This window comes from Mchenga conophoros, linkage group LG10 (genome assembly GCF_057382185.1).
Source record: "Mchenga conophoros isolate Kocher_MC1m ecotype Shallow Benthic linkage group LG10, M_conophoros_male_GT1.1, whole genome shotgun sequence".
NCBI lineage: Eukaryota > Metazoa > Chordata > Actinopteri > Cichliformes > Cichlidae > Mchenga > Mchenga conophoros.
In genome coordinates this window covers 20,761,748-20,833,836 of record NC_140535.1, presented here as the reverse complement: position 1 = coordinate 20,833,836, position 72,089 = coordinate 20,761,748, and the positions used below count along the sequence as shown (strand labels likewise).

The 72,089-nt window shown below is 42.2% G+C and overlaps 5 protein-coding genes and 1 pseudogene across 5 annotated transcripts; all 6 read right to left on the bottom strand.

Annotated features, from left to right (window-relative positions):
• Positions 1–1,751: 1,751 nt before the first annotated feature.
• On the bottom strand, positions 1,752–2,717 carry LOC146565832 (olfactory receptor 1E16-like). The gene has a single exon (XM_085290172.1). The coding sequence runs from the start codon at positions 2,715–2,717 to the stop codon at positions 1,752–1,754; it is 966 nt and encodes a 321-aa protein (XP_085146298.1).
• Positions 2,718–7,722: 5,005 nt separating this feature from the next.
• LOC146565831 (olfactory receptor 1C1-like) lies at positions 7,723–8,691 on the bottom strand. The gene has a single exon (XM_085287960.1). It carries the CDS (start codon positions 8,689–8,691, stop codon positions 7,723–7,725), a length of 969 nt encoding a protein of 322 aa, XP_085144086.1.
• A 26,060-nt stretch (positions 8,692–34,751) lies between these two features.
• On the bottom strand, positions 34,752–35,723 carry LOC146565830 (olfactory receptor 1500-like). Its single transcript, XM_085287959.1, has one exon. The coding sequence runs from the start codon at positions 35,721–35,723 to the stop codon at positions 34,752–34,754; it is 972 nt and encodes a 323-aa protein (XP_085144085.1).
• A 14,267-nt stretch (positions 35,724–49,990) lies between these two features.
• On the bottom strand, positions 49,991–51,258 carry LOC146565829 (olfactory receptor 1500-like). Its single transcript, XM_085287957.1, has one exon. The coding sequence runs from the start codon at positions 51,093–51,095 to the stop codon at positions 50,118–50,120; it is 978 nt and encodes a 325-aa protein (XP_085144083.1). The 5' UTR covers positions 51,096–51,258; the 3' UTR covers positions 49,991–50,117.
• An 8,160-nt stretch (positions 51,259–59,418) lies between these two features.
• LOC146565828 (olfactory receptor 1E16-like) lies at positions 59,419–60,927 on the bottom strand. The gene has a single exon (XM_085287956.1). The coding sequence runs from the start codon at positions 60,903–60,905 to the stop codon at positions 59,820–59,822; it is 1,086 nt and encodes a 361-aa protein (XP_085144082.1). The 5' UTR covers positions 60,906–60,927; the 3' UTR covers positions 59,419–59,819.
• A 1,726-nt stretch (positions 60,928–62,653) lies between these two features.
• LOC146565827 (olfactory receptor 1468-like) lies at positions 62,654–63,583 on the bottom strand (annotated as a pseudogene).
• Between the last annotated feature and the right edge of the window lie 8,506 nt (positions 63,584–72,089).

Sequence of the window (72,089 nt, the reverse complement as noted above, 5' to 3'; positions counted from 1 at the left end):
GGCCAGTTTCAGACACCCTGGTCGTCCTGTGCTGGCCCATGTGTGGATTACCTCTGGCAAACCTGATCTGGGCCACCAAAGGGCCATTATTCATTGCGGTATGTGGGCCATCTGTTGGTGGTGTGCAGCCACGGGCCAGTTGTAGACACACTGCTGGCCCTGTGCTGGCCCAGAACGGTTTCAGCTCTGGCCCTAGATGTCAGCATAATGTGTACCTTAATCAAGCCATGCAATAACAGCCTGTGCCAGAACATGCAAAACAGTGCAAAAGTAACATGCCGAAACTCTGTTCAGACAGTGAATGGACTGATTTTTATGTAGCGCTTTTCTACTCTCCCAGATTACTCAAAGTGCCGGTTTGATACCAGATCCTGGCCAGACCTGCTTGCTATGTGGGCACTAACACACACACAGACACAGTTACTTTACCAACTGACCCCTGAGCTCCTAAGTGTCTCTCAAACCTCATTCAGGGATCCACTCCTCTACTTCACTGTTACTCCCTGAAAGCTCACTGTCCTCACTTTCTGAGGACAGAAAGTGCACATTCCCTTGGTTTCCTTGCATAAAAAGTTTTTACATCCATGTCCTGTAATTATGAGTAGATTGTAAAGTAAAAAACATTGACTATGATCATATAAATGCACACAAACACATCTCTACACACATATCCAAATGCATTATATTGCCTGAAAAAAATTGGGCTAACTGCGCAGTGTTGCCTTGAGGCAACAAATGAAAATGAACAGTTTTACAGTATAAATACATTTAAAAAAGTAGAACAAACAATCAAATATGCTTCTTAACATATTCATGCACATAAAAGTATTTTTAATATACATTTACTTCACTATAAACATGTAAAATAGTGATCTTTATCTTGCCTCCTAATGGAGATGTCTCTCATGTAGTGCAGCTTGCAGAAAGGGGCCCTGCCCCCCCCCCCCCCTAAATCAAAGTCACACCACCTTCAACTCATCATTTTATTGAAAAGAGATGTACCTGGTAGCATTGTTTGGAAAAAAAAGTTGGTTTTTTTTGAAGGGCCACTGTAAGGCATGAAAATGTGGTTTGTTGCCTCAGGGCAACGCTATGCAGTAGAGGGTTCTAATGTCACTATCAAGTAAAAATTTCAACTCTTCTCCAATGTTTTGATTCTACAAAAGTAATCACATCACTTAACTTTCCACCTTATAAACACCAGCACTACCATTGCAAGCATTTTACATGCTGATATTTGGCTTTCAGTCAAAGCAGTGTTTGCCTTTGTGCTGCCTCACAGAGAGACAAGCTGGCACAGCGAATTTATTAGAAATCGTGGATATGAAAAAGTTAAAAAAAAATGCATATATGTTTTGCTTTCTTCACTAAAAAAAACCCTCCTAGAAGAAAATTAGACCAAGATAAAATAATTGCATTCTGTTTTGAAATGATTATCAACACAGAGACAAAAAAATAGGTGAGACATTCAATGATTTTTTAGATACTATTGCTTTTTAAACACCCCATAATCACCTTGATCACAAATAATACGTGCATCCTAACAGACTTTTTGTGTTATCGTTGATTACATTTTGTTTAAGAAATAATCTCCATTCCTATGAAATTACTTGTTCTTTTATTGCAAACAGTCTTAACTCATAATGACATTAGACAATTCTACTTTAAATTCTATTTCAAAGGACATATTTCAAAGAAACACAAACATACACAATATATAGTGCAAACAAATGCTCACATCACTGCTAGTATTAAATTGTTATTTTGGATTTTCCTCGCCTTTTTAATAACCTTTTTAAAGATTCTTTTATTTCTTGTGTTTGCAGAACATAAATTATTGGGTTCAACATGGGAGGGAAGACCGAAGTCAAAGACAGGTTTATGATCCTAGCATTTGGTTGTATTTTTTCCATCAAAGTAAACGTAGTTAACAGTGGAATAAAATAGATTGCCACTAATGAAAGATGGCCAATGCATGTTTTAAAAGCCTTGAGCCCTTCTTGAAGTGTGGCCACTTTAACCAGCGTATAGCCAATATAAAGGTAACTTAACAGGATAAAAGCTAGAGGAAGCCAAAATATAATCACTGGGTACAAGCAAGCAATGACATAGCTGGGGAAATGGTCATTGCAAGCAAGTCGGTATATCTGACCATGGTCACAAAAATAACTATTAATAACCACAGATTTACAGAAAGAAAGTCTTGTAAGTAGTCCAACTGAAATTAATACAGCAATAATAGTAAAAACCCAAAGTGAGGCAATCAAAGAAAACATGAACCTGTGGGTCACCTTTACTTGATAGTGGAGTGGAAAGATGATGGCCACCATTCTGTCATACGAGAGTGCCACCAGATTAAATGACTGCAGTGACAGACAAGTGTAGCAAAAAAACAGGAATGTTAAACAATCGTTGTAGGGGATATAGTAGTGCCCAAACAGAAAGATGTCAAGAACCTTTGGCACCAGGGCAGTGTTACCAAACAGGTCCACAAATGCAAGGTTAAAAACTGCAATATACTTTGGAGTTCTCAGATTATGATCCAAGTATATTACAGCCATCACAACTGTGTTTCCCACCACAGAAACAATATAAACAAAAAATAGAAAGACATAATATAATGTTATGTTTGGGATTCCAGTTAAACCACCTATAATGAAAAATGCAGGATGTACAAAAGTTATATTTTTTCCAAGAGCTGAGTTGAATAACTCCATTGCAAAGATGCCTACAGCACAGTGGTGTCCACACAGATGCCTCTCCTTTGCGCTAGTATCATGACTCTATACTCTTATGTAGATGGAGGAAAGCACCTTACTCTCAGGGGGAAGAGCTCTGTTTATGTTTACCTGTTTTCAAAGAGGATGCTAAAGAGAAGCTGTCTTCTTCTGGATATCTGGTAAATAATGTGTTTAAATGCATTTAAATCATTAAATGTGAAGTTTATTTCAGTACATCTGAATGCAATCATGTTAAAAATATACACAGAACCGTCAATGCATTTTTTATATTTCATGTTGCAATTGGATGGATGATGTTTCAACTAGTTTACTGTTTTTATATGAGCAATTAGTGTAAGAAATAAACAGCAGTCAGGAAAGTGTGAAAAGATACACTTTATTATCACATCAGTCTATAACGTTGCACAACTACGACTTTGAAGTTTTGATAGAAATATTGTGATGAACACTAATTTTTTTTTTTTTTAATTTCCCCACTCGCCCATGTGGGCAGACTTTTAGCCTTCAATCTCAGGTTCTCTACCAGAGGCCTTGGAGGTTGAGGGTCTTTGCTGTCCCTAGGACTGTATTCTTCTGGACAGAGATCTCAGATGTCATTTCAGAATCAGAATCAGAATCAGAAAGGGTTTTATTGACAAATGTTGAGCAGGTTTACAACATTAGGAAATTGCTGCGGTGCTTCAGTGCAAACATACTGTCATAAATTACGCTTAGACATGAAAATAAAAATAAGAATAAGAATTAAAAGTGCTAAGTAGATAGATATATACATGAGTGCAGGTGGTGATCAGTGCCAAACATGGAATGATGCAGTGAACACAGCGTAGGGTCATGTGTTAGTGGTGGGAACAGTCATACGGTTATTATACACAGAACCGTCAATGCATTTTTTATATTTCATGTTGCAATTGGATGGATCTCCTCCTAGGATCTCCTTTTCTTTCTCAGGTTTCTGCTGCCTGAGATATTCACTAAGCACATAGTCAGTTGAATCTTTCTACGTAGCACTCTTAATTCTTATTCTCATGTATATATCTCATGTATATCTCATGCACATATCTTTCTTTCTACATAGCACTTTAATTCTTATTGTTTGCACTGAAGCACCGCAGCAAATTCCTAATGTTGTAAACCTCAACATCTGGCAATAAACCCATTCTGATTCTGATTCTGATTCTGAATCTTTGTTGTTTCAAATAACAAAGATAGCTGGATAGTGGTTCTGACATTCATTAGTCCTCGGCCTCCTTCCTTCCACTTAGCGTGCAATCTCATGGTGCTGGACCTGGCGTGAAACCCTCCATTTGTCGCAAGGAGATTTCTTTTCTTGATGTCAGTGGATTCCATTTCCTCTTCTGGCTAGCTTATTATCCCAGCAGGGTATCTATTAACTGGCAGGGCATAGATGTTGATTGTCCCATTCTTGCTCTTCTCATTCAGCTGACTCTTCAGGACTTGCCCGTCACTATGCAGGTATTTGCCAGTTGCAGCTTTCCTGGTGATCTTGTTTCGGTTCCCATTTGCCTGTGGGATTCCAAGACACTCATAACTATTCTCGATGTCTCCAATGTTGCCTTCTGGTTGTGCAATTTAGCGACCGTTGTCCCAATGGCCCCATGGTTATGGTTTGTTACCATCCAACCATGCTTCTCCAGTCCCAATGACGCTCATACAACATAACAGAGGTTAAAGAGGTATTTATAATCCTAGCATTTGAAGGTACTATATATAAATAAATATACATATACTAAGGAGGAAATCGATTTATTTTAATTAAAGATGACCTGTGCAGGTTTTAAAGCCTTCATTCTTCTCTATATGTATAAATTATTAAGAAAGAATGGCCAGTACTTAAACTATGTAAGATGCACAAAGGATATATTTTTCTGAACAGCTGAGTTTAAAAAAAAGAAAACATAAAAACTTTTTTTGTGTTAATCTTCTATAAAATCAAAGCCCTGTATTCTTTGTTCAGGCAAGCTTTGTTTAGTGAAGACTGGATCCACATAGATGCAACACTGTTCTGTCACTTACAGCAGCTGCCTGTTCCCCGGCATCTTCAAATCAGGTAATCTAAGCTTTATGCAGAGAATTTAGTGAATAGTGGTCACTAGGGCTGGGTATCGTCACTGATTTCTAGAATCGATTCAATTCCGATTCACAAGGTCCCGAATCGATTCGATCCACGATTCGATTTAATTCGATTCGATTCGATTCGATTTGAATCTGGGAAATTTTGACAGTCAGAAATATTATAATTCAGATCAGTACATTTACATATTTTTGTATCTATAAAAAGGAAGCTGACACACGCAAGACTTTATCAAAGGTGTGAGCGTCACAGCAGATGCCTTTGTGTCAAAGTAGCTGAGGATAAAACACAGAAAAACATGAAGGTGATTTTCCTGGCCTGGGATTTTATAAAAATATTCTGCAGTACATCAAAAACGAAAGAAAACCATTAATCAGCATATGAACATTACCTCTGAAGTTACAGGGGTTTTATTAGAGACACGGCGTTTTGCATTTTGCATAATTTTAAAAAGTTTACATTTGTTCAGTATTGAACAGCAGAAATTAGGTTTTCTTTTCGGAAGTATATAAAACGAAAAAAAAACGTAGGCCGACAGCGCTGTAAACAACGGTAGACTTGTGCCTAACAAGCAAGTGAATAATGAAGTACAGAGAGAGAGAAAGGGGTGGGAGGGAGAGAGAGAGAGAGAGAGAGAGAGCAAAACAGTAAAAGTCAGAGTGAATTCATGACGATGTTTATGTGAAGCGTAGTTTGGATCTTCTTTTGCTGCTGGTTCGGTCAATATTGTTTGGAGAGACATCAAACTAACAGCTTTAGAATCAGCGTATAAAGGGCGTGAACACAAAGCGCGGACCTGCCGACAGATCAGAATCAGCGAACTGTCGGCTTTCAGCCCCGACTGTGAGAAAGGCGACATCTAACTGATTCTGATCCGCGGGTTGCGCTGTGTGTCTAAGTCTTTGTGCAGAATCCGTGTTCCTGCTCTCATTTACTGTCTTAGCTGTTTGGTGGTTGTTGAAAGTTTGTGAGATTTCACCAGAGATTCTGGCATTTCGGGCAAAATAAATTTATATTAAAAAATCGATTCAGGATTTTACCCAAATTGTCACTAGGTGTAAATGTCCAAATGAATGTGAGTGTGAATGGTTGTTTGTCCCTGTGTGTTAGCCTTGCGACAGACTGGCGACCTGTCCAGGGTGTACCCCGCCTCTCGCCCTATGACAGCTGGGATAGGCTCCAGCGCCCCCCGCGACCCTGAAAAGGATAAGCGGAAGTGAATGGATGGATGGATTCAGGATTTTAATGAATCGATTTTACGTTATCCAAGCCAGAATCGATTTTAATCGATAAATCGATTATAAGAACCCACCCCTAGTGGTCACTAAGTAATGGCTGAGCTTGCTTGACATTTCTAGCTTTCTTTCAGTTTGGTCAGATCTTCACATTTTATTAAAAAATCGGTCAGACTTTTGTTAAAATGGTATTTGCAGTAATATATATACATTTTCATGACAGACAAAGGCAGGAGTACATGCTGAAATATTCTTAGATCAAACAATAAATAAATGTCTTTAGCAAGTTACTTTTAGTTTCAGTGTGAACTCTGATAAAACAAAGTATAGAAGAGAAAATATGTTTCTCTACATACCTGTTTCAAAAAAGTATACTTTAAACCAGTGGTTCCCAAACTTTTTTTGCTAGGCCCCACACCGAAAATGGAGATTTTTTAAAACTCATTTTTTTCCGTTTATGTGTGGACGAGGAATACAGAGTGTCACGCAACGTCAAAGGTATGTGCCTTTTTTCACGTCACGGTGTGCGCCACGTTTACATGAGATAAATTGCAGAATGGGAGATAAAGACAAAATACTGTTACTGTTAATCTTACTATCTTCTGGTTTTACACGCTTACATATACACACGCAGTTACTGTCCCTCCATTTAGAAAGGCAGAGGCGTCACGGTGTGATTATTTTACTGTAGTTGTTTTTTTTCATGTGTAATAATATTCAACATTGCTATTAATTCATTTTTCAAAAAACGCCTCTCTGTGCAAAATGGGTTTAAAAACATAAACAACTGTAGGATACTGTTTGTCTGTGATTTGAACAGCCCAGCGCGTGCTCCCGACACAAGGAAAACCAATTCTGCAGGGGAGACCTACCTCGGCACTTGTGCAGGTGAAACCAAAAAGAAGATATGCTTCACCATATTTTCTAGTCTTTGGCTTAGAATGAAGTTGGTTTGGAAACATATTCAGCTATGCTTCATCTCCTGCTTTGCGTTTCTGTGGGCGCCCCGTGCTAGCAGTGTCCAAGCGTTTTGTCCCCCCCCCCCCCCCCCCCCCGCAATGGCTCTGCGCCCCCCCCCCCCCCCTCCTAGGGGGTGGGCCCCACACTTTGGGAAGGTCTGCTTTAAATAATGGTTCATTATGTTCTAAAATGGCGACACTTACATTTAACCCAAGATTATTACAAAAAATTCATAAATCACAACATAAAACTCAAATAATTTTTCCTGATGTACATATAATGCATTGATATTAGAAAGATGCCCCAAATATCAAGCCTTTAGTATTCTTTCTAGAAAAACAAAATTCATTTTTCCCTTTTAATTTCTTTAATGAAAAACATTAAAAAAAACCCCAAACAAACTTCATATGCACAGCAGCTAGCTTTTGATTGTGGAAAGGTATAATGAAGAAAGGTTAGTCCTGCTGCTACTTTTTTCATTGGATACAGTTGCAATAATTTCTACATGTTAAGGGAAGGAATTACCCCTGCAGAATTCAATTAAGAAACATTCAAATAAAATATTAATTTACTTATTTTAGGATTTCCCACTTTAATTTTCAAATGGTTGTCCTTTTTAGTGTCATGGTTATATGTTACATTTTACAAATTACACACTGAATTATAAATGTTTTGCTACATGCGTTTCATTAAACTACAGCACTCTGTGTGATATTTGTATTTTAGCTTTTAACAACTTTTTCAAAGATTTTTTTATTTCTGCAGTTTGAAAGACATAGATTATTGGGTTTAACATGGGAGGCGTGACACTGGCTAAAGATAGGTTTACAATCCTTGCATTTGGATGCATTGTACTCCCAAAACTATAAACAACTAAAATAGGAATGAAATATATTGCCACTAATGAAAGGTGACCTGTACAGGTTTTCAAAGCCTTCACTCTTTCCTTACATGTAGAAATTCTTGACAAAGAATAACCTATACAGCAGTAACTTCCCAGGATAAATATCAGAGGAAGCCATAGAACAAAAGCTCTTGACCAAGCAGAAATTGTTTTGTTAGGGGTAACATCATTGCAGCTAAGCCGATATATAGGGCCATGGTCACAATAATAGCTATTAATAACCACAGATTCACAAAAATATAGTCTTGTGAGAAGGCCAACTGCAGTTCCTGTTAGAGCAATAGCAAGAAGCCAGAAAAAAGCAATCAAAGACAGAATGATTTTGTGGCTCGCTCTCATTTGATAGTGCAACGGGTACATGATAGCCATGATTCTGTCAAAGGACAGAACGACCAGATTAAAAGCTTGCATTGAAATTAAAGTGAAGCAGAAAAACATGAATGTCAAGCAGTTGTTGTAAGAAATATAATGATGGTTAAACAGAGAAATGTCAAGAACCTTTGGCACCAAAGCAGAGTTACTTAACAGGTCTGTAAATGCAAGATTAAAAACTGCAATATATTTAGGACTTCTTAATGTATGGTCAAAAATGATTATAAGCATCACAGCTGTGTTTCCCACCACTGAAAAAATGTAAATGAAACACAGAAAGACAAAGTAATACCTAATATTAGGTATGCCAACAAATCCACTTATTATAAAATTTGCTGGTTGCACAAAAGTGGTGTTTTTCTCAGCAGCTGAGTTTAAAAAATCCATTTCAAGACGTTTTTGTCGTCTTCTTTTTTTTCCAATTCAGCCAAGCTTTCTTTAGTGAAGCCTGCCTCTGAATAGAAGGAGAACAGCTTTGTGTTTTGTTCCTTATAGCAGCTATCTGTTCCCTTGTGGAAGTAACAGGGTGATTAAGGCTGAATACAGAAAGGCTAGGCAATAGGGGTAACTTAATAAGGGTCAAGCTTGTCTGACTATAGCAGAAAGTTTCTCAATTTCCTTACAGAAAAAAAACTCATATATAACTGCTAAAAAGCCCACAACAGTTATGATTAAAAACACAATATTACAGTTTTTCTCAAATGCTAAAACACAAAACCCAATCCTCTAAACCAAATGACCAGTTGTCTGAACACATTTAGTAAATCTAGCCGTCATTTACCAATATCATAAACACATGTCACATGAAGACACAATTCACAGAACACAATCCTCCGTTGTCATAAATCTAAACACATCTTTCCTTTAGTGATGTGTCCTGTGTGTCGAAACATCGAATATTGGTCGTGTCCAAATTCATGGGCTGCATCCTCCTGAGGTCACATTTGTAGACCGATTACGTCACAGCGACGCGCCGAAGGCTGTCCAAATTCGTAGACTCCTCCGAATGCAGCTGACAAATGCGTCCTCCTTTTCCCCGAATTTGAAGGATGGGTCGGGTGTGTCCTTCGTGGCCCATATCCCAGAATTCATAGCGCGGCCCAGCCAAACTCCAGTTTCCAACAATGGCGGCCGCTACTAAGTTTTAAAATTACTCTTACTAATCTTTCTGGGTCACAAAATAAACTTTTAACATATTTTCAGGCGAGAAAGTAGCTGTGTAAACATCAAATATCTGCTCGGTTTATCAAGATATCGCATATTTGCAAAAGTGCTTCGACGTTTTCGGAGACGTCTGCTACCAACCAGCTCGACAGCTAGTCGGGAGCTCGAGGGTCACTGAGGCCGCCGAGAACGGCACAACTCCTGGTACATCATTTTCAGATCACCGGGGACTTTCGCTACTCGGGTTAAACATAATATATAAGTCACTTAGACAACCTAAAAATGTTATTGTTTGGCTTTTTTCAGTGTTTTATTTGTTCGTGAGTAAATCGGTTTGGCTGAGATTAAAGTTATTAGATTAGATTAGATAAAATAAAAGTTTATTAATCCCCCGGGTGGGTTCCTCCTTGGTTTTTACACAGCTGAATAAACATCAAATAGAAAACTGATTAAACAGAAATATGAGACGGTCGAGAATTTACGCCAGTGTCCTGTTATATTTTAGATAGCAAGGAGCAGACGGCTGAGTTTATTAAACTCCACCGAGACAGCGGTGACGCTAATCAGAAGGCTAGACCGTCCAATTTCACAGCCGTTTACTCCCGCCCTACCCGACCTTCTGAGGACCCGGCCCACGTAGACCGCAAAGGCTGGGTCCTCAGGAGGATGCAGCCCATGAATTTGGACACGACCCGTGTGTCGGGTAATCTCGGGGGCGTTTTTGTGAAGCGCGTATCGAGGCTTGCTTTGATTACGTATGCAGTGACGTTCGAGGCCTCGCGGGCAGTCCGTACCACGTGACTGATTCAGGGACTGGTTCACCGATTCGCGCCAGATTCGAAATAAAGTGGGCAGAAAAACACAGCTGATTTCCCCATCACACTGTGTTGTGGAATTGGATTACGTACGTGTTACATAGTTACTTGAGCATTTCTTCTTCGATGGAACCAGCAAGGAAGAGATTTTTATGTAATTTTATCTCTCCTAATAAAGTATGCACACAGTAATAAATGTCACAAATGCTAAGCACCATAATATAAATAAACAACACTACAGATCCTATAATCTGATTTCTGTCTTTTAGTTTATTAAAAAAGCAAAGCACCAAACACTAGTTTGTGTCATTATCCAGATGTACATAAGCATGATTACACAGTTACTAGGAGCGGGTTTTGATCATCGATTAAAATCGATTCTAGCTTGGATAACGTGATATCGATTCATTAAAATCCTGAATCAATTTTTAATATAAATATTACTACATTTCAACAACCACCAAACAGCTAAAACAGTAAATGAGAGCAGGTACACCGATTCTGCACAAAGACGTAAACACAAAGCGCGGACCCGTTGACGCATCAGAATCAGTGAGATGTCGCCTTTCTCACCAGACAGTACGGACACGGTCGGGGCTGAAAGCCGACAGCTCACTGATTCTGATCCGTCGGCAGGTCCGTGCTTCGTGTTTACGCCTTTTTTGCGCTGATTGTGAAGCTGCAGGTTTTATTTCTATTCAAACAATATTGCCGAACCAGCAGCAAAAGGAGATCCAAACTACGCTTCACATAAACATCGTCATGAATTTCCTCTGACTTTTGCTGTTCCTCTGACTTTCACCAGGATAAAATCACACTTCATGCACAGCTTTCTCTCTCTCACACACACACTCTCTCTCTCTCTCTCTCAAGAACAGTTTCCCATCTTTTTACTTCCGAAAAGAAAACCTAATTTCTATGGAACGCCAGGACTGCCATAATGAATTAATTAAATACACCATTAAATAATTAATTAAATGTGGCAATAATTAATTAAAATTGGAATTAATTAATTAAATAAATAGTTATGACACATTTAATTAATTAATTATTGACACATTTAATTAATTATTTATGTTTTTCACATTTTAATTAATTATTGACACATTTAATTAATTATTGACACATTTCATTAATTATTGACACATTTAATTAATTATTTAATGATATATTTATTTATTTCATTTTGGCAGTCTTGGCGCCTGGCTCTCATCATGAAATAATTTTATCTGTCAGCCTCACCCATCAAACTCAGGGGGCGGGGTTAACGCTTATCGAGTCAAAACCATTGCTTTGGCCTGGTGGCCATTGTTTCTAGCACACAACAACCGGCATGTGGAAGCTAACAGAACTGAACTTTGAAAAACCCTGTTTGTGTGTTACCAAATACCGTTTTAATATTCTTTTAGCCGAGAATGTAGTGGTTTAATCTTCATGTGTCTGGTCGGTTTGTCAAGATACAGCCTCTTTGCAAAAGTGTTTCGATGATTTCGGAGATGTCTGCCCAGTCTCACGGCAAAGCGTGGGATAGACCCGCTCGCCTCGCAAGCAATCCCACCGACAAAGCGCAGGCCCCGGTACACAGCTGTAGTAACCCCCGCTGACTTCTTTTACTGAGGTTATATTTATCGGTGTTTTATTTCCTGATGTTCTTATGTGTCCTACGTGTTTCAGTCGCCAATTCTGAATTATAACTAACATTAAAAACATGTTTAAGGAGGAGAGAGAGCAAATAAATCTGTTTAACATCTGATCTTTGGGTTTTTGTTCAGTAATCAGCGTGACCTGTGTATAAACACATAAAAGAGATAACGTTGGTGTTTCCGTCATGTACTGCTGGCTTTAACTGTACAAAGGTTGTTCGACACTATGAAACACATACAGACTAATATTTTTATTGTGAATATTAATCATGCTGACCTTGCTCTGTACACCACGCAGCGAGGTCAGCATATCCACGATATCCTCAGCTCCATGAGTTAACACAAAGTTTCCCAGCTGACTATCTAACTTCCAACTATTCCAGAGACGTGAAAATATACAGCATAAAGAAAAGTGTAAGAGACTCAGCAGCAGATTAGAATAACAGTTATACATTTAATAAATCACCAAATGAATCCAAGAAACGAGCAAACCTGTTCCGACAATTTGAGTTTGTATTCCCTCAGCTGCAGACTCGCTGCTGTTTAAATGTTTGAAAAGGAAGATTAGATATAAAAAACGTCAAACATAGACTCAGTCTGCCTTCACATTTGATATGAGGCCAGCACGTATAGTGGCCTCAGCAGGCTATTACTGAAATACACGTGCTATATCATAAACTATGATATAAATAGGGAGGTCCTATTAACATGTTTAGTTTTAAAGGACACCTTCCTGCCTTTAGTCTCATTCATGAGCAGTATTAGTTTTCTTCTAACATCCAGAAGTCTGCACAATGTGTTTCATAGTTTGTAACAAGCCTTTGACAGGTAAACATAACATGACCGAAAAAGCAAAAAAAAAGAAAAAAAAAAGAGAGAGAGTGTTGACATAAGAAGAGAAAATGCTCTCAATTATGGAGACAGGCAAATGGTTCATTTATGTTTGATGTGTGTTTATTCCTCCCTAAATATCGTCGGTGAAGTTTGCCATGCACGTCAGATTTTCCTGCGCATTTTTATACGTCTGCCAACAGAGAGAGAAAAAAAAAAAATCACATTCTAACAGACAGCTGGTGCTTAGAATACAGTTGAATAACTATTAAAAAACAGATGATATTTAGATGATAGTTCAGTCTAACACATGTGCCAGTGAACCATTAAACGTCTGTGAAACTATGCAGTTATGAAACGTAACTTTAACCTCAGCCAAACCGATTTGCTCAGTTGTAAATAAAACAGCGAAGTAAACGTGACCCGACAGACAGAACCTGAGTGAATGAAGTCCAGCGTTTAACCACTGAGAGCTAAAACTCAGCTGAGGTTTGAAAGCTGTGTGCCGGTGATTGGACATCAGCCGCTGATGAAGCTGTTCGCCTATAAAGTGCTCTGTAAGGAAACAAGCTCCAGTAGCTCTGCGCTCGGGGAAAACACTATATTTACTTATCTTGTGCAGAAAAATGCGCTGACACTGCTTTATATCGAGTGCTTTATATCTGCCCAGTTAAACTGTGACTATCACCAGGTAACGTAGGCGTGTTTCTTGAATTAGCAGCAGGTGTTAAACAGCTGACAGATGAGGAGGAGGATGCATGCAGGTAAACTGAGGGTCTGTTGAGCTGATCGCTGGTTTTGTGAGAAAAATGTCAGCTCGTTCTTTATGTTACAGAAGCACAGAGACACAAGACCAGGCGGAAAGAGACGATCGTTCGGTGAAAATGAGAATCTGCGAATGCAACATGTGGAACACGGAGAGTGGAATATGTAAACAAACCGGTTAACGTAACCCCCTCGGTGCACTCTGCGTGCTAATTGTTAGCAGAGCTAGTGAAATCTCTGAAAACATCTGAGCACTTTTGCAAACATGTTCTATGTTGACAACCTGACCAGACATACGTCACGACATTCGTGGCTAAAACACTGTTAAAAGTGTAGCTGGTGACAGAAAAACGGGGTATTTTAAAACTACACCACCACCATTGCTGCCTGTGATTTGATCTGCATTCTGGGATACCTGGCTGCCCCAAGTCTACACAAGCAATCGATTATCTAGGATCAACCTGTTTTGACTTACTTTGCACGGCAACCAATCGAATGTTAGAGAAGCTGCATGGGCAGCGTTAACCCCGCCCCCTGAGTTTGATGGGTGAGGCTGACAGATAAAATTATTTCATGATGAGAGCCAGGCGCCAGGACTGCCAAAATGAAATAAATAAATATATCATTAAATAATGAATTAAATGTGTCAATAATTAATTAAATGTGTCAATAATTAATTAAAATGTGAAATACATAAATAATTAATTAAATGTGTCAATAATTAATTAATTAAATGTGTCAATAATTAATTAATTACATGTGTCATAACTATTTAATTAATTAATTCCAATTTTAATTAATAATTGCCACATTTAATTAATTATTTAATGGTGTATTTAATTAATTCATTATGGCAGTCCTGGCGTTCCATACGTTTCTGCCGTTCAATAGGCTACTAAAATAATTTAAACTTTTTAACATTATGCAAAATTGCAAAACGCTAAGGTGTGTCTCTAATAAAACCTCTGTAATTTGCTCTGCTTCAATTCAGCAGCATCAGGTAATGTTCATTTGTTGATTAATGGTTTTCTTTCGGTTTTGATAGGTAGGTCAGATCATAACCTGATTCACCTCACCCCCCGCTATGTGCCAATTGTGAGGAGGGAACCTGTGACCACCAGGACTGTTAGGAGGTGGTCAGAGGAGGCAATAGCGGAACTACAGGGCTGTTTCGAGGTGACCGACTGGGAAACACTCTGTGAGCCTCACGCCGAGGACATCAATGGGCTTACTGAGTGTATCACAGACTACATAACTTTCTGCACCGACTCCATTGTTCCAGCTCAGACTGTTCATTGTTACCCAAATAACAAGCCGTGGGTGACTAAGGACATCAAAGCCCTCCTCAACAACAAGAAGAGGGCTTTCAGAGGGGGCAACAAAGAGGAGGTGAGGAAGGTCCAGGTGTTACTAAAGGACAAGATCAGAGAGGCTAAGGACAATTACAGGAGGAAGCTGGAGTGGAAACTCCAGCAGAACAGCATGAGAGAGGCGTGGAGGGGCATGAAGACCATCACTGGATTCAGGCCAACCAACAGCAGGGGAGCTGAGGGAGGTGAGAATAGAGCCAACGAGTTGAATCTGTTTTTCAATAGATTCGACACCACAGTGTCTGCTCCCACCCCCACAACCTCACCTGTAGTCAGCCTGGAATCCAGAGCCACACCACTGTGCCAGCCTCTCTCTTCACATGGCGCTGTTGCCTCCTGTGAGATTCCTGACACCCCTCCCCCACCCATCACCTTCACTCAATACCAGGTTGAGATGCAAATGAGGAGACTTCACTCAGGCAAGTCTGCTGGACCAGGCGGAGTGAGTCCCCTTGTCCTCAAGACCTGTGCCCCCCAGCTGTGTGGAGTCTTTCATAAACTGTTTATGCTGAGTCTGAGTCTGCAGAGGGTCCCGGTGATGTGGAAGACATCATGCCTCGTCCCTGTACCAAAGACGCCACGTCCCAGTGGCCCCCAGGATTACAGGCCTGTGGCACTGACCTCTCACATCATGAAGACCCTGGAAAGGCTCATCCTGGACCAGCTGCGACCCATAGTAAGACCACATCTGGATCCCCTTCATTTCGCTTATCAGCCTCGTCTCGGAACTGAGGACGCCATCATCTACCTGCTCAATCGTGTCTACACCCATCTGGACCCTCACAGCGAGCACTGTGAGGGTCATGTTTTTTGACTTTTCCAGTGCTTTCAACACCATCAGGCCGACCCTCCTGGGTGATAAGTTAGCAGAGATGAAGGTGGATGCTTTTCTGGTGTCCTGGATTGTTGATTACCTGACAGGAAGACCACAATATGTACGTCTCCCACAGTGTGTGTCTGACAAGGTGATCAGCAACACAGGGGCACCACAGGGGACTGTCCTCTCCCCCTTCCTCTTCACCCTCTACACCACAGACTTCAGCCACTGCACAGAGACCTGCCATCTTCAGAAGTTTTCTGATGACTCTGCGGTGGTTGGATGCATCAGCAGGGATGATGAGACAGAGTACCGGGCTGTGGTCGACTCCTTTGTCACGTGGTGTGAGCAGAATCATCTGCAGCTCAATGTGGCAAAGACCAAGGAACTGATCGTGGACTTCAGGAAGACCAGGAAACACTTGACCCCTGTTTCAATCCAGGGGGTCAGTGTTGACATTGTGGAGGACTATAAATACCTTGGAGTACACATTGACAATAAACTGGACTGGGCTAAAAACACCACAGTACTTTACAGGAAGGGCCAGGGTCGTCTCTATTTTTTGAGGCGACTGAGGTCCTTCAACATATGCCGGAAAATGCTGAGGATTTTCTATGAGTCTGTTGTGGCCAGTGCGATCCTCTATGCTGTTGCATGCTCGGGGAGCAGGCTGAGGGTCGCAGGTGCCAACAGACTTAATAAACTAATCCATAAGGCCAGCAATGTTGTGGGGATGGAGCTGGACTCCCTCAAGGTGGTGTCGGAAAGGCGGATGCTGTCCAAGATAAAGACAATGTTGGATAACACCTCCCACCCACTCCATGACATGGTGGTCAGTCACAGGAGCACGTTCAGTGAGAGACTGAGATTACCGAAAAGCACCACTGAACGACACAGGAAATCTTTCCTGCCTGTGGCCATCTCCCTGTACAACGCATCCACTTAACACACTGTTTGCTGCTACAACTACACGTTTCTTTTTCAGCTATTTATTTATGAGTGGCTTATGTATGTATATATATGTATATATTGTACTATTCTTAGTTAGTGTATTGTCTGTCTTGTCTTAATGTTGGTTTATAATGGAGCACTGTAACAAAAAATAATTTCCCCCAGGGATCAATAAAGTATTCTGATTCTGATTGATCTACTGCTGAATATTTTTATAAAATCGTTTTTCTGTTTTAGCCTCAGCTATGTTGACACAAAGGCATCTGCTGTGATGCTTACACCTTAGATAAAGTCTCAAAAGTGTCAGCTTTCTTTTTATAGTTATAAAAATATGAAAATGTACTGATCTATGATCTGAATTATACTATTGACTGACTGTCTGAGGCTGACAGTTATACAATCATACCAAAACTCTGTCCTGATAGTTTCCACTTTCTCTTTTGTATCACACGTACTGAGACAATATTCGGGATAAATAACCATGAAAACAATTTATTTATTCAGTTTAGAGGTTTACACATCATTATAATCACAGAGCCCGCTTCACTTGAATTGTCCACTTGATGGCGCAGTAGAGCAAATGAATCATCACAATGCTTCGAACCATGAGTCGACCATCCATCCATCTATCCATCTTCATCCGCTTTATCCGAGGCCGGGTCGCGGGGGCAGCAGCCTAAGCAAAGAGGCCCAGACCTCCCTCTCCCCAGCCACCTCCTCTAGCTTATCCGGGGGAACACCAAGGCGTTCCCAGGCCAGCCGCGAGATATAATCTCTCCAGCGTGTCCTGGGTCTGCCCCGGGGCCTCCTTTCGGTGGGACATGCCTGGAACACCTCACCCAGGAGGCGCCCAGGGGGCATCCTTGTCAGATGCCCGAACCACCTCAGCTGGCTCCTTTCGATGTGGAGCAGCAGCGGCTCTACTCTGAGCCCCTCCCGGATGGCCGAACTTCTCACCCTATCCTATCTCTAAGGGAGAGGCCAGCCACCCTTCGGAGGAAGCTCATTTCTGCCGCTTGTATCCGCGATCTCGTTCTTTCGGTCACTACCCACAGCTCGTGGCCATAGGTGAGGGTAGGGACGTAGATCGACCGGTAAATTGAGAGCTTCGCTTTTACACTCAGCTCCCTCTTCACCACGACGGACCGGTGCAGCGTCTGCATTACTGCAGCTGCAGCCCCAATCCGTCTGTCGATCTCCGGCTCCCTTCTCCCATTACTCGTGAACAAGACCCCGAGATACTTGAACTCCTCCACTTGGGGCAGGAACTCATCCCCGACCCGGAGTGGGCACTCCACCTTTTTCCGGCTGAGAACCATGGCCTCAGATTTGGAGGTGCTGATCCTCATTCCCACTGCTTCACACTCGGCTGCAAGCCGTTCCAGTGCGAGCTGGAGGCCCTCACCCGATGAAGCCAACAGAACCACATCATCCGCAAAAATCAGAGATGAGATTCTGAGGCCACCAAAGCGAAAGCTCTCCGCCACTTGGCTGCGCCTAGAAATCCTGTCCATAAAATTTATGAACAGACCCGGAGACAAAGGGCAGCCCTGGCGGAGCCCATCACCCACCGGGAACGAGTCCGACTTATTGCCGGCAATGCGAACCAAGCTCTTACAACGGTTGTATAGGGATCAAATGGCCCGGAGCAATGGGCCAGACACCCGATACTCCCGCAACACCTCCCACAGGACACCCCGAGGGACACGGTCGAATGCCTTCTCCAAGTCCACAAAACACATGTAGACTGGTTGGGCAAACTCCCATGCACCCTCAAGTATCCTGGAGAGGATAAAGAGCTGGTCCAGTGTTCCGCGACCAGGACGAAAACCGCATTGTTCCTCCTGTATCCGAGGTTCGACTAGCGGACGAACTCTCCTTTCCAGCACCCTGGCATAGACTTTCCCAGGGAGGCTGAGGAGTGTGATCCCCCATGTAGTTGGAACACACCCTCCGTTCCCCCTTCTTAAAGATGGGGACCACCACCCCGGTCTGCCAGTCCACAGGTACTGCCCCTGATCTCCACGCAACATTGCAGAGGCGTGTCAACCAGGACAGCCCTACAACGTCCAGAGCCTTCAGGAACTCGGGGCGGACCTCATCAACACCAGGGGCTCTGCCACCAAGGAGTTGTTTAACTGCCTTAGTGACCTCGCCCCCGGAAATTGGCGGGTCATTCCCCTCATCCCCAGACTCTGCTTCCTCCTCGGAAGACGTGTCAGTGGGATTAAGGAGGTCCTCGAAGTATTCCTTCCACCGCCTGACAATTTTCTCAGTCGACGTCAGCAGCGCTCCGCCAGCACTATACACAGTGCAGGTAGAGCACCGCTTTCCCCTCCCGAGACGCCTGACGGTTTGCCAGAATCTCTTCGAGGCAGTCCGAAAGTCTTTTTCCATGGCCTCTCCAAACTCCTCCCACACCCGAGTTTTTGCTTCAGCCACTGCCCGAGCTGCATTCCGCTTGGCCTGTCGATACCTGTCGGCTGCCTCCGGAGTCCCACAGGCTAACCAAGCCCGATAGCACTCCTTCTTCAGCCTGGTGGCTCCCTTCACCTCTGGTGTCCACCATTTGGTTCGGGGATTACCACCACGGCAGGCACCAACCACCTTGCGGCCGCAGCTCAATGCAGCAGCTTCGGCAATGGAGACGCTGAACATGGTCCATTCGGACTCAATGTCCCCAGTCTCCCTCGGAATGCTGTTGAAGCTCTGCCGGAGGTGTGCGTTGAAGATCTCGCGGACTGGGGCCTCTGCTAGACGTTCCCAGCACACCCTCACTACGCATTTAGGTGCACCAGGTCCGTCCAGCGTCCTCCCCCGCCACCTGATCCAACTCACCACCAGGTGGTGATCAGTTGACAGCTCAGCCCCTCTCTTTACCCGAGTGTCCAGAACATATGGTCGCAGGTCTGGTGATACGATTACAAAATCGATCATCGACCTACAGCCTAGAGCGTCTTGGTGCCACGTGCACTTATGGACACTCTTATGTTCGAACAGGGTGTTCGTTATGGCCAAACTGTGATTAGCACAGAAGTCCAATAACAAAGCACCGCTCGGGTTCAGATCAGGGAGGCCGTTCCTCCCAATCACGCCCCTCCAGGTCTCGCTGTCGTTACCTACATGAGCATTGAAGTCTCCCAGCAGGACAACAGAGTCTCCAGGTGGAGCACCTTCCAGCACCCCCCCCCAGGGACTCTAAGAAGGCTGGGTACTCCGAACTGCCACTCGGCGCATAAGCGCAGATGACAGTCAGGACCCGTTCCCCGACCCTAAGGCGCAGGGAACAAACCCTCTCATCCACCGGGAAAAACCCCAACGTACCAGCAGCAAGCCGAGGGGATATTAGAATACCCACCCCAGCCCACCGCCTCTCACCAGGGGCAACTCCAGACTGAGACAGAGTCCAGCCCCTCTCCAGGAGACTGGTTCCAGAGCCCAAGCCATGCGTAGAGGTGAGCCCGACTATATCTAGCCGGTACCTCTCAACCTCACGCACTAACTCAGGCTCCTTCCCCACCAGAGAGGTGACATTCCATGTCCCTATTGCCAGTCTTGGCAGCCGGGGGTCAGTCCGCCAGGGCCTCCGCTCCTGGCTGCCACCCGACACACAATGCATCCGACCCCTATGGCGCCTCCTGCGGGTGGTGGGCCTGCGGGAGGATGGGCCCATGTCTCCTCTTCGGGCTGTGCCCGGCCGGGCCCCATGGACTAAGGCCCGGCCACCAGACGCTCGCCCTCGGGCATCCTTCCCGGGCGGGGCCCCGGTAACCCTATCCCGGGCAGGGTAAACTGTTCCCTCGATATTCTTTTCATAAGGGTCTTCTGAATCGCTCTTTGTCTGGTCCCTCACCCAGGACCAATTTGCCATGGGAGACCCTACCAGGGGGCAAAAGCCCCCTGACAACATAGTCCCTGGGATCCTTGGGACACACAAACCCCTCCACCACGATAAGGTAGTGATTCAATGAGTCGACCAATTGGGTGGAAAGCTTCAGTTCATCATGAGGCTTCATCTCACCATCACTACTTTCCTTGCTAAAACACAAGTTGCAAAAGAACTCTGCTCATATTCTCAAATGAATGCTCATGTGATGCAACATGCTTGCCACAGTCAGCAATATTTGAACACAATGAACACACCTGGCGTCATTCATTACACACAACGACTCAAAATTGAAGACACCTGTTGCTAATGCTGTGACCACATGTATAAAAGCAAGTTCAGAGTGCACAGTATGCTGAAGATTCCAAACAAACACAATGGATGAAGGCAGAGTAAGGGGAAGAGGAATTCGATGCAGAGGAGGGAGAAGAGCTGGTCCTGGAAGAAGAGGAGCAGGCCAACGAGGAAGAGGAGTTCAAATGAGAGGAGGAAGAGGAGCAGGCCAATGAGGAAGAGGAGTTCAAATGACAGGAGGAAGAGGAGCAGGCCGACGAGGAAGAGGAGGCCAACATGGGAGAGGAGAAGGTCCAGGAGGGAGAGCAAGACAACCTCGCACCATCATTATGGACGAGATGCGAGCAGCAGTCATTGACCATGTCATTGTCCATGGCATGACAATGGCTGAAGCAGGACTAAGAGTCCGTCCAAACCTGAGTAGGTTCACCGTGGCCACCATTATCAGGGCATTCAGACAACACAACAGGTATTGTACTCAATTGCTTTCTTTGTCACAAAACAGTTTTACAAACCTGTGAAAGTAGTCTATTGGTTTCAAATCAGTTGTGACTGTATTGTAACACATGTCAATTGACAACACATGTTTCTTTCTTTAGAGTTGAAAGAATGCCACATAGAGGTGGGAGGGTTGCCATATTTACAGCAGCACAAGAAACCCTCATTGTGGATATGGTTTGTGGGAACAACCTCATCAGACTCCCTGACATCAGAGACAAAGTCATTGCCGATAATGTCAACTTTGAGAGCATTGACGATGTCAGCTTGGCCACAATAGACCGAGTTCTCCGGTGCAAAAAGACGCAGATGAAACAGGTCTATAGGGTTCCCTTTAAGCGCAACACTGCGCGACACAACGACCTATGTTACAAGTATGTGCAAGTAAGTATACATCCATGGTCACAGTGCAGTTAGTGGACATACTGTGTTGCTCAGTGGCCTACATTACTTCTGGACAATACTGTGCTACCTGATTGACTGTTGTTCTGAACACCTGTGCACTTTCACATTTTCACAGAGAATATTACAGTTGGATGCGATGACCAGACCTCATGAGTACCTCTTCCTGGATGAGGCTGGCTTCAACCTGCAGAAACGAAGGCAAAGAGGCCATAACATCATTGGCCAAAGAGCCATCACTGAGGTCCCTGGCCAACGGGGGGGAAATATTACCCTTTGTGCGGCCATGGGTTCGGAGGGGCTTGTCCACCGGTATGCTGTCCTTGTGTCTTACAACACCAAACGTCTCCTTACCTTCCTAGTGGAGCTAAAAGGCATCCTCCTGGACCGCCAACAACACCATCCTGGGCCCGCACATCACAAGTGTCTCATTATCTATTGTGTAGTTCACCACTGGCTGGGGGTGGGTGGTGTCATTTGGCCTGCACTGAATTGGTTCTTGCACTCTCACAAGAACCGATAATACTGTTAACACAACTTCAACTCTTCATAGCTCTGCACATCTAGCATGCTAACGCTAAGCTAGCCAAGAACCCAGAGTGACGTTAAAGCGAAGTAAATGCTTACTCCAGCCCAACACAGTGCTAAAGTGGGCCGTCATTTGGGATAAAGTCAGCTGCTGATGAACTTCAACAGGTAAGAAAATGATGAGAAGTCAGGCTGCAGTCCATTTCTACCCGTTCATGTTTCTACAGTAGAATCATTGTGGTGATCGCTTTAAAGTCTGTTTGTGCTGGTTTACAACTTTGAGTTTGGTGCTGTTGACTTTGTGTTCATAACTAAACACTGTAACGATTGTTAAAGGTTATTTTACTGTGACAGGTTAACTATCTCTGTGGACTGTTGTTTCTTTAAGAGACATGTTTGGTTGTGCTGCAGAAAAAGTGAGTGACTGTGTGCAGGAAGGGGACGGGGTTCTTGCTGTTGTTATTGTTTGGAGCTGGAGAGTGAGGACGCTCCTCGGGGTTAATGGCTTGTTTTCCTTTACCTATACAATAAATCGTGTTGAGATCAAAACCTCTGGTGCTTGAGAGCATATGTGAATTGTAAATGGTAAATGGCCTGTATTTGTATAGCGCTTTACTAGTCCCTAAGGACCCCAAAGCGCTTTACACATCCAGTCATCCACCCATCCACACACACATTCACACACTAGTGATGGCAAGCTACATTGTAGCCTCAGCCACCCTGGGGCACACTGACAGTGGCGAGGCTGCCGGACACTGGCGCCACCGGACCCTCTGACCACCACCAGTAGGTAACGGGTCAAGGGTCTTGCCCAAGGACACAACGACCGAGACTGTTGGAGCCGGTGCAACCTTCCGATTACAAGACAAACTGCCAACTCTTGAGCCACGATCACCCCTAATGTTAGAATACTAAGAGAAAGATCACGTCTGTCCTAATTAGGATAGATATTTTTTGCTGGTGCGTGGGGCTGTAGCCTGTAGGTTTATATTGTTAAATAGTAATTACGAGACAGTGTGTTTCAGATCATTTAACAGAGTAACATGAGAGCAATGTAACAAGAAATATAATGAATCTCTTTCTTCTGGGTGTAATTAAGTAGCGTACTTCATTGCTTTTAAGAAAAGTGTTCTGTGTAATATTTGCAATAATTACTTTTTTGAGTAATGACCCTTAGTAACACTGATCACAACAAAGAGGGGAAAGACCTCCAACATGCCCAAACATTTGGCTACGCAGCACATAATTAACTTGCATGTACTTGAATGTAATGTCTTTGATATGCTGCTTAGAGATGGTTGTGACTCTCAAACTGGAGCCAATACAAATCGATAAGGAATCAAATCGATAAGTCATATCAATAATGGAATCGGAATTGCTAAACTCTTATCAATTCCCATCCCTAACCAGCAAAATCAGTAGTAACAAGCAGTCTAACTACTTTCTTCTGGGAGTAGTTAAGTAACATGCTGCATAACTTAAGAAAAATGCTCAGTGTAATATGTGTAATCAGAGGTGTGGACTCGAGTCACATGACTTGGACTCGAGTCAGACTCGAGTCATTAATTTTATGACTTTAGACTTGACTTGAAAAAATGTTCTAAGACTTGTGACTTGACTTGGACTTTTACACCAATGACTTGGGACTTGAATTGGACTTGAACCGGTTTACTTGAAAAGACTTGATATTTTACCCCAAATATAAAATTTAACATGCATATTATATAGAGATTGAAAATGTGACGTCATTCACGGGTAGAACCGCAAAGGATTCTGGGAACTCGTGGCAAGCGGTACTAGCGCACGCAGGCTTTCAATTGAAATCAGTTATACAGCGATAAAAAGAAACACAAAAATGTCAAGAAGCTGTTGTATTATTAACTGCAATAGCCGGTCGCATGACAGCCACGGGAAGCCGACGGGTAAAGAGATCGGTTGTTATCGGATTACGTCGTTGAAGAGAAATTGTTCAGCCATGTTTCCGAAGTAACAAAGACGCGACTGGATTTCAGCCATTCAAAGATCAAATATAACGTCCCAGAACCCTCCAGCTCACAGGTTAGTCTGCTCCAAGCATTTACATGAAGGTCAGTCTGCTGTTGTAGTTAATGCGTCATTTTCATAACATAATTGGTGATATAGGTTACAAGCAAGTCTGGCGCTGAACAGAAATTGTCGCGCTATGCTCCTTTATTTATTGTGCATAAATAGTGAATTGTCCTGACACAATATTGCGTTTCGCTTCTGTTATTATGGTACATTGACAAAAACATATACTTTTATTCACAGGATAAAACAGTTGTTTTGTATCACTAATTGTCCAGTACGATTACAGCATACAGTATTATTGTCACTGCTACATTTCTGTGATGCTACCAGAAATTATTTCCACTACTAATTAATTACCGTTGAGCTCAAAGGTCCTATTAATAAACGGTTAATGAATGTGTATTTATGACGACGATTTGTGAGACTGGTAAACTTATGATACGTACGATGGTCTTTCGTTCTACACGGTGCATTTCAAGGTCCTGCACCCATCCGTCGGTAAACTGTACCTGGGCTTGTTGCAGTGACCTGAAGTTACTAAACTTCACGAGTGTGTGCACTCACTCCAAGAACCGTATAATTATAAATATGCATATAAATATGCTACGATGAGATAGCTGACTTCATCTAACTAGCAAATGTTGTCCAGGCTACGTTGGTGATGCAGTTTTTTTTTAATGTGTATGATATTTTTGTCATGCGATTTTAAAGCCGGTCCTACAACCGCATCCAAGAATAACATGCAGCTTATCTCAGAACTGTCGGTGAAAATTATTCTTGGAGCTAGGTTTAATTGAGCTGCATTTTAAAGAGGTGCAATTTCACAATTTGTGTATATTTTCTAAGTTCACTATTTTGTCATGTGTTGAGAAAAACACAGATTTAAAAATTACATGGTCTAATATTTACATTTAGCATAACTGCAACATTATTTTTTTCGTTTTTTTTTTAAAGACTCGAAAGGACTTGAAATTCAAAGTTTCAGACTTGTGACTTGACTCGGACTTTTACACCAGTGACTTGAGACTCGACTCTGACTTGCCTGACATTACTTGAGACTTGACTTGAGACTTGAGGATAAAGACTTGAGACTTACTTGAGACTTGCAAAACAATGACTTGGTCCCACCTCTGTGTGTAATACATTATTTCCTTAACAACCTCCACACCGATCACTACAAAGCGGGGAAATACCTCCAACACAGACAAACATTTGACCACACAACATCCAGTTATCTATAACGGTGTGTTCACACCGAATGCGATAGACGCGACCAAAACGCCCCAGACGCCCTTAGCTTGACGTGTGCACATTCGCACCTCGTCCAACGCGAATTATTCGCGTGAAATGTGGGAGGAAGTAGTGCCAGACGGTATGTTTGCAAGATGGCAGCTGTCGATCTAGCATTTGAAGAGAGAGTCTCCCTTCTCTATTTACTGTGGAGAGCCGAGCAGCGGTGTAAAGGACGTTCTCGCCGTACCTGGGTCCATCAGGTCCTCCAGAAGCGTGAGCAGTTTGGTGAGTTTCACCACTTGCTCCAGGAGCTGCGTGTGGATGACTTTCAGCGGTACCACTGTCTTTCCCTCGCCCAGTTTGAGGAGCTGCTGTCCCGCGTTAGCCCAAGCAACGCCCGCCTAGACACCAACTACAGGCGCTCAATCCCACCTGCAGAGTGCCTGTCCATCTGCCTGCGGTTAGTAAAAGTGTTTAATACGGTAGTCCTTTATTGATACCTGTGCTAATATATGCTAAACTATCCGTTTATACACTGAAAACATGGCTGTGTTATGCTATCAGTAAATAATAATAATAATAATGGATTGCATTTATATAGCGCTTTTCGGGACCCTCAAAGTGCTTTACAATTCCACTATTCATTCACTCTCACATTCACACACTAGTGGAGGCAGCTACAGTTGTAGCCACAGCTGCCCTGGGGAAGACTGACAGAAGCGAGGCTGCCATATCGCGCCATCGGCCCCTCTGGCCAACACCAGTAGGCGGTAGGTGAAGTGTCTTGCCCAAGGACACAACGACCGAGACTGTTTATTGATAGCATACTGTGGTATGGAGACGACTGTTTATAATATTTGTAGTGATACTCAAAAGGTCTCACCAAGTCCTGATTTAATTCAATTTATGCTATGTTATAAGTGTTTGCAATGATAGAATGGCTCTGGTGTCATATCAATGTATTTTCTCAGTGTTTGCTGATATCAAACTGTGGTATGAGGACCACTGTTGGTAATCTTTGAAGTGATATTCAGAAGGTCTATCTTATAAAGAGACACACACAACAGCTCTGAGCCACCCACAAACCTCTAAAGAGCGTTCCTGCCTTTTTAAAAGTTTTCTTAATAAATGGAGCTTGCCTCCAAAATAAACTAACCTCTCTTTATTCTCTTAAATAATTGGTCTTCACTATGTTCCTTCTTCTATGTTCCACTATATTTTTTCATTAGTATAATATGAAATAAATTCTACATGTGTCAAGTTGTGTGCCAATATTTGCTGTGTAGTAGAACAGAGACATTAGTCATTAGAAAAATTTATTTGAAATAATATTAAAATTCTCAAACAGAAAAAGATTAAACATAAATATATAAAATATAACTATTTACAGAGAGACAGGAATAAAAAGGACCTAGATTAAAGTGGAAGAGCCTCAGGGAGAAGGATGAGAAAAATAAGAACATTGTTTCTGCCCTGGAGAGCCTGCTGCCTCATCAGAAAACTACTGATTGCTAGGGTCCAATGTTTCCAAATTTAACACAGCTGCGCTGTTTTCAAAAACTTATTTATAAATTTGAAATTTCACTAATACTCTCGTCTGAGGCGGCATTGCTCTCCAGAGCAGGAACAAGGCTGAGGAGGAAATACTCTGTTGGAGACTGGCGTGGCCTCTTCAGGGACTCCAGGATGGCCAGCTCCACCGCCAATGGACCGTCCTGGGATCCGTCCCTTGTCCACCTCGGAGCTGTCCTCCTCTGTGGGCCTGTAAAACAAAGCACAAAACAACACAAAGAAATGAGAAGGCTGCTACTAGATTTTCATTTTCAAAATTGAAAAAAAAAAAACAGGATATAATCAGATTGGTTGTAGATATTTAGTAAAGGTAAACAGAATCCAACTGAGTAAAAAGCTATCAGTGCTGTACATCTGTTGCTACAATTACATACAGTGGGGCAAAAAAGTATTTAGTCAGCCAGCGATTGTGCAAGTTCCCCCACTTAAAATGATGACAGAGGTCAGTAATTTGCACCAGAGGTACACTTCAACTGTGAGAGACAGAATGAGAAAAAAAAAATCCATGAATCCACATGGTAGGATTTGTAAAGAATTTATTCATAAATTAGGGTGGAAAATAAGTATTTGGTCACCTCAAAGAAGGAAAATCTCTGGCTCTCACAGACCTGTAACGTCTTCTGTAAGAAGCTTTTCTGTCCCCCACTCGTTACCTGTATGAATGGCACCTGTTTGAACTCATCATCTGTATAAAAGACATCTGTCTACAGCCTCAAACAGTCAGACTCCAAACCCCGCCATGGCCAAGACCAAAGAGCTTTCGAAGGACACCAGGAAAAGTATTGTAGACCTGCACCAGACTGGGAAGAGTGAATCTATAATAGGCAAGCAGCTTGGTGTGAAAAAATCAACTGTGGGAGCAATCATCAGAAAATGGAAGACATACAAGACCACTGATAATCTCCCTCGATCTGGGGCTCCACGCAAGATCTCATCCCGTGGGGTCAAAATGATCATGAGAACGGTGAGCAAAGATTCCAGAACCACACGGGGGGACCTGGTGAATGACCTGCAGAGAGCTGGGACCAAAGTAACAAAGGTCACCATCAGTAACACACTACAACGGCAGGGAATCAAATCCCGCAGTGCCAGACGTGTTCCGCTGCTGAAGCCAGTGCATGTCCAGGCCCGTCTGAAGTTTGCCAGAGAGCACATGGATGATACAGCAGAGGATTGGGAGAATGTCATGTGGTCAGATGAAACCAAAGTAGAACTTTTTGGTATAAACTCAACTCGTCGTGTTTGGAGGAAGAAGAATACTGAGTTGCATCCCAAGAATGCCATACCTACTGTGAAGCATGGGGGTGGAAACATCATGCTATGGGGCTGTTTTTCTGCCAAGGGGACAGGACGACTGATCCGTGTTAAGGACAGAATGAATGGGGCCATGTATCGTGAGATTTTGAGCCAAAACCTCCTTCCATCAGTGAGAACTTTGAAGATGAAACGAGGCTGGGTCTTCCAACATGACAATGATCCAAAACACACCGCCCGGGCAACAAAGGAGTGGCTCCGTAAGAAGCATTTGAAAGTCCTGGAGTGGCCTAGCCAGTCTCCAGACCTCAACCCCATAGAAAATCTGTGGCGGGAGTTGAAAGTCCGTGTTGCTCGGCGACAGCCCCAAAACATCACTGCTCTCGAGAAGATCTGCATGGAGGAATGGGCCAAAATACCAGCTACTGTGTGTGCAAACCTGGTAAAGACCTATAGTAAACGTTTGACCTCTGTTATTGCCAACAAAGGTTATGTTACAAAGTATTGAGTTGTATTTTTGTTATTGACCAAATACTTATTTTTCACCCTGATTTACGAATAAATTCTTTACAAATCCTACCATGTGAATTCATGGATTTTTTTTTCACATTCTGTCTCTCACAGTTGAAGTGTACCTCTGGTGCAAATTACTGACCTCTGTCATCATTTTAGGTGGGGGAACTTGCACAATCGGTGGCTGACTAAATACTTTTTTGCCCCACTGTACCTGTGAGTGCAGCAGCAGGAGCAGAGGGACCAGGGACTGGGGAGCCAGGAGAAGCAACAGGGGATGGCTCTGTTGCAGAATCCGTTGGCTCTGTCAAGACAATATTAAATGTTAACAGGTTGAAAATAATAGATAGAGAAATAGAGAAAATATATACAGTGGTCCCTCATTTATTGCAGCAGGGGTTCTCAGAATAACTAGCCCCTCGCCACTCACTTTATATACTTTTTTTCACACACATGAACATTACTCACAGTCAGGGGCGGAGCGTGGGGGTGGCTTACTGGGCTTAAGCCCGGGTTGTTTTGTCAGAAGCCCGGGGTCTTTTGGAGTGTAGTTTTTTCATAGTTAGATGCCTGGCTGACAACTGTATAAAACAAAAAGTACACACAATATTCGAAGCACATAGTGCACACTGTGGGAATTTACGACTGTGCGTGAATCCCCCCTGATATTGGTATGATCCGAGCTCAGGCACTAAGCAACTGAGTGAGGGGGCGGGGCAGCTGCTGCCTGTGAGTGCACTGTTGGAGAAACGGAGCCAGGCAGACAGAGGAGAACTGAAGTTTGACCAGGTACCAAAGCAAATCATTCGTACCGTACAAATAATGTAAATATGACGGTGTATCACGAAAGATTGATATCAAAATGATCACTTGACCCATATTACGTTACTTGCTCTTCAAGTGAATCAACAAATGGCGAAATGAAAAGCCGAACAAATGCTATTTTTTTAGAGAGCCTTAGCTCACGTGTGTTTATTTCATATTTTCAGTTATTACCCTCCCCATTTACTCAGGTAAATGTTATTTTATATATTATGCTTTGTATGTTGTTCAGTATATTTCTATGCAAAACAAGAGGGATTTCAGTACACAGCAGGATTTTCACATTTGTAACCAGATATTTACATACACTTTAGGGAGAAAACATTTTTACTGTACAACATCAATTTAGAGTAAACTTTTGTTTTAGATAAATATTGAAATATATTTTGAATTAGTTAAATGTCAGAATAAAGAGAGAGAGATCTGTCTATTAATTATCACTTTCATCAAATTTAGGAGTATTGTTAATTAATAAGAAAACTCCCGACGATTCCATTCTGAGCTGAAGAAGCTTCTGATAGGTTTGTAGAGTCCATGTGAGTAAATTGGTGGCACACCTGTGGATGCATATAAGGCAAAACACAGAGCCTGTTTCTTTGACATGAGAAAATTAAGAGATGTCAACCAAAACACCAGGAAAAGAATTGTGGAGCTCCATAAGTGTGGCTCAATTTTGAATACAATTTGGTGCCATTTACAATTAAGAAATACAGATAGTTTCTCTCTTTACTCTTAAAGTTAACAAATATGTTTTTATATTTATCAATCTAAAAAAATTAACATTTAGTCTGATTTGATGTTACAATTAAAAAAGTGTTTGTGTTTTTATCTGAAGAGTTTGTGAATATCTGTATATTTGATGATTGTCAGCACAAAGAGGAACAGAGAGGAGCAGAGAGGGAGATGGAGAATGAGGACAGAACAGAGATGGAACAAGAGCAGGTGAGAAATACATGTTAGTCAAATGGTTGTTTACTAAAAGTATCACTGTATCATAGGTACTCATGTATCTCGTACCTAGTGTTTCTTTTTAGGTTTGTTATTTTTCAAATTCTATATTTATTAAGTTATGCAGGCTTGTTTGCACAACAAGGCTAAATAATTATATAAACTTTTCTCAATCTAAATAGTGGACTTTGGTAGAATTAAAAAATAAGTGTAGTGCAAGTCTATGTTGATTTTTAGTGCTACTATCATCTAGTTCTGATTCTGGTTCTGTCTTGGTTAAGTCCTCAGTAGTCCTGATTTTGAACTCTTGTAGTCCTGTTTTAATTCAGGATCAGTTCTGGGTCTGGTTGAATTGGGGTTTAGTCCTCGTGTCTTGGTACAGCCCTGACCTTGTTCTGCCTTGCTGCTTAATTAAAAAAACTAGTTTAAGGTGTCCTGCACATGTGATATATAGTTTTCCCTATTTGAAGTCATTCTGTTTTGAACAAAACTCAAAACAGAGCCAATTAATCTTTCAGTCATTTCTACCCCCCCCCCCCCCCCCCCCCCCCCCAAAAAAAAAATAAAAAAATAAATCCCACATGCATACTACCCTTTAGGGCTAAGCCCCGGGTGTTTCAAATGTCTGGCTCCGCCTCTGCTCACAGTTCTCACAAGTTGATTCTCAAAGTACAAACCTTTGTAGATTTCAAAATGTAAAAGTAAAAATGGTAAATGGCCTGTATTTGCATAGCACTTTACTAGTCCCTAAGGACCCCAAAGTGCTTTACACATTCATTCATCCACCCATTCACACACACATTCACACACTGGTGATGGCAAGCTACATTGTAGCCACAGCCACCCTGGGGCGCACTGACAGAGGCGAGGCTGCCGGACACTGGCGCCACCACCAGTAGGCAACGGGTCAAGTGTCTTGCCCAAGGACACAACGATCAAGATTGTCAGAGCCAGGGCTCGAACCGGCAACCTTCTGATTACGAGGCAAACTCCCAACTCTTGAGCCACGATCGCCGCATTTTATCTTCGTCTGCTTGCCACTTTTGTGCGCCTTTTTCCCTCCCAGTGCAGGTGTCTATTTCCAAATGAGGGTTATGAGTTATGGGTGTTTTTGTGCTGTTTTTTCTTTTGGACGTGATGGTTATCAAAACCAAACATGATAAATTTGGCAAGCACAGGAGAAACGACATGGAGGAGATTTGTCAATCAGGCTGGAGAATAGGGATGGGTATTGATAAGATTTTCACGATTCCGATTCCATTTTCGATTCTGTTAAACGATTCGATTCTTTATCGATTCTCTTATCGATTCTTTCTTTTAAAAAGGAGAACACTAAGGTCGATTAGCTTAGAACTTTGTTTTATATCTTCTCTTTGAACAAGATAGAAATTTAGGAATAACATGGCCTTACAAACCCAGCAGTGAGATCTTAAGAGATCCAGCCTACGGCTCTTCAATGGGGTGTCACAGGGTCCCCAGGAAAAAAAATTGTAAATGTAAAATAATAAAATAAATATTCTTCTGTAGCAATAACAAAGTATAACATAAATTATTCTGTAGCAATTACACAAGAATATCCAGTAATGTCCCTGCCTACAATTAAACACATTCACTTACCGAAAATTGGGGGCATCTGCTGTGGCAAATGGGTGCAAGCCTTTGACCACAAACTTAGTCACTGCTCGGTGACATTCGTCTATCCTGGCCTGAAAGGAGACGCTACCGGTAGACTGCAGCGACAACTGCCAGCATCTGAGCCAGCCAGACTCTGTCTGTCTCTCTCATCATGGTCACCTAAATGCACAGTAATAGCAGGTTTTGTAATAAGGCAGATCGCGCTAACATAATATGCACTGTTAGTTGATTATTTACCTGCCGCATTAATGGGAGAGGACGTGCAAACGTTACCGCTGCTGCTGGGTTGAGTCCGGAGCGGAATTAAAAACACGACATTCATTTAAGGTCATCGTGTGTTTTGTGAGCAAATGCTTTTGCATATTCGTAGTGTTTCCTCCCTTAAATGAAATATCTACTTTGCAAGTATTGCAAGTTGCCCTGTTGTCATCCGTTCTGGTAAAGTATAATCAAACTTTTGAGCGTTTGAGCCGCCATGTTTCCTGCCAGGTAAATGACGCTCCGCAACGTGGTGACGTCATTCGGGGAAACTGGAATCGATAAGGGAATCGTTTGCAAAAATGGCAAACAATTCCAAGGAATTGAAACAGTGGGAACTGGTTCTCAACAAGAACCGGTTTTCGATACCCATCCCTACTGCAGGATGCAATACGCATTGTTGAAAGTTGTACAGTACAAATCTGCGAAAAAGCGAGGCAGTGAAGGATGAACAGTCGGACCGCTGTATACTGTTTATTAATAAACAGTAACATATATTTCTATATGACAACATGCATAAATTAACTGCCTACATTAATTCATTGTAAACATACCTTCTGACTGGGTCTCCCCTGCTGCCTCTTCGGGCTGTCCCTGATCCTCGGGGGGGGAAGTTCTCCGCGGTCCCCACCATATTGCTGCTAGTCTCCCGCGGGGTGAGGAAGGAGTCCAGAAACCCCATGACCGCGAAAAACTTCCATCTCCTCCCTGATCCTGCTGCAAACCCACTCCTCTTCTTTCTCCTGCGGGTTTCCTCTAAATAAACACATTATCTTGTTACCGGAAAGGTATTTGGTAAATGGTAAATGGCCTGTATTTATATAGCGCTTTTACTAGTCCCTAAGGACCCCAAAGCGCTTTACATATCCAGTCATCCACCCATTCACACACTGGTGATGGCAAGCTACATTGTAACCACAGCCACCCTGGGGCGCACTGACAGAGGCGAGGCTGCCGGACACTGGCGCCACCGGGCCCTCTGACCACCACCAGTTTGTACATCCGTGGGAAAATAGCAGGACAGTAGGTGGGCTTGCTAGCTTTTGTGCGGCTTCCCTGGGTCAGTCAAAAATTTCAAAAGAGAAATGAATGAACTTACCAGGTTGCCCGATCTCTTCACATATCTTCCACCAAGCTAGGTCCTTTTTATTCCTGTCTCGGTACAGAAAGCAGCTGTTGTCGTACAGCTCCGGGTGGTTTGCTATGGCGTTGATTAGCCTTTCCTCCATATTGAATGAAGAATGAAGGGCTTTGGCTGGACCTGCCCCTCTGAACTAGGTCAGAGCATCACGTCACCAGGCTCCTGATCGGTTGTTGCGGCGCGACTTGACGCTGGAGTTCAGATTTTTCCAACTCGAGCGGTTGACGCGATACACGCGAATGCACAAAATGCACCACACAAACTGACGTGCATATTTTTATTCGCGCGTCACTCGCGCTACTTGGACGCGCAACTGATGCGTTTTCGTGACGCAAATCTGCTTCTGAATTTTCGCGGGACCCCCAGTCGCGCGGCATCGCGCTTCTCGATTGACTTTACATGTAAACCTGACACTCTGGTCGCGTCTACCGCGTTCAGTGTGAACACACCGCAAGAAATCAAATTGATAATTGACTTTGAAAATGGGATTCAAATCAGTAAATTTGTAGCAATTCCCATCCCTAGACATATTGGAAACTAATTTGATCTCTTAAATCTGTTTTCACATAGAATGTCAAATGAGAATGTAAAGAAATGATTAAAATTAATAATTATGCTTTGTAATGTTCATTGACCAGCATCAAATACACTATTACATTACAGTCTTTCACAAAAACACACACAATAGCCGTATACGTGATGTTTTAAGAGCAAAAAATTATAGCATAAATTGTGGCATTGTACCACTGAATATAATGACATAAACACTGGAAATTAGATTTTAAATACTTTCTACTTGTAAATATATTACTCCAGCACAATTGTGTTCACAATAACATGTTCACATATTGTTTTTAGGATTTTTATACATTACATTTTAAATAGTCTCACTTTTCAACACCAATTATAAAATGTTATATTATTATTATGAGACATGAAACATTGTTTTGTTTGCCATATTTTGGATTATTTTACATGAAATTTTCTATGTTTTCAGCTTTTTAAAACCCCCAACAAAGGATGATTGGGTACTTCCAAGGTTCAAATCTGAATGTTGTTTATTTCTTTGCAGAAATTTTAAATTGCATTTTAACTTTTAATAACTTCTTCAACGATTCTTTGATTTCCTGTGTCTGAAGACCATAGATTATTGGATTTAAAGTCAAAGGCATGACAGTGGCCAAAGATAGACTTACAGTCCTTGCATTTGGAAGTATTGTACTCCCAAAGGTAAAGATAAATAGTGCAGGGAGGAAATAAATTGCCACTAATGAAAGGTGACTTGTGCAGGTTTTTAAAGCCTTTAGTCTTTCCCTACATGTAACAGTTTTTGACAAAGAATAACCAATACAGCAGTAACTTCCCACGATAAATGCCAGTGGAACCCAAAGAACAAGAACTGATGCCAAATGAGCAATTACACGATTTGGAGTAAGATCATTGCAGCCAAGCCGATACACAGGTCCATGATCACAGAAAAAGCTCTGAATAACCACAGAGTCACAGAAAGAAAGTCTTGTGAGAAGACCAACTGCAGTGAGTATGATAGTAATTGCAAGAAGCCAGAAAAAAGCGATCAAAGATAAAATGAGCTTGTGGCTGATTCTCATTTGGTAGTGCAGCGGGTACGTGATAGCCAGGACTCTGTCAAAGGACAACACAACCAGATTAAAAGCCTGTGCTGCAAAAAAAGTCAAGCAGAAAAACATGAATGCCAAGCAGTCATTGTAGGAGATATGGTGATGGTTAAACAGAAAAATGTCAACAAGCTTTGGCATCAAAGCAGAGCTACTTAACAGGTCTGTAAATGCAAAGTTCACAACTCCAATATGTTTTGGACCTCTCAATGTATGATCCAAAATTATGACAATCATCAGTAGTGTGTTTCCCACCACTGAAAAAATGTAGATAAAGCACAGAAAGACAAAGTAATACCTAATATTAGCTATGCCATTAAATGCACTTATTATGAAATATGCAGGTTTCACAAATGTGATGTTTTTCCCAACAGCTGAATTAAAAAATTCCATTTGAATAATTTTTTTTTTAATGTTGAAGGTTAAAGTTAATGTCCTTTATTTTATGTTTCAGCAAACCTTCTTTAGTTAAGACTGGCTCCAAATGGAAGCAGAGCACGTTTGTGTTCTGTCCCTTATAGTCACTTGGCATTCCCTTATGACATCAAACCATATGGTTACAGCTTTGTGCAGACAATTTAACTAATAGGAATATTACATTACATTATTACATAATGGTTAATATTACATCATGGTTAATATTTTCTGACTGCCATCCTACTATCCTGAATTTTTGGTCAACCTCAGACTGACAATACAACTCAAAATCATGTTGTTTTGGATTAATTAAAAAGCTGGAAAGGGTACTTTGTGAAAATGTGTGCCCTTTTTCTACTCCTGACATTAATCTAAGATTATCAAATACCGGCTTTGCTGTCCTGCCAAGCTTGCTGTTGGGCACTGTTATTTTGTGTCAATAAGCTCGTAAGTAGCAAATTTAGCTAATAGAAGTCAGTCAATAATGGTAAACGCTAACATGTGTTAAAAGACTCATCAAAGGTAATGTATTTTTTCATGAAACTTTTTCACTTTTTTTTTTTTTTATTGTCACATCACATGTGCAGGTACATTGGTACAGCACATGCGAGTGAAATTCTTGTGTGCGAGCTTCACAAGCAACAGAGTTGTGCAAAATACAATAATGTAAACAAGCAAAATACAAGAATGGCTACATCTGAAACTAATAAATATATGTACAATATATAATAGTATATGCAAAAAAAAAAAATTTCTGGATGGGTATACTAAATGTTTTTCTACGTGTGTGTGTGTGTGTGTGTGTGTGTGTGTGTGTGTGTGTGTGTGTGTATACACATATTTTACAAATTAAATAGAGTCAATAAATAAAATATATAAAAATATACAGAGTGAGACATGTGCAAAACAGTGGCATTACTGTACAGTATGTAGTGCATAATGTTGAAGTTCCAGTAGTGAAGCTGAGGTGTCTATGATGTGTTCAGCAGTCTGATGGCCTGATGGAAAAAGCTGTCTCTCAGTCTGCTGGTACGGGACCGGATGCTGCAGAACCTCCTTCCTGATGGAAGTAGTCTGAACAGTTTATGGCTGGGGTGACTGGAGTCCTTGATGATCCTCCCCGCTTTCCTCAGGCACCACTTCCTGTAGATGTCTTGGAGGGAGGGAAGCTCACCTCCAATTATCCGTTCAGAGCACCGCACTACTCGCTGGAGAGCTTTGCGGTTGTAGGCGGTGCTGTTGCCATACCAGGTGGTGATGCATCCAGTGAGGATGCTCTCCATGGCACAGTGATAGAAGGTCCTGAGGATGCGGGGGCTCATGCCAAATCTTTTCAGTCTCCTGAGAAAGAAGAGGCGCTGCTGCGCCTTCTTCACTGTTTTGTTTATGTGTACTGACCACGTAAGATCCTCAGCCAGATGTACACCAAGGAACCGGAAGCTGCTCACTCTCTCCACAGCAGCGCCGTTGATGGTGATGGGGGTGTATACTTCTCTGCACCTCCGGAAGTCCACTATCAACTCCTTTGTCTTTGCGACGTTGAGGGTGAGATGGTTGTCTTGACACCAGTGGGTCAGGGCGCTGACCTCCTCCCTGTAAGCCGTCTCATCACCGTTGGTGATCAGACCCACCACTGTAGTGTCGTCCGCAAACTTCACAACAGAAGAGGATGGATGGCTGGAATGGAATGGAAAGATAGATAGATGTTGTGCACTGCCTTGGAAGTTTGGAGTGGAGCAGATGTTGTGATGGGCCAACTCACAGTTTTTTTTCCTCCAGAAGTCAACCACCATCTCTTTTGTCTTGCAGAAATTCAGAAATAAGTGTTTCTTTCGGACCATTCTACAAACGTCCTCACCAGCTCCCTGTACTCAAACTCCTTCCCACCCCTAATGCGCCCAACCACTATTGTCATCAGAAGATTTCTGCGGGTGGCATATTCCACTGTTATACTGGAAGTCTCACTTAGTGTCACGGCTGAGGAGGCGAGCCGTGTGGTGTGGAGGAAGGAGGACCCAAGATGCAAGCAGTGGATGAAGATGCTAGTGAAGTTTATTTACGAGGTGGTGTAGTGGCAAACGAGCAGTGGGGCATGACAAAATAACTGAAGACACCTAAAGTGGGAGAACTAAAATAACAGAAATGGGAGCATACGACAAAGGGATGAGAGGCAGAGAGAGGCAGACGAAGAGCAGGTGTTAAGATTCAATATTGAGGAAGGGTACAAGAGGTGATCGAAGAATAACCACACCGATCCGGCCGGGTGAAGTCAAACGATGATTTTAATGAATACACGCGTGGGAAGACAACTCTGTACGCAGACAGGAAGTAGTCTTCGACTTAATCAAAGCATGAACAGATATTTTATAGCATCAGGGTTTGTTTACTGACGCCCCTTCATGCGTCACAGATACATTTTATACATAGATCAGATCAACATCATCATGACTTTTCACCTAGAAAATCATCTTCTATTTTCATGGCTAGCCCTTCCTGTCTACCTTTCAGTTCTTGTCTTGTTCCTCTTTCTTGCCGAGACACCAAGAAACGGTTCCTCTTTTACCAAGACAATTTTGCAGTTACAGCCAAACATAACTAACCTCTCCTCTAAATAAATCTAATTTAAAGTGTGTGTGTGTGTGTGTGTTGACCTCACATGCTCTTTGTGTCACCTCTTCACCTACTGTCTGTGTCTCGTCCTCAAATGCTCTTTCTCAATTCACCTGTTGCACTTCTGACCTTTTACCAGACCAGAAGCTCACTGAGACTATGTGTATGTCTTCTACTAAATAAATGTTTTAATCAAGAACCTCTACTAAAACCTTAATATAAAATGATAAAGCTATCTGTTACATTGTTAAAGCCTCGTCTTAGCCTGCGGCTCAAAATAACTTCCTGCTTCTTTCTGCATACAACTTCCTGTCAGCCTGCAACTCAGTCTTTCTGAAAGAGACACTGTTTAAACCTTGGAGTGCAATATCCATGCTGCAAATTATATTATTAATGCAATAACAATTATTTAACAATAGCAGTAAAATAATTTCCCTCCTCGACACTCCCCCTTTTGACCTCTGGAACACCAGAGGTCACAATACATTGTGTCCTCACGCAGACCCTTCTCTGGTGGTCTCGAACCTCGAGATCTCCAGGATCCTCGCCCCTCCTGTGGTCGCCGAGATCGATCTTCTGCAAAGGAAACAAAACACCTTTTCTTGCATCTCCCTAACTTATCCTATCTGGGACTCTTTAATTAAAAGCCTGATCCTAATTATCTTCTTAACTTATTGACTTGTATTTATGTATACTCTTCAACGTTACTCATCACTTTAAAATTCTTTTAAGCGCTGGTTTCACGTCCAGTTGCTCGCTCTACTTTCCCTTATCTGATCATCAACATCCTATGCACAAGTTGTCGCTGCTGCAAGTTAATCTACTCCAAAAGAAAACAACCACTTCAATCAATTAAGTTTAAGCATATAAGCAATTACTCCTGTATACATTTCATCATAGCTAAATGCTGCCTTGAAACAACTCCTATGTGTTAACACTAACTTCATTTTAAAACCTCACATTTCCTATGTTATCACCCGTTTTGGTATAACCTTTTTATTTCATTTTGCTCCCTTAATGTAACAATACCTTCTAATTCTAATGTATCAGACTTAACCAAAATATATGCTTTCCTTCCTCTTTGGTCCTTCTTTAAGTTCAGTTAAAAGCTAAATGAATTTAGGGCCTTTTGCCTGGAATCAATACTGTCATGTGTGTTTCTTAACTCTGTGTCTGTAAGCGTGTGCAATCCTTCATGAACTCATATTATCCTCACAGTAGATTGGCTAATCATAGCGCTAGCCAAAGGCTCGTGACCCTCCAGAGACAAATTTGAGCCACAACTCCTTTTAAAGCACAAAATGCAATATGTATAAAATAGTTATAACTGCACCTGAAATACAAAGTTAACATCATCATAAACATCTTATGGTCATCAAAGCAATGGGCAGGGCTGCGACCCAATTTAGCCCTGTCTGCGCACAAATTTTAGCCAACTTGCTTTTCAAATTTAGGTTCATCCTCTCTACCTTTCCTTGAGATTGAGGATGAAAGACCGTCCCGAACTTATGTTGCACTCCCAACATCCTCTCTACCTCTTGCAAATCTTTATTCTTGAAGTGAGTACCATTGTCTGATCTAATTCTCTTGGGAAACCCATGCCTTGGAATGTAATGATTAAGCACTTAATCACGCTTTTCGCGTCTTCACATTTGGTCGCCCATGCTTCGGGCCATCCAGTCAAAACATCCACACACACCAACAAATACCTCACCCCACCTGGGCCTGTATCAATCATGTCGGTATAATCAATCACGACCTCTTCTCCTGGCCTTCCTGGCATGAGAAACTTACCAGCTTCAGGTTTTACTGCTGGCTTTGGGTTGTGTGCCCCACAAATTAGGCACGTTCTGGCCTTTTCCAGTATCATCCTTCTCAAATCAGGATGCCACCATCGGCACAAATTTCTCTCCATCTGTTTCACTCCCACGTGACCAAGCCCGTGAGCCTCATTCACCTTTTGTTCCGCCATTTTGGCCGTTAAAGCGGGACACCCATCTGGCCCCCTCCACAAACCGCCATCTTGCCAGGCTCCTTTGTTTTCCCACACCCCCTTTTCCTCTGGGGATGTCTCCTCCTGAGCCTGTCTAACTTCTTCCATGCTGTTAGTGCTACCCTCCTCTTCTGGGGTTACCTGCACCAGTTGTCTCTGTCCTTTGTAGCCCGCTGCTTCCTTTGCGGCTTCGTCAGCTTTCTGATTTCCTCTTGCCACCATACTGTCTGCTTGTGAGTGGCCTTTGCATTTTATAATACTTACCTCGTCTGGGTCCTCCAGGGCCTTTTTGTGACAGATGGGTGCATTAGTGGCCGTCCTGAACCCGGCTCTCTTCCACTGAGCCAGTTCCACATGAGCTGCTCCAAACGCATATGCTGAGTCAGTGTAGATGTTCACTCTCACGTTTTTAGCCAACCTCAGGGCTCGAGTTAGGGCTATCACTTCAGCTCTCTGGGCCGACTGTTGTCCCTCGATTTTTCCTTCAACCTGGGCTTTCTTAATACAGTCATGTGGTTCTCCTGACCCCATTAGGTCTGCCATATTTATTCCTTCATGTGTAAATATCAGATTTGGTGCCTCTAAAATTTTGCTGAACCTTTGTTGCGTCAGTGGAGTCATTGTGAATGCCTGTGAGTTCACATAGGCCACTACACTGTGTGTAGTAAGCACTTTCAGTGGGTGTTCCCTCACTATATGTGCTGTTTTCTGAATTATCTTTGCTACTCCTGCTGCGTGTTGTGTGCATGTGGGATGCCTTGCTTCTGTTGAATTTAATCTTATGCTGACATACATAAGTACATCCCTACCTCCCCCTTTTTTCTGAAACAACACACCATTCACAACTCCCTTTGTTTCTGAAACATCAAGATAAAATGCCTCATCATAGTTAGGTGTGGCCAGATCTGTGGCTCTTGACAAATCCTATTTTAGTGAAATGAACGCTGTCTCTGTGTCCGGCGTCCAAGGCAATTCAGCCTTCAGATTTCGAACACCAACTTTCTTGATCAGGTCCCTTAAAGGGGCCGTTTTACCCGCATAGTTCGGAATGAACTGCCTGCTGTAACCTGTCACGCCAAGAAAGGAAAGCAACTCCTTCACAGTTCTTGGTTTTGAATGTGTCAGAATTTGGTCTCTGTGTGTGTTCATTAACCCCACTGATCTGTGTGCGATCACCCGGCCCAGGAATGTTACCTCTGGCCGGACCAACTGCAGTTTTTCTTTGCTCACTTTGAAGCCACACTCCGCCAATCTGTTCAACACCACGAGCGATGCTGCCGTACAGGCCGCTGCTGACGGGGCTGCAATAAGAAGATCATCAACATACTCTATTAATGTACAGCCCCCTGGCAGTTGACATGGGGACAATGCCTCTTTCAACACCTGATTAAAAATTCCTGGTGAGAGTGCAAAGCCTTATGATAGGCGTGTGTACCTAAATTTGCGGCCTCTGTATGTGAATGAGAAAATATCTCTGAGTGACTCGTGCAGTGGGAGACAAAAGAATGCATTCGCTAGGTCAATACATGTGAACCACTTTTGGTCTTCAGTTTTGTGCTTCTATTATGGTCTGTTAAATGGTATGTCAGACTTCAGCTGGAACAGGACAGGCGAACAGTTAGCTAGACCTACATCTGTGGGCCCTGCGGACCACAAAGTACCAGGCAATTTTGAGAGCTCAGCTACTGCATCAGGATGATCCATTCTTTCCCTGCCATGTATTCTGGAGATTTCTTTATGTTCTAAGATCACTGCATCGTTGGACAAACAAGTTATGCGATATATTTTACATTTTGGTGCATACCAGACATTTGGAATTTGGGTGCTTTGCCAGCATGCGTTGTCCAGCGCCCGCTTGACCATTGGTCCCAGATCTCTTGGCCCCTGGCCCTCGTGGACCGCCAATGTAATGTGAGGGGCTGAATCCTCTCCCACATTGTACCAAGGCAGTTGTTCATCAGTAAATTTCACAGCCGCGGCCACACCTTCTGGTCCAACATAAATGTTATGTGTTTGCACATTCCACGTCTGTCCCTCAAGATCAGACTGGAACTGTTCCCGATAGATATCGTTATCTTCCCTATCATAAAAGAGTGTAACGTGGAAAGGATCTCGCGGGGGAATAGACGGCCAGGCTCATTACCCAGGGTTTCCACAGCTGATAATGTCTCAAAATGCCTTCTTCCACTAGCCTCCCCCAGTAGATTTCGGCAGTGGGTTGTTCAGAGTTCTGGACTAGATATTGAGTCTTTGAAGGTGATCCCAGTTTCACAAGCAGGTCCCTGCCCATGAGATTTTCCAGGCACCTGTCAGGACACCACATATTGGTGCTTCAAAGTCTGTTTTCCCAGCTGTGTCAATGCTGGATCATCATCATTGACAGCATAGGTTCTGCCGTCCCCACGCTGTTCAGTTTCTCCGGGCTCCATCAGTATTGCTCCCCCTCCCAGCCCCAGTCGGCTACTGGGTACTGGGGGGCTGGTGCTGCATTCGGGTTTGGAGCCTGATGTGCTCCCCTGTAAGCAACTCTTTGTCTTGGGCCTCCTTGTGCCTGGGGTTGATAGCCTCGCCTCTGATAATTTCGCTGCAATTCAGGGCATTCTCGGGACCAGTGTCCTTCTGCTCCACAGCTGTAACAGGCAGTCCAAGACACATTGTTAGGATTCCCTGGATTCCGAGCCCTTTGTCCTCCCCACACGGATCCACCACGCCCTCTCTGCGGTCCACCGGTCCCCCAATTCCCTACGGGTTGACGCTGCCTTGGTGCATTGGCGGGCCAACGATCATCAGGGTAGAGACCCGGATCCTGATCTGGCCAGTCAGGCACAGGATCGGGCTGAGGCCTTGCCACCATTATAGTCTTATTTAGTTCTTTCGGTTCTTTTTTCTTCGCATTATATTTTTCGCGAGCCTCACCCAGCTGCAGCCTAAGCAGCTGCGCCTGTGCTTCATCTAACTCTTTCTTTTGTTTGTTCGTCAAATCCTGTTCCTGCTGAAGTCTGTGGGTCACATGTCTCTCCCACTGCACCGAGTCTGCAACGGCAAAATCTGGGTTCTTTTCCAAGTCAACTGCAACCTGGTTGGGCAGCCCTGCCAGCACTGCCGAACGAAACCACGCTCTACTTTCACCCTCCTTCCCCGGATGTATTCCTGTTTCTAACAACCATTGTTCCTTTGCTTTAGCTAAACACTCTCTGGGTTTCTTTTTGGGATCGCAAATAATTTTTGGAATGGCTCCAAAGTTAGGAGTTGGGTCCTTCTCCCGAACTGCATCTGCTAAGTCACTCTGCACCTCATGATATTTCAGGTCATTTGCATATCTGGTTGTTTGAGCTATCTGCTCTACATCTGCTAACCCACCACCCAGCATACAACGTCCGGCCAAAGTGCGAAAGTCGCCCAGCGCTAATTCTTCTCCTTCCCAATGTTCTCCCTTGGTTATTGGTGGAAGTTGTTTAACCAATGCTTCCAAATCTCTCACCTTATAGGCGCGATAAACTGGTTCGTTCTTTGGACCTGCTATTAGAGGCAGACTTAAACCAGGGTCAGGAGCTCCTTGTTCAAAACTCACTCTTCTACTCTTCCTCAACTTTCCTTTCCCCTTTGAGCTCTTAAATATGGGCTGTCTCTGTGCTTGGTCTCTCTTCACACTTCTTTTCCTCAAAATTAGGCTTGTACTTGGTTGGGGCTCAGGTCCTCCATCTTCGTCCTCTTCTTCTGATGACGTCGCACGGTCTTCATTCTCCTCTTCTGGCCCTCCCTGCATTACTCTCTGTTTTATAACCTCCAATGCCGTTAATGCCTCTATGGACGCACGTAGGGCCTCATGCATTTGTCCATACACTTCTCCTTCAGTTTTTAACACCAAGCTCAGAGGTATTTTATCACCCAGCCCTTTCTGTTGGGATATAATAGGTTTACTTACCTCAACCTCCATCGCTTGGCACTCTTTCTCTGCTGATTTTGATACTCCAGGGGAAGCCAAGCGAACAGCTTTCTTAAGCTGTTCGAGCTGATCCTTCAGAGGTTTGCATCCCCTTTTCCTACTAGGTGTCGCACCCGAGCTGTCAGCCATTCTCTGAAACACAGACTTACCTCTTCCAATGGCGTTGGTCGACTCCACCTTCTTGGTCTAGGTCACCCAGACACGCTTAACTTTCGGTTTCAGTCTTCGTCTCGCTGTTCTCGCAACCACTGGCTCCTCTTCCCCTGCTCGGTGATACACAAAGTTTAACCCAGCCCTTTAGACGCTGTCCTCGCGTTCTCAAGCGTTGACACTCAATCAAAATTATTCGCCCTCAAAGTGTTAATATATGACACCAGCAACCCTTATGCGCAACGCGCTCACCTCCGTATACTTACCTCTCCAATAGTTCCTCGGATTAGTGTTTTTTCATTTATTTTAAACCCATTAACGGCGCTGCGCGTCCCTTATATACTTTACAGCAACACACCCTCAAGCATCCCGTACTAATAAATCTAAAACCACGAAATCACCTTTATGTCATTATGTCAAAGCTTTCTCCATGTTGCACAGCCTGCCACAGGTTTAACAAAAAAATCGCTGCCCGGGAAGGCTCCCACATATCAAGGTGGTCGTTTTCACAAACTTCCAGCAGACCCTCAAATAAACAAAAACAACGACCCAGGCAGGCTTCCAGTTCAGCCTCCTCAATTTCTATGCACACTGAAAACTCATGGGGAGATTCTTCTGTCTCCCCGTGTCCTACACAATTCACCTCCAAATGATCCCCTACAATTGAAATTTCAGTGTGGAATGACGCAGAGATTAACATTTCCTTATTTATTCACTATATGTAACCTGAATTTTCTCTCTCTCTTCAAATAACAAAGGTTATCTTTCCAATTTGTTATTGAACTACTAATTAAGTTGCTTTTTATGGTGTCAGTGATAAACTGCCCCTAAAAAGTCCACTTTATTGCGTGCTCATTAAGTTACTCCTATCAAAACTATTTAACAAGTTCAATTTACACATACTCATTAATTTGTCACGCTTATTAGTGGCTCATGGTTGCTTAAAGCCTATGTCTGACTTGACCACAGAGTTAGAGCATCATTCAATCCTCTCAGGATGACCACTCCACTTACTCTGCATCCAGTCAGCTCATGAATTAACAACCCTTGCAGACTGTAACCCTTTTATTTTTTGTTTATGCCTTTAAATCCACCTTAAATCTTCTTTACCTAAACGTTGGTTTTAAACACAAACAATTCTTATATTCTATTTTGAAACGCTGTCACCATTCATATATTTACAATGTTATTATTTACTAAGCCAGCATTTTAATTGCAGACATTTATCCACATTTGCAAACAATAGTTATAGGGCTGAATAATCACACAAAACCGAAAGCATAGTCCTCTCATGCGCTCTGCATCAGCTGCCTCATTTGCATGCACACACACTCTTCATCTAAGAATAGCAGCAGGCAGTCAGTGCATTGCTGACTCGACCCACAGAGATCTTTTTTAATACAGAGACGTCTTATATTTACAACTGCACAGATTTTAAACCTTTTAACACCTATCGAATTTCGACAAATTTAACATAACCGTTTTTTGCAATCAATTAACCAGTATCAAGACTTTAACTGTTTCTGGCCTCATTTCTAAAATCCCTAACTCAATTTAAAAGCGTCAACCAACCCAAACTTTTTGAAGTTTTAGGTTAAAGTTACACGCCCGAAATCCACTTCTGCTGGCCAAAAAAGCGCAGATACCGTTGCAAACGGTAAGGAGACTCTAACTCCTAGTTATTCTGGAGTGCCCCAAGCTCCACAGTGACCAACTGACTATCCCTCTTCGAGGACAATGCATAAGCGTCCTTTGCATTGGCAAGCGTTACCTCTGAGCACTGCGCTTCCTAGCAGACTCGAACTGCCGTTCTAGAATAATTTATAATACTTTGAAACAACAATCAACACTCGAAACAAGTGTATAACTGAAGCAGGTGCAACCTAGTGGTCAAATGGAGACTCCAACTCACAAAATGACCGCTCAGGTCCACTCTTATGACCAAATTTGGACTCTAACCAACACAATAACCAATTCCCTACCAAACTACTTGAGACTCTAACTCAATTTCTTTGGGACTTCAACCCAATATTTAAACTTTTTCCTGGCAGACTCAAACTGCTTTAGCAGACTTTACTGCTTTCATTTCTTCTTAGCAGAACTCTAACTGCTTCAACTCATGAAATTTTCATCAAAATCAAAACAGACATCCACCAGTAACTTCAGTGAGTAGACTTAAATTTTATCATGTCCAATTTGGCACACTTTGGAAATAACTCAACAGGTAGTGCCTTACCTTTTGGATAAGCCGGCTTATGCCCACTCACTTAGACCACTGGAATTCATGTCTGTCCGTCAGACCACCCAAGACCCCGGATTTCTCCGTCCAAACCTCCAACTCTCCCTCCTCAATAACCGGACGAAGCCCCCAAATGTTAAGATTCAATATTGAGGAAGGGTACAAGAGGTGATCGAAGAATAACCACACCGATCCGGCCGGGTGAAGTCAAACGATGATTTTAATGAATACACGCGTGGGAAGACAACTCTGTACGCAGACAGGAAGTAGTCTTCGACTTAATCAAAGCATGAACAGATATTTTATAGCATCAGGGTTTGTTTACTGACGCCCCTTCATGCGTCACAGATACATTTTATACATAGATCAGATCAACATCATCATGACTTTTCACCTAGAAAATCATCTTCTATTTTCATGGCTAGCCCTTCCTGTCTACCTTTCAGTTCTTGTCTTGTTCCTCTTTCTTGCCGAGACACCAAGAAACGGTTCCTCTTTTACCAAGACAATTTTGCAGTTACAGCCAAACATAACTAACCTCTCCTCTAAATAAATCTAATTTAAAGTGTGTGTGTGTGTGTGTGTTGACCTCACATGCTCTTTGTGTCACCTCTTCACCTACTGTCTGTGTCTCGTCCTCAAATGCTCTTTCTCAATTCACCTGTTGCACTTCTGACCTTTTACCAGACCAGAAGCTCACTGAGACTATGTGTATGTCTTCTACTAAATAAATGTTTTAATCAAGAACCTCTACTAAAACCTTAATATAAAATGATAAAGCTATCTGTTACATTGTTAAAGCCTCGTCTTAGCCTGCGGCTCAAAATAACTTCCTGCTTCTTTCTGCATACAACTTCCTGTCAGCCTGCAACTCAGTCTTTCTGAAAGAGACACTGTTTAAACCTTGGAGTGCAATATCCATGCTGCAAATTATATTATTAATGCAATAACAATTATTTAACAATAGCAGTAAAATAATTTCCCTCCTCGACACAGGACACCGAGGAACACAGAGTAACATAGACGAACCGGCAACAGGCAGGAGAACACACAGGGCTTAAATACACACACCAGTAATCGGGGGATGAGAGACAGGAGGGCAACACAGCTGGGAGAAATCAGAGCTGACGGGACAGGGGAAACGTAAACTGAACACACTCACATGAGACGGAGACCTTCACAATAAAACAGGAAACTCACAGACACAGAACCAGACAAGACAAAGAACTAAACAGGGAGATTCACAAGCAGACAGTGTGACACCATGGACAGACGGAGGGAACACAGAGAAATGGGAGCAGGCAGGCAAAGAACAGAAACCTAACAAATGGCAATTCACAACAGAATACATACAACAAAAGCATAAGGAAACACAAAACACTGAGTCGGCAGGCTCAGGACCATGAGACTTAGCAGAAATTGCTGGGTGGTATAGGGTACTGAAAATTTTTTTTTTTTTTTTTTTAAAACATGTTTCTCGCTATGCCACCAGTATCATCCAGGTGAGAGTGACAGCAGCACAGAAAATGAATAATTGTACGCTTCCATTTACTTATTTATTTTTATTTATTTTTTAGTTAGGGCACCCTTGTATATGTGCACTTACAGGTATAGACACATTTATATTTAACCATGTTGTTTGTCATGGACAGTATGTTCATGTTCAGACTGGGTGTAGGACATTCCTCCCAATCACCCCACTGTTATTGACCAAGAAAAGTCCCCCAGTATAATAATGGAGCCCCGAAGTGGGGTGACTTTCACCAGCTTACCAAGAACTCCAAGAATACTGGGTCCCCGCAATAGCGACCCTGAGCCTGCTCACTATCACTCACATCCAGCTTTAAGGACACTAGTACATATAACATGATTCAATTCAGCAGGTAGAGTGAGTACAATTAGTGAGTACAGCATGTGTTGTACTCAAGTGTTCTTAGTGCAAGTGTTTTGTATGAGTTACAACCTTCTGTCCATTGACCTGATATGTTTAGGCATTTTTCTGTTAGTAGTCTCCCAGGATTATTGTTTCCTTTGCATATGTTTCTTTGTCCTTTGTTACTGGAAGACTGACTGTGATTCTATTACCAGCAAATTACATGTTACAGTATGTGAGCTAACACACTTGGTTAGACCTCGCTCTTGTACAGCCTGGCGAGAGTTTCTTTTCCACCCCTTGAAGAGTACCCAGTATGTAGAGTCTACACTTTGAGTTTACACTTTGGGTGGTTGTTACTGGGGATTTATGCTTTAGCAGGAAAACTAACATCATAGCTACTACTAACTGCAAATCACTCAGAAACCCTACTGTGTAATCTGATTACCAGATAGCAATTGGCCTGTTCAGTACTCCTGATTCCTCCTGTGCTTTTTAAACTTTTTTTCACCAATGTTTTTTAATTTATTAGTGAGAGAATACAAATTTTCTCATCAATATAAAGAATACGACTCGTAGTCTCAACTTAAGGACTCAAAGAATTCCTGCTTATAAAACACCAGCACATGACCACGAGGAGCAGCTCAAAAGGTGGCATGTTAATGTCTTCACTCAGAGAACCAATGTTAAAGTGTAACCACATGGTCTTTCACTTTTATTAGCCCTGTGTTCCCTCTGTAATCAAACCATGTGATTATATTGCTATAAGTAGAATTTACTCAATCGGGTCACTACACAATGATTCAGTTTATTTGCCACAAAAAATAACATTTCTGGGTTTCTACCAGTTTAGTCAGTCCTTTACATTATATTTACATTTTGGTTGGACATTCTTTGAAACACTAATCAAAGGCGGCCCATATCCACATAGAAGCTGGAAGAAGAGACGTTGGAAGGCTTCCTGACATATTCTCATAGCAGAAAATTATCTATTTAAACAGTCATTAAAATGTATTTCTGTAGTTATATAGTAGCTTTACTGAATCTCACTTTGAAAAAAAAACAAAAACAAGCATATGTCATGCTGCAATGCATATTTCTCAGAAAGGCAACCCTTACATTTGGCTAAAGATAAATGTGATTAGTTATCACTATCACCTCACAGCATAAAGGTCCCTACTTTGAATCTAATCTTTCACCTTTCCATGCTTTCCCTGTTTGTGCATGACTTGTCAACAGGCTTTATTTTATTTTATTTTATTTATGATAAACTCCTAAGCTTTCACGTTCATAAACTGACCATAGTTGTGAATAAGTATCTGTATGTCTCTCTGTGTTGGTCTTAACAGTAACAATTACAGTTGCTTAAAAAATTACAAATCACAAATCTTTGCTACAGGATGTGTTTTCAAATCAATCACACACTGCCCCGTGAAGTGTGACATTTGTAATTTGGGTTCTATTTGGAAGTACTTAAACATACTTGAACATTTTTATTTTATTTTATAAGCATTCCTTAAATAAACAAAGGGGTAAAAATATTTATGCCAAATTTATTCTTACTTTTTAAATTTGACTTTTCTATTTTTGTAGTGTGTTGTGATTCTTCCCTTTAACTTTTTTAGAGATTCTTTGATTTCTTGTGTCTGAAGAACATATATGATAGGGTTCAGCATTGGAGGAAAGACTGATGTCAGAGACAGGTTTATGATTCTGGCATTTGGCTCTATGTTTAAACGTAGAGTGATTAATATTGGGAGGAAATAGATTGCCACTAATGAAAGATGAGCTGTGCAGGTTTTAAAGCCCTTCATTCTTTCTTGAACTGTGGCTACCTTAGCTAAAGCATAGCAGATACTCAGATAACTCAACAAAACAAACAAAAGAGGAATCCAAAGAATAAGAGCTGGCAAAATCCAAGCAGTTATATCGCTGGGTGTATAATCATTGCATGCAAGCCGGTATATCTGACCATGGTCACAAAAAAAGCTTTTAATAACGACTGACTCACAGAGGGAAAGCCTTGTAAGAAGGCCAGTTGCAATAAGTACAACAATAATGACAAACACCCAGAAAGAGGCAATTAAACAGAACATGAACTTTTGAGTCACCTTCAGTTGATAATGCAGTGGGTAAACGATCGCCATAACTCTGTCATATGACAGTGCAACCAGATTTAGAGCTTGCATCGAAAGGAATACATAGCAGAAAAACAGGAATGTCAAGCAGTCATTATAGGAAATGTGGGGGTGATTAAACAAAAAGATATCGAGAACCTTTGGCACCATGGCAGAGTTACCTAACAGATCAACCAATGCAAGATTGAAAACTGCAATATATTTCGGTGTTCTTAGATTGTGATCCAAATATATTGCGGCCATGACAGCTGTGTTTGCCAGGACAGAAATAATATAAACAAAAAACAGAAAGGCATAATAATATTTTATATTAGGAATGCCAATAAATCCACTTATAATGAAAAATGCAGGACGCAAAAAAGTGATATTTTTTCCAAGTGCAGAGTTGAAAAGATCCATTGGCAAAAAATCTTAGAGTCTTATATTGCCTAAGCTGTGATAATGCAGACAGCAGTACTGCACATCATGATTCTGTTATGCAAACTGGAGTACCCCAGATGATGAAGTTCTAGCTGGTCCCCTCAGTGTTTATATTTATCAAACCAATAGCTACTCTGGTTTGATAGCTGGTGTGTGTGTGTGTGTGTGTGTGTGTGTGTGTGTGTGTGTGTGTGTGTGTGTGTGTGTGTGTGTGTGTTATCAGTGGGGGTGAGGTGGGTGGGTGGTGGGAGGTAGTTTCACATGTTGCTTTTTTCCTTTGTTGTTTGATATAGGTTTTTAAATGTTCAGCATTTTTCAGTAATTCAAAATTTATACTGTGCCAATATGTTACAAAGTGAGAGGTCTGAACTGCCAGAACAGTTTAAAACCTGGACTCTTGCTCTATGTAGCAATGCTGTTGCACTACTTGTCACAATGACTCTGTGTGGCAGGCAGTGTATGGGCCCTAATGCAGGACTTGGATGCAGAACTAAACTCAAAAGTCATCTTTATTGCTGGAACCTTTCAAAAAACAAAGTAAAGCTGGGTTAAAGTTGGGCCCAAGTCAATTTCACTCACATTTGTGGAGGAATGTGGAGAGACAGTATCAATTGCTGCAGTTGGGGAGCAGTCTCTGCAGGCGGTGAGATGTGCAGAGACAGAATATCCAGGGTGAGCCACACCCTGGATATTCTGGGACAGCAAATGCCTCCAACAAGCTCAAGCGTGAAACCTCTGATGAACAGGTAGGCATCTTCGAAGCAGTAGTTCTTTCACTAGGCTGAAGTGATACACCATTATTGGGAAGTGGGAAGGAAAAACTCCCTTTTAACAGGAAAAAATCCTCAGACAGAAGGCAAGGTCAGCCATCTGCTGCGACTGGCTGGAGGTGAGCAGAGGAACAGTAGACAAAACCAGACTGTAGAAGCAAGCCAGAGATTAATAATAACCAATGATTAAATGCAAAGTTGTGTATAAACAGTCAGTCAAAAAAGATGAGGAAAAAGAAATAGTGCATCTCAGGAACCCCCCCAGAAGCCTAGGACTTTTAAGGGTGGATATCAAGGTCACCCACTCCCATTCTATGATATGGTACCATGAGGCCTTTAAGATAAGATGGGTTCAGATTTGTCATGGTCTGGGTGGTTACCCGCAGGTCTCCAACAGCGGCTCCTCCTCCTTTAGGCAGAGATTGGTTGCTCCTCCCTGGCTGACCACCTGTGGGCAATTATTCCGGCAGCATATAAGACCTGCGCACTCAACCGTTCATCGTCTGAGTATCTGCTATCCCCATGTTAGTCAAGTGGAGTGTGATTGCTTTGTCCAGAACCCGTGTGACGACTTACCTGTTTTTCTTGTCCTCAGAGGTAGCTCCTGGAGTGGAGGTCTCGCCTCCCTCATCCCCGCCTTCCTGGACCTGGGCCACCTGCTGCTGGTACGACGTTGCCAACTGGCCCGCCACTCACTTGAATGCCTCCCCATGCCTCGACCGCATCCGGGCCTTCCGCCCCACCTGTCCCCTTCACCTGAAACCAAGTAAGGCAACTCAGTTTGACTGTGGAGGATCGCCGATTGTCTGCTGGATCCCGTTGACTGTGCTCTCCTCTCATTACAGTGCCCCGGCCACTTCATAGCCCAGTTTCCACCTCTCCACTGCCTCAGTTGTTCAGCTGCACCCTAGAGTTGTCTAGGTCACCCTTAGTTAACTTAGTTTTTCTGCGCGCCTCTAGTGTGGTGGCGTCGTGTTGTTTTGCTGGTGTTTAACTGTGGGGGGGGGGGTGAATAAGCCTTCTGTTCACTTACAGTCTCGCTTCCGGTTTGGTTTCTGCACTTGTGTCCATCTCTGTTATCTCGTGCCGCTGGGCCGTGACAAGATTATTAAAGATCTTATATGTGATCAGAAAGATTTTGAATTTTAGTTCTTGATGTAATGTGAGCCAATGAAGAGAAACCAGTATGGGAGAAATATGATTAAGTATTAAGTGGCCTTTTGTTGTGGGCAGTCTGAGGTACACCTGTGCACTACTCATGATGTCAGATCAGCATCCTGATGTGGCACACCTGTGAGGTGGGATGGATTATCTCAATATGGCAGATGTGCCCACTACCACACATTTGGACTGATTTGTGACCACTGTTTGGGAGGGATGGTTATATTGTGTATCTGGAATGAATTTTAGGTCTCTACGTCCATCCCATGGGGAATGGGAGCAGTAACAAAGGTGTTGCGTTTATATTTTTGTTGAGTGTAGATTCAGTGACTATCAACCACTTCCTGGACATGGATGAGATTGAGTTGTATGCCAGGAGTGAGCAAGATATCATCCATCTCACCAGGATCTACAGAGAAAATGTTGGGATGTCATTTGGACAAGAAAAGAGTGGCTAAATGGTTGCAAAGAGAGGGAAGGTGATGCACACTAAAAGGGTGGAGTTGCCAGAAGGCAAATATACAGGGAAGCTACAAGTCCCTGGGTATCCCACAAGCCAAAGGGAACCATGATAAAAATGGATGAACATCGTAAGATGTTTCTTGCAGTTGTTCACCAGGTAAATGGCCTGCATTTGTATAGCGCTTTTCTAGTCCATAGGACCCCAAAGCGCTTTACACTACATTCAGTCATCCACCCATTCACACACACATTCACACACTGGCAATGGCAAGCTACATTGTAGCCACTGACAGAGGGGAGGCTGCCGGACACAGGCGCCACCGGGCCCTCTGACCACCACCAGTAGGCAAACATGGGGTTAGTATCTTGCCCAAGGATATTTGGCATGCAGCCAGGGTGCAGCCTGGGATCGAACCACCGACCTTCTGATTAGTGGCTGACCTGCTCTGCCACCTGAGCTACAGCCACCCTACAGGTGTTCTGTCTTAAGTTTAATGCCCCCGACTGGACCTTGTAAATTGCTGTTTACGTCATATGCACATTGACAGCGTTGTTAGTTCTCCCCTGGAAGGAGGGAGTATTTAATTGGTTCCGTTTATTTGTTTTTCTGTCTGTTTGTTAGTAGTCTAGCATGGAGCAAGATTTCATTTTGTGTAATGGTAGATACCAATAAAAGCTTGAGCTGATTTCATTGTGATGAAAACTGGGTCACAGTCAACGTCATACCAAATGTGAAAATCAGTGAACACTATATTATCCAGGAATTTTTATGGATTTTCTTCACTTCATAACAATATACCAGGCATTGGGGGACATGAATACCTAGGTTGGCTAACCATTTGACCTTGACTTTCATTGTTAGCACCCAAGCACCTACTTCGTTGGCACTGGCATCTACCTCTAATTTGAAAGGATGTGCAAAATCAGGGCCAACAGAGATGTCGGCAATACGTGTTGTTAGAGGAGCTTGCCAATAGCCCTTCAACAAGTTCAGTTTAGTAACTAACTTTGCCGAACCAACCCTATCGACACAATCTTCCATACTGGGAAGAGAATAGGAGTCAGGTTTGGTCCCGCTGTTCACCTTCAGAAAATCCATACAAAACGGCGGGGTTTTATCCGCTTTAGGCACTAGGAGTCATGGGGAACTCCATGCACTAGAGCTAGGAACAACAAGACCATTTTCCAGCAGATAAGAAACTCCTGTCTGGAAAAGAGCATGTTTAGTGGGATTCACCCCGTAGTCGTGCTGTTTGATTGGAGGGTGGTCCCCTATATCGACATCATGCTCCAGCACAGTGGTACGGGAAGGAGTGTATTATATTTCTCTGAACCATGGGGGTAATCGTGGTTCAGGGGGTTGGGAAGGTCATCTTGTAACCGGAAGGTTGCCGGACAGTTTGCTCAGCTCTGTTCGTCTTGGTCGTTTTGTCCTTTGGCAAGACACTTCACCTACCGCCTACTGGTAATAGCCAGAGGGGCCGATGGTGCGATATGGAAGCCTTGCTTCTGGGACGGCAGCTGTGGCTATAACTGTAGCTTGCCTCCATCAGTGTGTGAATGTGAGAGTGAATGAATAGGCCTTTGAAACCAAGATGGCGCCGCGTATGGATGCCCTGGTACTTCAGTGCGTTACTTCTGTTTTGTTTTTGTGCATAACTTGTGTGTCTGGGTACTCCTCTGGATATTCTTACACCAGAGAAGAACTTCTTAACTACAGGACTACAACACCTGTGGATTTAATTCCAATATTTGTCGCATCTGCGGCAGATTTACTACAGACCTTGATCAGGAAAGTGAGACGCCGAAGGAGAGGAAAGCGAGCCGGCGCACTCGTGCATCTGAGGAGACGCGGACTGCGAACTGCTCTTCCTGGGATCTTCCTTTCCAACGCTCACTCTGGAACAAGATGGATGAGCTGGCCCTGATGAGAAGTATGAACAGAAACTTTGCCTCCTCCTGTGACTTATGTTTTACGGAGTCGTGGCTCTGTGAGGACATCCCAGACTGCCCGCTCAAGTTGGAGGGTTTTCATCTGCTGCGCACGGACCGGCAGGCCTCTCTCTCTGGTAAGACCGCAGGTGGAGGCGTCTGCTTCTACATTAATAGTGTCACAGATGTAACAGTGATTGCTTAGCACTGCTCTTCCTCTCTGGAATACCTTTTTATACACTGCAAACCATTTTATTCTCCGCGGGAGTTTGCTTCATTCCTCTTGGCCGCTGTTTACATCCCGCTAGATGCGGATGTGCAGGCAGCTCAGTGGGCCCTCGCGGGGCAGATACTGCACATAGAGTGGGCATTCCCAGACTCTCTCATTATTGCTCTTGGGGACTTTAACAAAGCCAATCTGAGCCAAGAGCTTCCCAAATACAAGCAGTATATTAAATGCCCAACCAGAGAGGAGAGGATATTGGACCACTGTTACAGCACGATCAACGTGGCCTAGCGCAGTGCCCCGTGCTTCACTCGGACTTTCTGACCACGTCATGATTCACCTGATCCCCGCGTACAGACAGAGGCTGAATCTCTCCAAACCCGTCGTGAGGACTAAAAAACTGTGGAGCAACGAGTCTGTGGAGGAGCTTCGCACGTGTTTGGAGTCTACAGACTGGGGCACAATGAAGGATGCTTCTAACAGCTTGGATGAGTTTACGGACACTGTCACCTCCTATATCCACTTCTGTGAGGACAGCATTGTGCCATCACGCACCAGGGTGAGTTATAACAATGACAAACCCTGGTTTACTGCTAAACTCAAAAAGCTGTGGCTGGAAAAGAGTAAGGCGTTCACAAGCGGAGACAGGGACTGCTACAGAGAGGCCAAGTACAGGTTCACTAAAGAAGTGGACATTGCCAAACATCAGCACTCTGAGAAGATGCAGCAGCAGATCTCAGAGAATGACTCGGCCTCTGTGTGGAAAGGTTTTAGGAATATCACCAACTACAAGCCTAAAACCCCCCACTCCACTGATGACTTGCTCTTAGCCAACACCCTTAACGACTGTTACTGCCGTTTTAACAAGCCATCAAGCAGCCTTCACACCTCCAACAGCCCCAACAATAGAGACACTTTGGACACTCATTCCCCCACCTCTCCCCCCTCCATAGAGCCATCACCACCATCAAACACTTCACCTACAACACCCCCCTCCACACCCCACACCAAAGAGGATTTCACACCACCTTCTCCCACTACAACAGCTCCCGGCCCAGACGGTGTGTCTCCTGCCACCCTCAGACACTGTGCAAACGAGCTGGCCCCAGTGTTTTCTGGCATTTTCAACTCCTCACTGCAGGCATGTCATGTGCCTGCCTGCTTCAAGTCCTCTACCATAATCCCTGTCCCCAAGAAACCAAGGATCACTGGACTAAATGACTATAGACCTGTGGCTCTGACATCTGTGGTCATGAAGTCATTTGAGCGCCTGGTTCTCTCCTACCTCAAGACCCTCACAGCCCCCCTCCTGGACCTCCTGCAGTTTGCATACAGAGCCAACAGGTCTGTAGACGATGCAATCAACATGGCTCTACACTTCATCCTGCAGCATCTGGACTCCCCAGGAACCTACGCCAGGATCCTGTTTGTGGACTTCAGCTCTGCCTTCAACACCATCCTTCCAGACCATCTCCGAGGCAAGCTTTCCCAGATGAATGTGCCTGATCCCATCTGCCGGTGGATCACTGACTTCCTGACGGACAGGAAGCAGCATGTGAGGCTGGGAAAGAAGGTCTCGGACTCCCAGACCATCAGCACCGGCTCCCCTCAGGGCTGTGTTCTTTCTCCTCTGCTCTTCTCCCTGTATACTAACTGCTGCACCTCCACCCACCAGTCTGTCAAGCTAATCAAGTTCGCAGATGACACCACCGTCATTGGGCTCATCTCTGACGGGGATGAGTCTGCCTACAGGAGGGAGGTTGAACGTCTGGTGTCCTGGTGCAGCCACAACAACCTGGTGCTGAATGCCCAGAAGACAGTGGAGATTATTGTGGACTTCAGGAAGCACACAGCCCCACTCCCTCCCATCATCCTAACTGACACCCTCATCACCTCTGTGGATTCATTCCGCTTCCTGGGTACCACCATCATCCAGGACCTGAAGTGGGAGCCCACCATCACCTCTGTCATAAAGAAAGGCCAGCAGAGGATGTACTTCCTGAGGCAGCTGAAGAAATTCAACCTGCCAACACGGACGATGATGCAATTCTACACTGCAATCATTGAGTCCATCCTCACCTCCTCCATCACCGTGTGGTACGCTGGAGCAACTATCAGGGACAAACAGAGACTGCAGCGTGTTGTGCGCTCTTCTGAGAAGGTGATTGGCTGCAGACTCCCATCTCTGCAGGACCTATACACCTCCAGGACACTGGGGCGTGCAGCTCGGATCACAGCTGACCCTTCTCACCCTGGACACAGTCTGTTTGACCTGCTCCCTTCAGGCAGGAGGCTCCGATCCATTCACACTAGAACCTCTCGCCATAAGAACAGTTTCTTCCCCTCTGCTGTTGGACCCATGAACAATAACCATATGACTGTTCCCACCACTAACACATGACCCTACACTGTGTTTACTGCATCATTCCGTGTTTGGCACTGATCACCACCTGCACTCATGTATATATCTATCTACTTAGCACTTTTAATTTTTATTTTTAATGTTTATTTAAGCGTTATCTGACAGTATGTTTTGCACTAAGTACTGCAGCAATTTCCTAATGTTGTAAACCTGCTCAACATTTGGCAATAAACCCTTTCTGATTCTGATTCTGATAGTGGAATTGTAAAGTGCTTTGAGAGTCTCGAGAAGTGCTATATAAATGCAATCCATTATTATTATTATTATTATTATTATTATTAATACTGTATACTATACATTAAGACAGAGAAGCCCCAAGAATCAGACGAGCCCCTGTGAACAAGCACTCAGCACCAGTGGTAAGGAAAAACTCCTTTTTAACGGGCAGAAACCTCCAGGCTCAGGGAGGGGCAGCCATTTGTCGCGACCAGTTAGTGTTGAGGGGAGAGAGAGACTACAAAATACATACTGTGTAGAGGAGCCAGAAATTAATCATAATAAATGATATGGGTGGTGTACAGAGTAGGAGAGGTGAGTGAAGAATAACATTCAGTGCATCATGAGAAGGCCCCCAGTTGCTAAGGCCTTTTGCAGCACAACGAAGGAACGGCCTAGGGTCACCTGATCAATCCTGGCTATAAAATTGATCAAAAATCTTCTAATCACTATTAAATTTTTGATTAACATACATAATTATTTACAAGCTGGAAGACAAAGAAACAAAAATGTACTGACATTCTCAGAGCAGACAATAAAACAGGCAGTGTATTTTTACAGTTACAATTTTAAGGACAGCTGACAGAACAAAGTACAACAACAAAGTGTAACACAGAAAAAAGTGCTTTTATGCATACCTGTTTGAACAACAATAAATATATTTCAAACAATAAATATATACTGCAGTTACATTTTTAAAAAGCAACTCCTACATTTGACCAAAGTCGTCACTGACACTGTCACCAGGTGATGGTTTGAGCCTCAGATGGGACCTTTCAATGTGGGGTTTCTATGTGCATGAGTTCTTTCCAGGGTTTTTTTTTTTTCGTACATTTAAAAGTAACTAGCACTGTATAAACTGTGTGTATGTGTATAAACTGTCTGTATAAACTGGCCATAGTTGTGAATGAGTGATGTGTAGCTGCCTGTTTCTCTATGCTGGCCCTAATAAAGTATTAGAGGTATACAGCTGGCTCAAGGCCCACGCTAATATTGCGTTCACACAATATTAAGCAAAGTCCGAAATTCAAAAACTATATAGGCTCAAAAAGATAATGTCAAGTACACAAAAAATTGCTCATCATTAAATTCAGAAGAGTTCAAGTTGTCCCTGACAGGAGACATTAACATAACTTGATGCACAGGAACTGAATTTGAAAACACTCCTTTTAAAATGGAAATATGATGTATCCCTGATTATTTGCAACATATGTATTGTCATTTTCTTCTATTATAGGGCAAAACACAAATACAACATTTTTGAAGACAGAGATATGTGATGCACAGAAACATACCTTCCAAATCCTCAAAAAAAAAAAAAAAATCTACCTCTTTGCTAGGTGATGTGTTTTAAAATCAACCACAATTTGCACTGTGAATATTGAATGTACCACTTCTGTTCTGTTTCAAAGTACTGCAACATATGAGCCTTTTTTAATTTCATAGTCATTCCTTAAATAATAAAAACACTAACTCAAAAGACTAAAATGAAAAAAAGGAAGTTTACACTTTTTTCATTTGACCTTTCTAATTTTGTAATGTTTTATGATTCTTAACAACTTTCTCAGAGATTCTTTGATTTCTCGTGTCTGAAGAACATATATGATAGGGTTCAGCATTGGAGGAAAGACTGAGGTCAGAGACAGGTTTATGATTCTGGCATTTGGCTCTATGTTTGCACCTAGAGTAAATGTGATTAATATTGGAAGGAAATAGATTGCCACTAATGAAAGATGAGCTGTGCAGGTTTTAAAGCCCTTCGTTCTTTCTCGAACTGTGGCTACTTTAGCTAAAGCATAGCAGATACACAAATAACTCAACAAAACAATTGTAAGAGGAAGCCAAAGAATAAGAGCTGGCAAAATCTTAGCAATTACATAGCTGGGTGTATAATCATTGCATGCAAGTCGGTACATCTGACCATGGTCACAGAAATAGCTTTTAATAACAACTGATTCACAGAAGGAAAGCCTTGTAAGAAGGCCAATTGCAATTAGTATAAAGGTAATGGCCGATACCCAGAAAGAGGCAATTAAACAGAACATGAGCTTGTGAGTCACCTTCAGTTGATAATGCAGTGGGTAAACGATCGCCATAACTCTGTCATATGACAGTGCAACCAGATTTAGAGCTTGCAATGAAAGGAATATATAGCAGAAAAACAGAAATGTCAAGCAGTCATTATAGGAAATGTGGGGGTGATTAAACAAAAAGATATCGAGAACCTTTGGCACCATGGCAGAGTTACCTAACAGATCAACCAATGCAAGATTGAAAACTGCAATATATTTCGGTGTTCTTAGATTGTGATCCAAATATATTGTGGCCATGACAGCTGTGTTTGCCAGGACAGAAATAATATAAACAAAAAACAGAAAGGCATAATAATATTTTATATTAGGAATGCCAATAAATCCACTTATAATGAAAAATGCAGGACGAAAAAAAGTGATATTTTTCCCAAGTGCAGAGTTAAAAAAGTCCATTGTAAGATTTCTGCCAAGCTTATATTGCCCAAGTGCTGATGAGACAGGTGGCAGCACTGGCTGACTGGGTTTTGTTATGCACATGCAGTACACCAGATGATGAAGCTCTTGCATGCTTTAACTGTTTGCAGATCCCCTCAATGTTTATCTTCAGGCATGATCCCATGAGTGTATTCTGCAACCTGTTTTTCCCACAATATTTGCATGGTGTGTAAAATGTACATTAAATTCAGTTCAGTGACCTGATTATTCAAACCAATAACTACTAATAATAAGAAGACAACAGAAATTCCCATATATATATATATATATATATATATATATATATATATATATATATATATATTTATTTATTTTTTTTTTTTTTTTTTTTTTTTTTTTTCAGAAATTTCAAAAATGGATTTGAGTTCAGGGCTTCTTTTGTCATATCTTACATTTTATACTGTACCAAATGTTTTAATTAGTTAAGGAGCGTTTAATAACTGGACTTGTAGTTCGTTACAATACTGGTAGAATGTGATTTGGCATCATCTTGCTAAATGCTCAATTTGGCAAGGCCTCTCTTGAAAAAGATTCTTTCTTTATGGCTACATATTTTGCTCCAAAACCGGTATATATTATTCACTGTTAATTTGATATTTACAATATGCGATTAAGCCATAGCATCCTTTTTCTTAAAATTGCAAGTATATATATATGCACACGTATGCACACGTAAGCCAGTTTGAAAATGTACAATTTTAAGGAGTAAATAAGATGACATATCCTCAAGTATGTTTTTTATAATTATTTTAGTATGATGAAAATAATTCTCAAATCCTCTCACACAGACTTACTTGCTTAATCATGTTTGTTTCCATAACAAATACCCAATATCCATAAAGTCAGAAAGAAAACAAATCATTTCACAAACATTTTGAGAGGCAGCCAGCAAGAATTGTGTCGTGCCGATACCAACATTAAACTTCATACTTCTTGAATGTCAGAAGTATGATGTATGAGGGTGTGTGTGAGTGTTTGAATGTTTTATTTAAAAAAAAAAATAAATAAATATAGGGAATTGAATGCTATGACTTTGAAAACTGAATTTGAAGCATTTATATGATATAGAACACCCACAAAAATATAGCCAAAGAACATTAAACTTTTTGGATTTTCATTTGTATTTACACTCAGGGGAAGTTTCCCATTTTATATCATCAGTTTTATACAGTCCCAAATTTTTTATTTTATTTATTTATTTATTTATTTAGTTACATTTTAGATTTTTGTGCTTAACTGATGGGTAAAAACAAATGTTATACAATGTTCTAACTAGCGTGAGCTACATTATAGTCAAGGATAAACTCAGTACATTCGGTGCCTGGAAGTACACCCAAGTTGCAAAAAAATGTCTACTCGTGATCTCATTATACTACTCAATTATCTACTCAATATCTACTCACTACAGTACACACACTCATAACTGTACCTGTGAGAAGCCCGTAGAAAGAAATTTTTATTTTGTGAGAGTTTTAAGGCAAAGGAGGGTGGAATTGACAAAATCTAATATGAAACCTTGTATTTGGTGCTTTTGCTTCCTTGCAAGAATAAATGTCCATTATTACAGTTTTTGGCTGTTGTTGTCTTTTGTCAATTTTTATTCTCACACTAACGTTTTAGATCATTTTGCTTTTCGGTGAATAAAGTAGTTATATTGTTTATTGTTCCAAATGAAATCTTGATGCATAAAAGACTGCAATACTGTGTATGAAATACTTCGCCTACATATTCAACTTAAAAAGAAAAAAAAATAGAATGAAAGAATAGAAATCGGGAACTACAAAGGTTTAAGTCTAAACACTTCCAATTTAGCCTGCGCTCTAGCTTTCAACAATCTTCTCAATGATTCTTTGATCTCCTGTGTCTGAAGAACATAGATTATTGGGTTTAACATGGGAGGCATGACACTGGTCATAGAAAGGTTTATGATCCTTGCATTTGGATGTATTACAGGCCAAAAAACATACACAAATATAATAGGAAGGAAATAAATTGCCACTAATGAAAGGTGACCTGTGCAGGCTTTAAAAGCTTTCACTCTTTCCCTAAATGTAGAAATATTTGACAAAGAATAACCGATACAGCAGTAACTTCCCACGATAAATGCCAGTGGAAACCCAAGAACAAGAACTATTGCCAAAAACGCAATTATATAATTAGGGGTAGCATCATTGCAGCCAAGACGATACATAGGACCATGATCACAATAGTAGCTCTGAATAATCACAGACTGACAGAAGGAAAGTCTGGTGAGAAGGCCAACTGCAACGAGTGTAAGAGTGATGGCCAAAAGCAATCAAAGACAAAATGAGCTTTTGGGTCACTCTCATTTGATAGTGCAGCGGGTACATGATAGCCATGACTCTGTCAAAGGACAATACAACCAGATTAAAAGCCTGCATTGAAATTAAAGTAAAGCAGAAAAACATGAAAGTCAAGCAGATGTTGTAAGAGATATAATAATGGTTAAACAGAGAAATGTCAACAACCTTTGGCACCAAAGCAGAGCTACTTAACAGGTCTGTAAATGCAAGATTAAAAACTGTGATATATTTAGGACTTCTCAACATACGATCCAAAATTATTACAATCATCACTAAAGTGTTCCCCACCACTGAAAAAATGTAAATAAAACATAGAAAGACGAAATAATATCTAATATTAGGTATGCCAATGAAACCACTTATTATAAAATATGCAGATTGCACAAAGGTGGTGTTTTTCTCAACAGCTGAGTTCAAAAATTCCATTAGATAACCCTCTGTTAATCTTCTATAATTCTCTGTGCTCTATCTTCTTAGGTAGCCTTTGTTCTCTGATATTTCAGTAAAATTCAGTTTATCAGTATATCTTAATATCACCTGTGAAGGTTCAAAGTGCTCCTTCTATCCTGTTTTAATATCTTAATTAATATATTCAAGTTTTAGTTTTCTGTTTAGTTTTTCTGTTCTAATGTTTGAAATTTTGGATTCCTGTTTTAATTTTTTTCATTGTTCTATGGTTTGACTGATTTGATTGCATTGTAGCATTGCTGAATCTGGTTTCTGTTTTTGGCTATTTTAGTGAAGAGTTTTTGATTGGCATTAGAGTTGCAGTCAACATCCCTGTGTGTCTGTTTGCGGATCCTTCACTCTTGTTTTGTGTTTACACCTCGGTCCATTTGCATTTCCTTATCTTTAAATCCTAAGTGTTAGCATTCATATTAGTCTATTAGTCTATTTTGATTACTCCCTGTTTTACATTAAAGGTTTTTTTTTTTCTTTCATGTCCTCTCCCCCTGATTGTCCTGACTGTTTTCACATGTCTTGGCTCCCTTCTTTGTCTAATTCCCAATCAGCTATTCATATATACAAGTGGCAGTTACATCAGGACAAGCAAGGCAAACACTTCTTGCCTTGCCATAAATTAAAAGGTTTCAAATTAAAATGATCTTACTCTTTTAATCTCACACTGCTCTGTCATAAAGCTCCTCACCTGTGAATTAATATGTGCATCAAAGATTTTTATTATTGCTGCCTTGTGGCCACTGTCAGATATTGCCACTGAAAGCTGCACTTACTTCAGTCTCATAACAAAGTGTCATTTCTGCCCCTGACAGCGTGTCGTACCCCATTAAAAGTGACTGGAGCTGTAGGTTCTAAGGGCAGCAGCTTGTTTCTGGCACATGCACATTGTATATAAACCAATGGTCCATAAAACAGGCAAGTTGAACAGGTACAGGCTCAGCAACACTTTGAGATCTATGGAAATATCTCAATTTATTACATGTAACTCAGCTGTTTTGCCAAACTCTCCCTTTACTTTCATTAATATTTTAATCTCCCCTGTAGATATTGACAGGTAACTACATCATACATTGCCTTTGAATTCAGCGGATAAGTTTGACTTATCTGACTGCTTTGTTTCACTGAATGCGCCTTATAAACAGACCCATTCATCAACAGTGCGCCTTATAATCCAGTGCGCCTTATGGTCCAAAAAATATGGTAGGTAAATAGTGGAGGAGTGGCTTTATAATAAAGCCTACTTTTTGTTTGTGTTCAGGGCATTGAACACAGTGCAGATGTCACACAGTGGAAATTTGTGTTCGTTTTAGGGTTTTTGTTGTTTTGATTGTAATATATTCGTGCATACAGTACTGATTTTATTTGCATGGTTTTACCCTGATATTTATGTTGCATGTTTTAGTGTTGTTGCATGATATTATTTTAATCCACTGTTGACTGGGCGGACAATAGCAGGCAATTGTTGAAGTGTGGGCGTGCCCTGAGGCAGCCGTGTTTGCAGTAATCGAGAGCCCAAGTGTGGAGTGCAGCTGGGCTGTGTGGCGACGCGCCCATTAGGAAGAAACAGGGCTGAGACAGGAGGTTCCTCCTTGGTTTTCTGGCTGGCGTGGTCTGTCCCTCAGAAGAGGAATTTCTATCCTGGTTTTAAAGATAAGAAACATTTGCCCGAGCGTGGCCAGACAGTGGTATTTTTTTTTTTTTTTTTGCATAGTGTATATTTATTCCTGTCGGCAGGGATTTTAGCATACTGAAAATGTTTTTATTGCATAAAGGTCCTTTTAAAATTGTGTTTGTAATTCTGAATTTCTTCATTCTTGGGAATAAATGGTGTATTTAAGACCTGCTCAGTCTCTGCACCCTGAGAACTGATTTACTTGCTCCCCTCGTCCTTGTACGTGAAAGAACTTTCAGGTGGGATATTTAGACCTACCAGCCTTAGTAGCTACACAAACAACAACTTCAACACAAGTAACACAAAACTACTTATCCTATTTATCCCAGGGTTTATCAATCTATCTAGGAGTGCATTTTAAGGCACACCTAGATAACTCTACCACTGCATCGACTTAACACCAGAATTCCTCTTTGTCTTCTGGCATGTGAGGCATACACATTCACATTTCAACATTATCCCTTTGATTTCCAGCTGCAAACTCACAGTTCCATATAAGACTCCTTTGTGCTCTTCAACAATATTCATATACTTTTGGTACAACAATTTCAAATGGGTGGCTTTGGCTCAGGAGGTAGAGCAGGTCTGCTAATAATTGGAAGGTTGGTGTTTTGATCCCCATCTGCTACAGTCTGCATGCCAAATGTCCTTGAGGCACTAACCCCAAGTTGCTCTCTGATACAGTGGTATGCAGAAGTTTGGGCACCCCTGAAAATTTTCACGATTTTTCTTCATAAATCATTGGTTGTTTGGATCAGCAATTTCGAACACAATGATATTTGAGAAGTCAAATGAAGTTTATAGGATTTACAGAAAGTGTGCAATGGTTACCTAAATGAAATTAGGCAGGTGCATAAATTTGGGCACCCCAACAGAAAAATTACATCAATATTTAGTAGATCCTCCTTTTGCAGAAATAACAGCCTCTAAATGTTTCCTATAGCTTCCAATGAGACTTTGGATTCTGGTTGAAGGTATTTTGGACCACTCTTCCTTACAAAACATCTCCAGTTCAGTCAGGTTTGGTGGTTTCCGAGCATGGATGGCCTGCTTTAAGTGACACCATAGATTTTCAATAATATTCAGGTCTGGGGACTGAGATGGCCACTCCAGAACGTTGTACTTGTTTCTCTGCATGAATGCCTTAGTAGATTTTGAGCAGTGTTTAGGGCCATTGTCTTGTTGAAATATCCAGCCCTGGCGCAACTTCAACTTTGTGACTGATTCTTGAACATTGTTCTCAAGAATCTGCTGATATTTACTGGAATCCATGCGACCCTCAACTTTAACAAGATTCCCAGTACCTGCACTGGCCACACAGCCCCATAGCATGATAGAACCCCCACCAAATTTTACTGTGGGTAGCAGGTGTTTTTCTTGGGATGCTGTGTTCTGTTTCTGCCATGCATACCGCCTCTTGTTATGTCCAAATAACTCAATTTTTGTTTCATCAGTCCACGGCACCTTATTCCAAAATGAAGCTGGCTTGTCCAAATGTGCTTTAGCATATCTCAAGAGACACTGTTTGTGGCATGTGCGCAGAAAGGGCTTCTTCTGCATCACTCACCCATACAGCATCTCCTTGTGCAAAGTGCGCTGAATATTTGAACAATGCAAAGTGACACCATCTGCAGCAAAATGATGTTGTAGGTCTTTGGAGCTGGTATGTGGGTTGACTCTGACTGTTCTCACCATCCTTTGCCTTTGCTTGTCTGAGATTTTCCCTGGCCTGCCACTTTGAGCCTTAAACAGAACTGTGCCTGTGGTCTTCCATTTCCTCACTACATTCCTCACAGTGGAAACTGACAGCTGAAATCTCTGAGATAGCTTTTGGTATCCTTCCCCTATGATGGAACAATCTTTGTTTTCAGGTCATTTGAGAGTTGTTTTGAGGCTCCCATGTTGCCACTCTTCAGAGAAGATGCAAAGAGGAGAAAAACTTGCAACTGGCCACCTTAAATACCCTTTCTCATTATTGGATTGACCTGTGTATGTAGGTCAAGGGTTAGTGAGCTTACCAAACAAATTTTGTGTTCCAATAATTAGTGCTAAAGCTATTTAAATCAATAAAATGATAAGGGCGCCCAAATTTAGTTTAAGTAACTATTGCACATTTTCTGTAAATCCTAGAAACTTCATTTCACTTCTAAAATATTATTGTGTTTGTCTACTATATGATATATTTAAATGAAATTGCTGATCCAAACAACCAATGATTTATGAAGAAAAATCATGAAAATTATCAGAGGTGCTCAAACTTTTGCATACCACTGTATATCCATCAGAGTATTAATGCATGTGGATGCTAGAAGCAGCAGTAGCAAACTTTCCACTAGCACCATGTTGACGAGCAGCGCTGGACCTGAACTTCAAACCATTCTGACGTCATTCTATACGTTTTATTAAGCAAAGATTTTACACTAGGATCCCCTACATGATGAAACTCTCATTTGTCTAGGCTAGGAATTAGCACTAGGATTACACTGATTTATGACACCTCCCTTCATAGCTGGGTTCTGAAAAAAAAAATGGCATACAGCCACTTACAGTATAACATCAAAGTACTGGAGAATAGTGTTACTTTTCACTGGTTTTCCATGTAGTTAAAGCTTGAAACCTTGGGGTTGCTTTATGTTGTGTTTCTTGGTTATTTAACACTTGATCTGAATCAACTTCAGATTTAATTGAATCCTGAAGTGCATAAACTTTTCACCACACATTTATGGCACACGTAGATGTAAGGTGTTGATCTCAGAAACAATATGTTTGTTTTGACAAATGCTAACCGAGCTCAGATACGAGGGACACATTTCAGTTAAATACATCCATCTTTATCTGTGGCATAAATTGCAGAGATACTTAAATTGAAAAAAACATGGCAATGTATTATCCAGCATATTTTTCATTATAAATTTGGTATAAAACATTAAGGGGTGTGTATGGAATCCAAATATAATAAATCTGATATGTGTTTCTACAAACAATAGCTTGATTGAGTATACAGATTGTATACATATATAATCACACAGCTTACCTCAGAAATACTGTAATAAAGTAAAGTCTGAATGAACTTGACTTCACAACAATCTTAACTCCCTAGGTTGGAAAATCTCTGTTTAATGAGACTGTTAATGAGCTGTTTGTTGCCACTGCTCTCGCGGGATGATGTAATGTCCTGAAAGGTTAGGTAAACACTTTAACAGCCAAGGGAGAAGGATTAGGGAAGTTGGTAGGTACGCAGAAAGAAAACAAGAATTACATTGCCTCATAAAATTAAATACATTTCATGACATGGGTGTTAAAGAAAAAAGGGTGTCATATTCCACTGAAATCTTTAACCCTAACAAGGCAAATTTACATGTGATTTTTAATAATAGGCTACTTCAATGTAATTGCCTTTTGACTTGAAACGGGACCAGTGCAGAATTTAAAGGCAAGTCGAATTTATTCATTAGCACAGCGGTCCCCAACCCCCGGGTCTCGGATCGGTACCGGTCCCTGAGTCGTTTGGTACCAGGCCACGAGAGTTGAGGCTCAGGTGTGAAATGTATAGTTTTCAGGGTTTTTATCGGTTTTCAGCGTTATTTTGTTATCGTTTTTATCGTTTACTCGGTTTTCCTTGATCTTTTCACGTGTTTTATGAATAAATTTTCTTTTTTTCGGTACCGTTACTAGATTAATTTTGTTGTATTTATCCGCGACACCTTAAAGGCCGGTCCATGAAAATATTGTCGGGCATAAACCGGTCCATGGCGCAAAAAAGGTTGGGGACCGCTGCATTAGCACATTTTAAAACAACACTTTTGTTACTGTATATGTACATATATATATGTATATACATATATACAGTATATGTATATACGTATATATACATATATACATACATACATACACATACACATACATGGAACGCCATAACCAAGTGACCGGCACAGATGTTCCTGTACACTATGCCGGTCACTTGGTTATGGCGTTCCATGTATGCCTTGCCTGCTAGCATCTTGCACCCTGCTGTTATTTGCTGGATTGTCTCTGGGGCATCTTTACACAGCCTGCACCTGGGGTCTTGCCTGGTGTGATAGACCCCAGCCTCTATGGATCTTGTGCTCAGAGCTTGTTCTTGTGCTTCCATGATTAGTGCCTCTGTGCTGTCTTTCAGTCCAGCTTTGTCCAGCCACTGGTAGGATTTCTGGATATCAGCCACCTCCTCTATCTGCCGGTGGTACATACCGTGCAGGGGCCTGTCCTTCCATGATGGTTCCTCGTCTCCCTCCTCTTTCTTGGGTTTCTGCTGCCTGAGGTATTCACTGAGCACTCGGTCAGTTGGGGCCATCTTCCCAATGTATTCTTGGATGTTCGTTGTCTCATCCTGGACTGTGGTGCTGACACTCACCAGTCCCCGGCCCCCTTCCTTCCGCTTAGCGTACAGCCTCAGGGTGCTGGACTTGGGGTGAAATCCTCCATGCATGGTAAGGAGCTTTCTTGTCTTTATGTCAGTGGCTTCTATCTCCTCCTTTGGCCAGCCTATTACCCCAGCAGGGTACCTGATCACGGGCAGGGCGTACGTGTTGATGGCCCGGATCTTGTTCTTACCATTCAGCTGACTCCTCAGGACTTGCCTGACCCTCTGCAGGTACTTGGTGGTTGCAGCTTTTCTAGCGGCCTCTTCATGGTTCCCATTTGCCTGCGGGATCCCCAGGTACTTGTAACTGTCCTCTATGCAATGTTGCCTTCTGGTAGTTCAATGCCCTCAGTTCTGACTACCTTCCCTCTCTTTGTTACCATCCGACTACACTTCTCCAGTCCGAACGACATTCCAATGTCATTGCTGTATAGCCTGGTAGTGTGGATCAGTGAATCGATGTCTCGTTCACTCTTGGCATACAGCTTGATGTCATCCATGTACAGGAGGTAGCTGACAACTGCTCCGTTCCGTAGTCGGTATCCGTAGCCAGTCTTGTTAATGATCTCACTGAGGGGGTTCAGGCCTATGCAGAACAGCAGTGGGGACAGAGCATCTCCTTGGTAGATCCTGCACTTGATGGTGACTTGTGCTATGGGCTTGGAGTTGGCCTCTAGTGTTGTACACCACATCCCCATTGAGTTCCTGATGAAGGCTCATAGGGTCCCATTGATCTTGTACAATTCTAGGCATTCCAGTATCCAGCTGTGGGGCATTGAGTCATAGGCCTTCTTGTAATCAATCCAGGCAGTGCACAGGTTGGTCAGTCTGGTCTTGCAGTCTCGGCTGACTGTTCTGTCTACCAGTAGCTGGTGTTTTGAGCCTCTGGTATTCTTGCCAATTCCTTTCTGTGTCCCGCTCATGTATTGACCCATGTGCCTGTTCATCTTAGCCGATATTATGCCTGACAGGAGCTTCCATGTAGTACTGAGGCAGGTTATTGGTCGGTAGTTGGAGGGGACCGGTCCCTTCTTGGGGTCCTTGGGGATCAGGACCGTCCGACCTTCGGTTAGCCATTCCGGGTGTATCTCGTTAACTAGCAGCTGGTTCATTTGTGCTGCCAGACGCTCGTGGAGTGCAGTCAGCTTCTTCAGCCAGTAGGCGTGAACCATGTCGGGCCCTGGTGCTGTCCAACTCTTCATACTGGAGACCCTTTCTTGGATATCTGCCACTGTGATGGTTACTGGACCCTGTTCAGGGAGGTCGCTGTGGTCTGCCCTCAGATCCACTAGCCACTGAGCATTGCCGTTATGGGTTGCGTCCTTCTCCCATATGCTCTTCCAGTATTGCTCCGTCTCCAGCCTTGGTGGTGCTGTTCTCTTATTGTTCCCTTGCCACTGAGAGTACACCTTTGCTGGTTCTGTGGAGAACAGCTGGTTTATTCTCCTGCCTTCTATCTCTCTGGTGTACCTCCTCAAGCGGCTGGCCAAGGCTGTGAGTCTTTGCTTGGCAGTTTCCAAGGCCTCAGGTATGGACAGCTTGCTGTATTTCTTAGGCACCTTATTTGTCGCACCTTTCTGCAACTCTGTTAGTTGGCTAACCTCCCTCCGTGCTACTTTGATCTTGTCCTCTAGCCTCCTTCTCCATGGAGGGTACTGCCCCTTGTCGCTGTTCAGCTTGTAGCCAAGCATCTCACTGATCACTGCTGCCGTATTGTAGATCAGCTTGTTAGTGTCGGTAATCGTGGTTGTATATATATATACACATATACATACATATATACACATATACATATATATATACACATATACATATATATATATACACATATACATATATACACATACATATATATACATATACATATATATACACATATATACACATACATATATATACATATACATATACATATATATATACACATATATACACATACATATATATACATATATATATATATATATATATATATACACATATACATATATACACATATACATATACATACATATACATATATATATATATATATATATATACATATACATATATATATATATACATATATATATAAATATACACATATACATATATATATATATACACATATACACATATACATATATATATTAGGGGTGCAACGATACTCGTATCGATATTGAACCGTTCGATACAGTGCTTTCAGTTCGGTACGCATATGTATCAAACAATACAAAATTTTTAATTTATTTTATCAACATTCCTTCTGACGATGCTGTCTGTGTTGAGCGCTCAGTGGATCTGCGCTCGACAGTGCAGCCTAGGCGGAGTAGTCGAATGCAGATTCACTGAGCGCAGGGCAAGCTAGCGAGACAGAAGTTAAGCTCTCCTTGCAACATGGCAAATTGAACCTC

Coding starts and splice junctions, on each gene's coding strand:
- LOC146565832 (XM_085290172.1), bottom strand. CDS start 2,717: ATGGAGTTATTCAACTCAGCTCTTGGAAAAAATATAACTTTTGTACAT.
- LOC146565831 (XM_085287960.1), bottom strand. CDS start 8,691: ATGGATTTTTTAAACTCAGCTGCTGAGAAAAACACCACTTTTGTGCAA.
- LOC146565830 (XM_085287959.1), bottom strand. CDS start 35,723: ATGGAATTTTTTAATTCAGCTGTTGGGAAAAACATCACATTTGTGAAA.
- LOC146565829 (XM_085287957.1), bottom strand. CDS start 51,095: ATGGATCTTTTCAACTCTGCACTTGGAAAAAATATCACTTTTTTGCGT.
- LOC146565828 (XM_085287956.1), bottom strand. CDS start 60,905: ATGCAAGAGCTTCATCATCTGGTGTACTGCATGTGCATAACAAAACCC.